We start from the raw sequence: 57,941 nt of genomic DNA on the forward strand, positions 1-57,941 counted from the left end.
AAACTTTGAGTATTGGAGAATAACTACAGAAGATAATTACACTCTCCATGAAATAAAATAATAATTACCAGAAGAGGATATAGTTAGGAATACTGGAATCCAATACTAAAAAACCATCCTAAGTAGACTAACCCAACTCGGAATCGGAATCTCTAGTCTCCAACACCCCTCTCCGGCCCCTTTATGGAGCACACATGTCATCACATATGTCAATCTCAGTTACATCCTGTGACTATAATGCTACAGAAATAAAGAAGTAAGAATAACACCGTATACGTCACTGCTGTCAGTCCAACTGGATCCTATTCACAGGATATATGAGAGGGAATTTTGAGCTAGGACTGAGAAGTGAAACAGAGTAAACCTGTCAACTACTGAGAGAGTTACTAGGCTTCAAAGATGTAATATCTTTAGCTTGTACAGTAAGTAATGGGGCATTTTTCTATGAAGAGATGGTATCAAATGGTAAGAGATCTCAATGAGAAACCAATACATTCACACCTACTCTATAATAACCAAAAGAGTCTAAAACTCTAAGAAACACTACTACTGAAGTCAATGGACTTCACGGAGTGTTATAACTGGGTCCAGGAATGTGTTAAGATTGTGGGAATAATTCTCAACACTAGAATGGCGATTGAATCCCTGTTACCAGAGCAACAAAGGATTGCCAACCGAGGGATTATCTATCAATGCAGTGGAATAGCTTCCTGCGAATTAGTAGGAAGTCCTCCAGAAAATATTTGTTGGTTGGATATGGAGTTATGAAGGTTTGAAGTCAGATGATCTAGAAAGATTGCAATTATGACTATCTCTACAGATACAGCCCGCAGATAAAACTGATCATTTCATCAATGACAGAGACAATTGGGGCCAACTCAGTTCAATATGAGAACTAGGCTATAAGTCTAAAGACTCTGATGATCGGATAATATCTATTAGGAATAGTAAGGTTCCTAGTTAGCTATATTATAATTACTGAAAAGAGTGTGGTGATTTTCAGGATCTCCAGGTGTTTGCATCTCTGAAGAATACTTAACACTGCAAGAGAGATACATAGTTGTACAATAGATAGATGTAGTTCACAAACACTCAGATGCGGAATATAAATATTAAAGTACCTCCTAGGCTTTTAGATATTATCAATCAACAGAGAAGAGACCTTAACAATATAATCTTATCTTCATGATTCTACTCTAGTTTACCTACTTTATTTTACTCTTAGTAGTCATAAACGAAATGAGTGCAATCTGAGTCTTTCTAGATAATTGCCATCTACAGAAATGAATATTAATTGGTCTAGACAACTCTGAAGTCTATCAGGTTGTCTCTGCCTAACAGAGATAATAGTTTTTAGAGTCTTCTAGTATTTGTCCTTTTTGAGAATACCCGACATTGTGACTTAACTTTGGAGAGGTATATAATTTGTACAAGAGATAGATGTAGTCCATGAATACTTTAACGTAGGATATAAATATCAAAGTATCTTTTAAGCTTTTAGACATCATCAAGCAACAGTGAAGAGATTTTAGCAATATAAAATTGTTTACACCATTCTATTCTACTGTATCTTACTCTTAGTAGTCATAAATGAAACGAGTAACTCTTGAGCCTTCCTAGACAAATCTCTATTTACAGAAGCGAATCACAATTGGCCTAGTCAACTCTGAGTCTAAACAGGTTATCTTTACCTAACAAGGAGGACAGCTTCAGTATTAGACTCTATTATATTACGTATGTACATAACTCTATCAGATTTGGTAGTTAAATTTAAAATTATACATTGACAAAATTAACCGTGATTCAATAATCGGTGGCAACCCGCCTCTCTTCATGACCCTGTACTCTCAACAGTACCTAAAAAAATTGCTCTAAGTTAACCAAGAAGAAACCATTCTGCTCAATTCTTTTTTTCAATAAACTATATCTTCTATTCTTTGCAGTCATGCCAAGAAACCTATTCCCTCTATACATCTCTCTGAGTTTCCTAGAAGGAGAATTCTCGGGTTATAAGAGCTTCAGATGCGATATCAGTAAGTTTCCCACAACCTTAATATCCCCTACACTACTGTTAGAAACACAATTGCAAAGAGACATTAAGAGAGCAAGGAGAATAAGGGTAGAGGAAAACATCCTAAAATTACCAAGTTACAAGATGATGCTATGGTGGAAGAAGCTCTTAAAAATCGCCATACTACCTATTTTGACATTGCTGAGCAAGTTGCTTCCAATGTTTCTAGTAGGAAAGTAAGAAGAAGACTTGAAAAAAAGTATCTTAGAAAGTAGATAGTACAAGAGAGAGTTCATTTAGATAAGAATCTAGCTCAAGAGAGGTTAGAATAGCCATTAGCTCATAGACATTGGACAAAGGAGATGTGGAGAAGGAAGGCAATGTGGGGGGATGAGGTAGCTGTAGAAAAGGGAGAAGGAAAGAGGAGAAAATGTGTTTTCAGATACTCATATGAGAAATGGAATAAGAATTGTATTAAACCTAAGGCTAGAAGAGAGGAGAGAGAGATTAGCCAGATGATGACTGGTTGTTTTTATAGTCAAACTCATGGTCTTTTTTTGCCTGTTTTTCCTGATCCTTCTTCTGTTAGTAGTGGAGTTACTTGGAAGTCAATTATTGATATTTATGATCATTATAACTTTCTAGGGATATGGGAGAATATCAGAGAAAAGGCTGAGGAAGAAGAGGTATTTTTTATCATTGACAATACTAAGACTCACTTGTCTTTTAGGAGATGGCTCAGAGGATAGGAAATTATACTAATGGAAATTCCTGCCTATACACCAGATTACAATCCAATTGAAAATATTTGATCTCTGGTGAAATGTAAGCTTCACAAGCACTACCCTGAGCTATATCTTATGAAGGATAATGTCAATGTGGTCAAGAAGGTAATAGTAGAGGCTATCACTTATTGTTGAGAACTTCTTGACCTAAAGGTTTTTGATACTTTAGCTGAATCAATGGTGAATAGAATAGAGGCAATTATTAAGGCTGATGGATGGTATACCAAATATTAATTTCTACTGTATGTGTATTTACATCTTTTAATTATAATTTTTAGTTTTCATGATAGTGGATTGGTAGGTGAGTGTAATTATCATCACCGAAGATTTTCCTCTATTGAATCGCAGTTAATTTTGTCCATATATAATACATGTACTAATAGCTTACAAGAAAATCATATCAGACTCGGAGTACCTGCAAGTATACTACTATTCTTATAGTGACACTTAGCAAGCAGGCTTTCTCATTACTTTACTTTATTTTAGTACCAAATGTAGAAATACATTCATTACAATCATGATGGTAATACAGTCTCAAAATATTCATAACTTTACATAAAATATCCTATTACTTTCTAGACACTTTCAATAATCTTAAACAAAATACCTTATAACTCCATATCCTCTTAACTGAGTTCCTCCAAACCACATCTCAGATGTCATCAAAGGTCCTCTCATAGGTTCTGCAAACAACTTCTAGTTAGTCAGAGGATAACAATGTATACAATGTTATAAAGTAGGTGCAAATTCCTTGCATTTTAGTATTAGGACATATATGACCAAAGTGCAACTGTAATATAACATTTAGACCTTGTAACAGATCTGGAGTAAGGTGTTGGAAGTGGATTTTCTCTGCTCACAATAAATTGACATCTGTGCATACACTTGAGAAGGTCTGTATGCCTCTAGGTTCAGGTGTACTACCTAACAGTTATCATACCAGGTTCCATTCTCAGTACGGCATGTACTATCAACAGCAATAAATACTTAAAGTTGCATTACCAACTCACCACGTTTAACTTAGTATTTTGTTACAGGCGTGCCCCCAATCCGCAAGAAGAAGCTCGAACTTGAAGAGGCATCTCGACTCCAACGGTACAGGATTGGCGGCCCCCGAATTGCGAGCTGTCTCGGACAACCCTCCCGAAGGTACTCTTATGCCGTTTATCATGTCAATTCAACGATCAACATTGCACAGAGGTTGCAACGCCACGATTGCCTATCTCCGCAGCGCCTAGTAAGAATGGAGAGGTGGATGGCGGGTGGTTCAAGTTCAAGGTAGTAAATGTGCCGTGATGTGGACACCTGATAGGAAGATGGACTCCAAGTTTTGCAAATATACTAAAACAACGGTATACGGTATACAAACTAAGATGGACGAAGGATCAGAGGATAGATTTAAATATCGTTAAGACAGTGGCTTCACTTGGTAAGTTCTTGAGGATAGCTGATTACCGGAGTACTCATGAGAGAGAGCACTTATAGATAACTAGATAAATACAAGAACTTAGCACATATCAAATACTGCCGGTTGTTCTCTAGACAATGCTTGAACACTGCACAATCATGGTGTAGAATGCCTAGATACATACACCTCACTCGAAGACACTTGATACTAATTGACCCAATTACATTGATCTCATAGGATTACTGTAGGCGCCGCTGGGGGGGGAGTGCCAGGTGCCCTAGTTCACATTGTGAAAGTTGGTCGCCGGAGAGATATGTCTATCTTCCTGGGATTAAGCTTAGAGTTGTGTACGAAATTAAAACCACAGAACATCTCAGCATAATTAGACTATAGTACGAGTGCACTCCTCCTACTCGTACAATCCGATTCATAAAGCACTCGTACCGGTACCTGTATCCGGACACCTTGGCGCCAAGACCTTTTTTTCTGCTTCAGGCGAATCGTCAAGCTGGACTCTTGTACAAAACTACTCACGAAACTTATTTCCACCATGCTTCTCTATACATTTCAACATCGCCTGAAGTAGCTCTGCTGTGAGCTTCTGGTAGAGGCATTCCTTTTGATTTCCGTTTGCTGTGTATAGACTCTGAAGTGTTTGCCAGAAGAACAGTGACTTTAGGGTATCTCCAGATTCCTTGGCACTGGTCTAAACATTGGCGCCAAGGTGTCCGGATATCATACCGGAACTTTATGAATCTTCAAGTACGAGTATCATAGTCTACCATATATACTGTACATGAGACTATACCGGTAACTTAGGTGTGTACAGCACAATAATACCCTAATGCCTTTTCGCAACTGACCAGTGCAGAATCTGAGCAGCAACAACCCCATCCATCAGTCGGTTTTTGGCGAATTCATAGGGGCGAACGATGGATACAAGGGAATGACAAATTTACTATCTAAATATAAATCACGCCCGAATATAATCACCCACCGGAAATGGCGGTTGCACCCGATTCATAGCAATTGCTCTTGTAGCATCAGAAATAATCGACAGTCGGGAAAATCACGGGAACTGTCCCTGCCATACCGTCTAATTCAAAGCTTCTTTGGTTACATCTCTCTATGATTAGTGCCTACCCATCAGGTGCTCGCGGTGCTTTAACGGGTGGAAGGAAAAAAGAGGAGTCATATGCAACATCCATAAAGTAAGAAGGAAATCCCCTATTTCGAACCCTCAACTATCTGCCGTTTTGCCCCAAATGCCAACCGGTATCTCTTCGCTACCTTAGCCATACCCTCCTAAAGACAGTACCCCATTCCTGGCAATCTATCAAACAAACCGAATTAGAGAAGCTCAATAAAATCCGGATCCCTCTCCTCTTTTACGAAGTCTGCATCAAGTCGCCAATATTAGCCATGGCTTGGGCCGCGAAGAATCTAACATCAACATCGCTATCCGCCTGGAGCTTCTCCAGATTCGGTACAATCTGCTTCTGGATCAATTCCAACCCCAGATCACTTGGGCCAGCGGCGCTATCGGGCTTTACATTAGCCAAAGTTCCCTCAGCAGGAAGCTTTCGGAGAACATCGATAAGAACGCCGTAGGATTTGGCGACATTGAAGCGGATGTTGGGGATGGGATCGCGGATTAGTTTGTGGATCATTGGGAGGATGAATTCTTCAATAGCAGCAACGTTCACCGCAGGAGCCAATGTCTGTGAGAATATATGGTTAACGATTTCCCAAGGGGCTAATTGATACAAGAGAACATACTGTAATTGCTGCGCATGTGGTCATGCGATACAGATAGTTGCGCTGGTCGCCCATTGCCATAACCTTGGGAATAATGGTCTGTCGGGCCCACTCAACGCCGAATACGTCTGTCAATTGTTTGAGATTTAGAGTTGCGGCTTGGCGGATTGAGAAAACTGTATCTCCCAGCCAGCTCATGCACAGATTTCCAAGCTTCTCGTCGAAAAACTCAACGCCAAGTTGCTTAGCCAGGAGTGGAATGTACTCGATAATTGCAAGCCGGACACGCCATTGCTTATCCTCTGCCAGCTGAACAATCGCGGGAAGTAGAGACTGGGAGAGTAATTCGATTCCGATAACTAACAAGAGTCAGTGGAAGCCCCGTTATTTGGTTGACATGAATTTACCATCATTCACTTGCTCGAGCTTTGAGATGATGTGTAGACGGACATCCGGGAACTCGTCCTTGAGCATCTGTAAGAACATGGGTAGAAGATGCGAGATAGTTCTGGTAGGGACGTTAGTGAGCGATCAAACCCGAGATTTCTCAACTCACTCATCCTTCCCAAGTATTGGTGCCAATCCGCTGATCTGGGTCCCAAGGGCGGCTCTCACGTGCTGGGATGTATCGGTGACCAAATCTTCAACCGGGCTCATAATTTCATCAAGAAGGATTTGACGGTCGAGAAGTTTGCAGAAACCTTTTAAAAATTGTTACCCACCAGTTGGAAGGACGCAATTTGAAAATGTAAAACCTACCGGGAATCTGGCCGGCAATCGCCGTCCGTACTTCTGCCTCACTATCCTTCAAAAGCTTCACGAAAGCTGGGACTAGATCCCGTCGAACGACATCGCTCTCAACAGCTTTTGCAATCTTCGCATGCCGCTCAGCACCCGCCCCATTACCTCGCATCTAGAGTCAGAAGATTCCGCTCACCTTCTCAAATTTATCTGCAACCATGTATCTGACCCTCCAGCTCTTATCCCCAAACAGGCTTCTTAGTATTGTCAAAATAACAACGTGACTGGCCTGTTGGTCTTTTGGGACAACCTCAGCGATGCTGATAAGGACCTCTACAGTTAATAACCTGACGCTATCCTGATCATCCTGCGCTAGATGTTGAAACAGGGGGATCATTTCCGAAACAACCAAATCAGCAGGCATCGTTTTGGCGAACTTTGCCAGGTTTGTCGCAGCCTGCCTCCGCACCATCGGTGTGTCGTCGTGGACAAGTTGCGCAAAATGTTGCCTCAAACCATCCTGAGAACGGGGCGTTGCTTTGGAGTATGGGACAGTATATAGGCCAGTTGCGGAAATTTTCGAAGTGAACCAATCCGCTTTGGACAGGCGAATAACAAGGGGAATAAAGTACTCCTCAACCTGATTTTGAGACAGTTCCTGGCATATTTTGTTAAGGGAATCGACTGCCTATAGTATACCACTGTTAGAATCAAAATCCCTGGGCATGCACCATTGCCAAGAAATCAATCGAGGCTGAAATAAAGATTGCTAGACCAACCTTTTCACGTACAAGGGGTTCTTCGATCGCAGCAAGATTCTCCAAAGGCGAAAGGAGCACGTGACCATGTTCCTGACCACCGACATATTCCACAAAACTCCCAAGTACTTCGCTAAGAGCGGTCAAGACCTCATCTTCGTCCTCCACGGATTCTATACCGGTCCGAAGCAAATCAGTCAGCAATATTCCTCGCCCTTCAAATGTAGTTGACTTCTAAAAACCGCGCGAAGAACCCGTATCAATGTTTATCACAAATGCGTACCGTCCAGAAATGGTATGAGCTCATCACGAGTCCTCTCAGGCCCCAGAGCAAGAGCAATAGTTGATAGGCGCTTAATTGCATTTAGTCGAAGAAGGACATCGTCATGCTATACTTCACATCAGCTACACAGACTCTATTCAACAATTCTGCATGGTAGGATGTAGGGCTGACTTTAAGCTCATCAATCAAGACAGCTATTGGGTAGAGTTCATCATTCGAAGGTTGGATATCCATTTCGAGAAGATGAGCGGGAAATTTATAATCTAGGGATAATTAATTATGATCTCGATAGAAGCTTGACAACTATGTGTTTATCAAACCTAAGGTTCGGGGGATGAATCAGGGCGAATAGTATAACTCGGGATTACTGTTGGTCAGGTCGTACTATATTCAAGCGCCCAAATATTTAGCTAGGGAGCCTCAAAAGAAGGCTATCGCGAACAAAAAGTGGGGTGGAGAGGTTCGAGGATAGAGTGAACCGGGGGGGGGGGCAGTAGTGAAAGTAGGCCCAGAAAGGGGAGGACAAACGCAGGTTTCAAGATAAGAACGAACAAACAAGGAAGGAAGGAGTGTAGTGCGAGGATGGCCGAGATGGTTTTATGCGACCGACAGCCAACAGGTGATTGAGAGTTAGTAGAAGAGGGGCAAGATTGGGGGGCTGGTAGGGCTGGCTGATTGATGGATTGAAGTTGTGAGAGGGGCGGCGGTTGAGTAGCAGAAAATGTGAAGGGAGAAAATGAGGATGGGTGGATAGAATGTGGTTGCTCTTGTATGATAGTGCTAGTGGGGGGAAGCGATGAGGGGCTCGAGTTAAAGTGTGCAAGTACTGTATTATACACAGCACGTATGATACAGGTAGGGGAAGGGTTGAATGGATGGATGTAAGGCTGGTACGTCTATTCCGAGTACGGATGTGACAGGGCGAAGAGATCGGTGGGATTTCAGGATGTGTTGGCCGCCCTCGCTCAGGCTTCTCTCTTGCTTGCCTACAGTACTCGTACAACCTAACCACAACAAAGCTTTTAGTATGATACAGTCGACCTCGTTGGGGAGGGAAAATGATTCTGGGTGTTGGGTGGCTATCCGATTGCATCAGCCCCCCGTGCATATTGCATACCTGTAAGTTACGCTTACCAAAGCCACACATGGTCAAGTGTGGCTATCAACTCCCCTCATTCAGTTGCTCGTCTACCCCTCCACCCCGCAATCGATTCATTCCAATTCTGATTGCAACGCTCGAGAGAGAAAGAAAAAATAAAAAATCCTATCGTACAGCAACACAGTAGAATCTCGGCTCGGATTGACTGACCTACCAAATCGATAATGCCGACTGTTTCTGTCAACAAATATGACCTTTACGAGGCGCTCGGCCAACAGTATACAACCGAGGAGTTCGACGATCTTTGCTTTGAATTCGGTATCCAATCCACTTATACTAACCTAGATATCTGATAACTAATAAAGAATTTTGTCCATAGGAATCGAACTAGACGAAGATGTACAATTTACATATTTTCCTAATCTATCCTGCTCGTTGATCTCCCTCGAAGTCTGCTAATTATCAATTAGACAGAGAACGATCCCGACAGACCTAAAGATCAGCCCCCTCAGCTGAAGATAGAGATTCCCGCGAATAGGTAGGATGGATGTTTGCGCCTTTGTTTGTCGTTTGTTCTTGAATACTGATAGCGTGGGTGAATGGTAGATATGACATGCTCTGCCATGAGGGAATTTCCTTGATGCTTAACATCTTTCGCGAGAAAGCATCTATTCCAAATTATCGTGTTGTTTCCCCCCCCAATGGTGAAGTTCACCAGATTATTGTTCATGAAGAGGTACTATATATGGTTCAATCGCTAAGCTTGTATTCCCACTAGCTGACCTCTCCATCAGACCACCAAAATCCGCCCATATGTGTCTGCTGCTGTGCTACGAGGCATCAAGTTTACCCAGGGCCGTTATGACTCCTTCATTGCCCTCCAGGACAAGCTCCACCAAAACCTATGCCGACAACGCACCTTAGTGTCTATGGGAACCCACGATCTAGATACCGTCAAGGGCCCATTTACATATGAGGCTCTTCCCCCAGAAGAGATCGTGTTTGCTCCCTTAAACAAGGAGGAGGTAATGAACGGTAAGCAGTTGATGGAATTCTATGAGGTATGTTGCCGTGGGTGATTTCCAAAGTGCGATGAATCATGTCTGACTGGCTTAGAACGATAAACACCTCGGAAGATACCTCTATATTATCAGAGATTCCCCTGCGTACCCAGTGATCCTTGATGCCAATAGAAGAGTGTGCTCGTTACCGCCAATCATCAACAGCAATCTCTCTAAGATTACATTGGACACAAGAAATATTTTCATTGAAGTTACTGCTACAGACCGGACCAAGGCTGAGATTGTCACCAATATTCTTGTGGCCATGTTCTCGCAATATTGTGACGTTTCTTTCACGTATTTCTCCCACTCTTCTGATACATCAATTGCTCACGAACTAATATCAAATTCTAGGGTTGAACCCGTCAAGATAATATCTCCTCACAATAATGAATCACGCCAAGTTCCAAACGTGGCTCCCCGTTCCACAACAGCAGAGGTATCCTACATCAACTCATGTTGCGGTCTTCAACTCTCACCTTCCGAGATCTGTACAATGCTCGACAAGATGGCGTACACCGCCAAACCCTCTAGCTCAGATCCCAATCTTCTGGATATCGATGTCCCGGTTACCCGGGCTGATGTCCTGCACCAATGCGATATCATGGAGGACGTAGCCATTGGTTACGGGTTTAATAACTTACCGAAAACCTTTCCAGGGAAGAGCGGAACAATCGCCGCCCCTTTGCCCATAAACAAGCTGAGTGATATTGTCCGTCTAGAGGCAGCCATGTGCGGATGGTCGGAGGTCCTACCTCTCATCCTGTGCTCGCACGACGAGAACTTCGCCTGGTTGAATAGGAAAGATGATGGCCACACTGCAGTTAGGCTCGCCAATCCCAAGACTGCAGAGTACCAGATTGTGCGTACCAGTTTGTTACCCGGTGTTTTGAAGACGATTCGTGAGAACAGGAAACACAGTTTGCCTATCAAAGTCTTTGAAGTGAGCGACGTGGCGTTCAAAGACGAGAAACTGGAGCGTAAGAGTCGCAATGAGAGGCACTTTTGTGCTGCTGTTTGTGGGAAAACTAGTGGCTTTGAGGCTGTTCATGGGCTGCTCGATAGGGTTATGGCTATGCTCGGCACTAAGGTATTAGACACAGGTGAAATGGAACAGGAAGGCTATTGGATCGAAGCGGCTGATGGTAAGCTGATGCCCCCCGGAAAGGTTGGTCGCAAAAGACAGTATAAGGACTAATACTACAATAGAGCCCACACATTTTCCCGGTAGAGCTGCATCCATCTTGGTTAGGCATAAGAACGGCAAAAGGCAGTCTATTGGGACCTTTGGGATGTGAGTGATAATACATGATTCCCACGTTAGAAGATAACCTTACTTACTTTTCTAGCTTGCACCCTTCCGTCCTGGAAAAGTTTGAGATACCCTATCCAGTATCCACCTTGGAGTTAAACCTTGAGGTTTTCTTGTAGGGGGGCCCCGACACTGGGAGTTCTGAAGGCGCTGGACATCAAACGCCGCAGTCTTCCTTACTTTCATTAGTTGCCTAGAAAGGCTACTTATCTCTAGTGATCAAATAAAAACCTATGGTAGTTGAACTAAATTCTCACCATGCCCATGAAAATGCTTCTATCTACATTCATCTACCCAACACAGAAAAACGCAAGATCTAAATACAACCGCGACCGAAATCGGCGTTGTAATGTTGTAGAATTCATTGAGGAGCGCAGAGAAACAGGTCTTAACATTGTGGTATCATATGATATATGATAGGCGGGTTACCAGTAATACCGGTAATTTACTCGAGTAGATAGATGAAATCCCTCTCATTCTTTTTTGGTATGACCATTTTGCTTAGTCATCTTCTTAGTCGCCTCGCTCTGCCTCTTCATCTCTGCTTCCGCGCCGATTCCACCAAACACGAGCCCAACTCCCAACCATTGCATGCTGGAGAGACTATGACCAAAGGCAACAACCGAAAAGATCATAGAAAGCATCTTTCTAGTCACAGTCACAGTGACAAGGACCAATGAGCCGAAGCTGGAGAGAGTGTGGACTATTTCACAATAAGCTTACCGACCAACCGAGAGTGTAGACAGTGTTGAAAACTTACAGATAAAGACCTGTCCCAACCCACCACAGACCGCAAAACCCATGATATCCATTCCAACCTTCGGATGCTCCTTCACGAACGCCAGCGCATCATTCAGCTCGGTGCTCCAGGGATTAAGCAACAAAAAACCAATCGTCAACACCGATGAAATCGTGTTCAACGCCGTCATCATCTGCGGTCCCGAGACAGCCCCCTTTGGCGTCCTGGAGAAGATGTCGTCCTGGATAGTGTTCGTCAAGCCGTCGAACAAAAGATTCACGCCTAGCAACAACATCCCGTAGAATTTCTTCTCTCCGTTCGAAGAAGCGCTCTTCTTGATCTTTTTCGGGTGCGCCGGGTACAATGTAAATACTGCCACACCCGCCGTGACGAGGAAGACCACGGCGTATTTATATAGCGGGTATCGGCGTCTGAAGATAGTTATGTGTAAGAACATCACCGGGAGGAGTTTGCATGATTTTGCCAAGATGTAGGTTATGTAGTCAATGTGTTGGAGAGAGGCGTAGCCGAAGGGGGAAGCGAGGGATTGGGTGAGTGCTACGAGCAAGAGACGGAGGGAGATAGAGAAATTGGGGAAGACGTGGGAGGGCTGGCCGGGGGAGGAAGAGTAAGAGAAGTAGGCATAACCAGTTAGAGCTGCGAAGAGAGATTGCACAGTGTTCAAAACAAGTGGGGAACGGAAGATCTTCTTGTCGGCGCCATAGGGGGTTGTGGTTATGCGTTCTTGGAGGAGGGCCCATGTTAAGCTACAGGAGTGTGCTATGAGCTGGAGTTCAAGGTGGGAGGGAGGGGGTTCATACAATGAAGCATAAATTCCACCAACGCAGATAATTAATTGGAAAATAGAGCTTCCATGATCCTTTGAGCTCTCAGCCTTGTGGGCAACAGATCCCGCGATGGCCACAATCGGGTCATTCGCATCCTCTGGTGGGGGATTCTTTCGGCGCGCCATGGCCAAAATTATCGTGTCGAGGCAGTAATGACAGAAAAAGGAGCTTTTCCTTAGAAAAAAAAGAAAAGGGAAGGACAAAAATAATGTGAAAGAGAGTCAAGGTTTAGACACCTCCAATATCGAAGCTATAACCTATGTGTTAGCTGATAGAAACAAAAATATAAGAAACGAAGGTAAAAGTAGAAAGGCGGGGGAGGAGCCATGAGGGTTAGAAAAATATTATTACCACTGAAGAAACCACCGTGTCTTTCAGGAACCGCGGACTCTCTCAGCTCAATTTACGGGATAATATCAAACGACATGTGACATGAACCTCAGGGTGATCCGGCTGAGTAATGCTCACAGCAGTATTTTAAGCCTCCACTGACTCAGCCCTCTACAAGTACAGTCGTGTAACAAAAGTCTTGGCACCCCCCCCCGACCAAGTGACTAGGCAAGAATTCTCTTAATTTACCACTTTGTATGTCCTCCTTCAGCCTGAATTACAGCCTCAATGCACTGAGGCATTGTTCTAACTAACTCATCAATCTTATCTTGCTCAATAGTATCCCATTCCTCGACACATGCAGCCCAAAGTTCATCTTCTGTATATGTCCTACTATCCAAAGTCCCCACCCTGAAAAACCGCTTCCGAAGCCTCCCCTTCCACATATTCCACACATTCTCAATGACATTTAAATTGGGGGATTATGGGGGCTAAGGAATAATCTGATATCCTGCTTCCTTCTCAAGTGCCTGATTCTCATCTCCCTTATGCCAGCCAGCATTATCACCAACCACTTGCACACTATGTAGAGATATCCCCGTAAGCTGGGCTACTGTTCTGCAAAATGGGATAAGATAGGAGCCGTGTATCTCTTCTGCAAATTGATGTGCATCTAGACCAAGGCAGTCTTTGGGGCGGCGTTGCTTCTCCTCAGTTCTTCGCCAGACTCGGACCAGTTGAGATTTGAAGCTGTATGCAACCGCAGCCCATACTGGAACAAGGGTACGACCATATTGAAAGGTTGGGCAAAGTAGTTTGGTGGAAAGAATTTGCTTGAGTAACTCACTCTGCCGGATCCGAACATAATCTCTAGCAGGGTACGGGTGTAAGACATAAGTTGTCTCATCATAAAAAACAACCCTCTTCCACCATTCTGGCTTTTGCTGATGTGCTCATGCAAAGTGAAGCCTCTTTTCAGGAGAGGTAGACTGGAGCCAGGGGTTTTTTCCTTGTTTGAAGAAGGATGAATGGGTCATCAGCCATATCTGCAACTCTTTTAACTGTCATATAGCTGACTTTGATAGGGAACTGAACAGCAAGCTCCTGTAGTGGCATTTGGGGATTTTCTTCAATGAGCTTCTCTATCTGTAACCAGGCATGCTGTGACATAGGTGGGCATCCAGAGCAATGAGCATCACCAATGTTCAGGTATCTCCGCTTGCTTGCCCTTTTAACAACATTGCGAACTTGTGATTTGGAGTGACTAGTCACATCAGCTAGTTGCTGATACCCCCAGTCTGGATGATGATGATGAAGAATAGAAATCTCCAGGTTCTTCTTCTCACGATCGCATTTCTGCTTTGAGCATGGCCTATGTGGTGGGGCCATTGTGGGTAGTTGGGGTAAAGTGATGGCACAAGAGCATGATAAAATTTTACCGGGGTGCCAAGACTTTTGTTACACGACTGTACCGGTAGGGGGAAGGGATGGTCCGCCTTCGAGAACGATCCTGAAGAATTTCTGTGTGGTGGTCTAAACCTGACTGTGATTTCATTGTTTTGATCTTGCCCTGTGCTTGCCATGAGTTCAAGGCTTGCTTCTCCACATGTTGCTTTGCTAAACCAAGGTTAGAGCGTCACTTACTCTGCAGTACTTGTACCGTGCAGTTTACAGTCCACGGCTTACAGCTTACCACACCACTTACATACAGCTGAGTGGGAAAAATATAGACATAAATAAAAACCGGGAGTTATGTCGCAGGATCTACTCGACGATTTCCTCTCCACACCCGTCAGACCGAGTCATGGTTCTACGCAGTTTGGGGCATCACCACCAGCAGCGGCAGGTGGGTTCGGCCAGGAACATCACCGCTCTAATACCAATACTACCTTTGATGACTTATTGGGATTGTTCGATGGTCAGACTGTTACTGCACAGAAACCGAAGCCGGCTCAGGTCTTAAGGTTGGCTCATCCCGGGCGGCCAGTTAGCTTTCATGGGAATACTACGACCAATCGGGCGGACCCGTTTGCAGCTTTTGGGAACATCACAGGTCGGTCGATAACGCCGTCATCGAGGCCGGCGAGTATAGCTGCGTTCGATGACTTCTTTGCTACGGTGCCGGTGTCTCAAGGAAATGGGGGTAGGATTGGGGCTACTCTTGTCGTTCAGCAGCAGGAGGAAGAAGAGGATGATGACTTTGGAGATTTCACGTCCGCTCCCACGGGTGGCGGGTCAGTACCTACTCCGTTGGCAACGAAGAGGACATTCCTTTCACCGCCGCCTTCCAGAGGCCCGAGCTCCTCACCGCCACCTCCGCCTACTCCGCCGAAGCCAAAGTATATCCGACCTAGGAAGGTCTCCGATGCAGATCCCTTTGGTGACTTTGTCGCCTCCCCTAGCACTACTTCGCCCCCCAGACTCTCGTTCGGATCACCGCCTGGGGTGCCTAGCATTCCACTCAAGTCGCTCACTTCCATCCCAGCTCCCTCGCCATATCGACGGCATACGAAACCTGTGGAAATACCTCCAGTAGCAGTCCTACTGAGAGCATTCCCACCATTATTTTTACTACCACAGGATCAGCTACTGGACAAAATGAAAGGCCTATCATTCTCTCTCCGACAGCGAGTACTCTCACATCACAGGACAAAGAAATTTCTAGAAGGTATCTGCGAGGTCGGTAGAGTTGCGGGCAGGATCATTGCCGGTCGAAAACGACAGACAAAGAGCGCGCTTCCGGGAAAAGCTGGCGGCAGGATGAAGCTAGCCAATGGGGCGGATGCAGCTTGGCAACAGAAGAAGGAAGACAGGGAAGCGAAGGAGATATGCCGACTCTGGAAAGAAGAGTCTGGACGACTAAAGGCTGCGATGGGAACTAGTATTCCAGAGTTTGAGGATGAGCCTTTGAAGGGACCTGGAAGACGGGGGTGTAGACTTTGTGGGCTGGGGAAGGATGAGCTTCTGCCGGGATTGAAGGAGAAGACTGAGAGGCTTGGATGGTGGGATAGTGGGTGGGGCGGGCATGCGGGATGCAAAGGGTTCTGGGAAAAACATGGCAAAGTATTGGCCTCAGCGGGTGAGGACTTTATGGGACCGTCATAGTCGGATAGGCTTCTTTTTTGATCTGCAATATAAGATTGAGACGGGGCTGTTCTTTGCAGTACTTTTATTGTCAAGAGAACGTTGTGGCTTCTTTTTTCTTCCTTGTTAAAATTAGATTGTTCGAGTACAAAACGAGTAAGGTAGTTAATAATGTAGAATTCAAATCAACGCTTTGATCTCCGTAATACGGTATCGGTAGGAGCTATTGTACCTAGATCATTTCACCCAATCACCCAGAACACCCCCACAGAGCTATTATGTATTTTGACTACGCTGGGAGTGAAGGCTCAATGATATCCCTCCCAGTTCTGAAACATACGCACCACCCGCGTTCCCCTCAATCTTCTCGCCTGCGTTCCCAGACGAACCTCTCAACTCCACACAAAGGCAAGGTGGGGTGTTCAGACGGACGGCCCCTCCAAAATAAATAATAAAATATAAAATAATTCGAGATGCGGCCGCTACAAGAAACAAGGTACCACCTCCTCTCCTCTCCTCCCCCCACCCAACATTGCCTGCAATTGCTAAAACCCAAGCGGCGGCTGGGAACAATCAGGAAACTCTGGGAATCTCTCTTCAAAGGCCATTCCTCGATTAGCTCTTTACGTACCGCTACTACAGACTCTATATATAAAAATAATGGAAATAGCGGTAGCACCGAAGGTCCATGTGGGGTCGGGTTGAGGTCTGTTTGTTGGAAGGTAAATGATTTTTTCTCGACTGGGACATACACACTTGTCAGGAGGATGAGGGAAGGAAAACTAATTGTGGCACATAGTTGTTCTTGCTATTTCCGGGATTCAAGCCAGAAGCCTGGAGTAGGACTATACGCTACGAGCGTGCGGCATTCGAGGAGTTGAAAAAGGTACATGTATCACCGTTTGAGAAGGCGGCAGATTTCGGCGAGGGGATTGATCCGCTGGCGGAAGTTGCGGAGGTATTTCTCCCTCATCATTCCACAATTGGTAATCGCAATGAATGAGTAGGGCTAATGGATTCTGTAGAACCCCTGGGAGCAATTTCGAAAAGACGAATCGCTGCGGAAAGAGATACTCCAGGATATCGAACGATGCATGCCGGAGAATACGTACTTCCGCGACCCGACGATACAGAATTCCCTTCTAAATATTCTGTTCATATATTGTAAACTGAATGCGGACGTTAGCTATCGACAGGGCATGCATGAGATTGTGGCGATAATACTTTGGGTTGTTTCTTGCGATGCCATTTCCACAGCTGCCGGTACTGAGGGACAGGAGGAGGAAGGGAAGCCCGTCGCTGATGAGAACATCATGGTTGAATGTCTAGATCATCAATTTATCGAGCATGACACTTTCTCACTATTTCAAGTCGTCATGCGCTCGGCGAAAGCTTGGTACGAAATTGGTGAGGAAGCCCTAGATTCTGTTAAGGGGAGAGGAAGAAATGAGAATAGGAATAGCTCGCCGATCGTGGAGAAGAGTAAATACATTCATGAGCATTTGCTCATGGCGGTGGATCCAGAGTTGGCTGAGCACTTGAAGGCGTTGGATGTTCTGCCCCAGGTGTTTTTGATGTATGGATTTAGGGCTCCCCTCTATTACTCTGGTGGGCTATGTAAGTGGCTAATTGGCGTGCAGACGATGGATTCGATTACTGTTCGGTCGGGAGTTCCCCTTTGAAGAGCTTTTGGAAGTTTGGGATGCGCTGTTTGCTGAGGATCCGAATCTTCAGCTTGTAGATCATATCTGTGTTGCTATGCTTTTGCGGGTCCGGTGGCAATGTGAGTGCTTTCGAATGCGTTCGAATGCGTTCGATGGAGATGACTGATAGGGGTCTTTTTTTTTTAGTGATGGAGGCAGACTATTCTACTGCTCTTACGCTGGTACTACGGTACCCTTCGCCAACAGCACCTGATCTTCCGGCAACGTTTGTTGCTGATGCTATATACCTCCGAGATAATCCTACGTTTGCCGGGGGGAAGCACATTGTCGTCAAATACTCTAATCGTACACCTACCCCTCCTGCACAAAAGCAACGAGCCCCGAAGCTCTCACGGAAAAATAGCCCGTTAACACCACCTGCGAGGTTTCTTCAAACTGGCCAGTTGGAGAGTATTGTACAGGATGTTGCTAAGAATATGCTTAGTCAAGGCGAAAGATGGGGTGTTAATCGTGCAGTCAGAGACGCTGTAGGGGATATAAAAAAGAACGTTCAGGGCCTTCAGCAAAGCCAACATCAGCAATGGGCAGCCCAAGAATCGGCTAGAGAAGCTGAATTGGTAAGGAGGAGTCGGGAGCTAAGTAAGAAGCTCAAAGCAGACGACGATAGAAGAAAGAAACTAGAGAGGCTCCTCCAATTGAGCATCGAAGAGTTGGAAAAGAATGGTTTGACTACGGAACAGAAGAAAGTATCACTGGTAAGACTAAACCACGTTCGCGAGTGTCTATTAGATGGCACAAAAACAGTGGACTACACCGCCTCAGCAGCGCCTTTGCCAAAGATACTTCCTATCACAACCTCAGTTCCTACAACACCCCCTTCACCTGCCGCCAACCCCCCCCTCTCAGGACGCGCCCCCCCCTCATCCATATGTACCATACATACCCCCACCTCCACCGTCTCCCAACCGACCCAAAAACCAAAATCAGCCCCACCATCACCACCCGGTTCCACCCCTCCCCCAAAGCCGCAAAAAGTGCCTACATCCCCGCAGGGAAGCTTTGTCAAGACGTCTTTCAAAAGCAACTCCGACCCAGACTTCCTCACGCACCGACCTCGGGCGTCGCTGGCTCAGAGCAGCTTCGCTTGGATGCTCGGAGACGACCCTGCAGCGAAAACGAAAACGGCGTTCGTGTCTGCCTCTGCCCGAAAGTCTGGGAATGCCAATTCTAATCACGGAGGTGGCGGAGGTGGGGGAAGTGGCGGTGCAGCAGGGGCAGATGGTGTGGGAAATGGTGTTAGAGTTGACGCTACGTGGACTCCCGATGTGGATGAAGGATTTGATTTGGGGAGGCTGAGGAGGAAGAGGTAGTTTTTTCTCTTTATTTTCTTTTTGGTCTGTCTTGTGCAGGTAAACTTTGTAATATGGTGTGTTTTTTTTCTTCTCGTTTCTTTTCTTTTTCATTGATTGGACGTGCGTTTTTTATCCTTCTTTCTTATCTCCTCATTAACTTTTGCGAGTGAGTTTCGCAGCTGAACTACGTGCAGACTTATGGGTAGGAAAAGAATTGCTGAAAGACATACGGATGGGGAGGAAGGGGATGGACTATTGGTACTATAGGCATGATAAAACGATACACCATTGTATAGACGATACCAGCTACGTTATTTTCTTCATCTCTCGAGGCTTTCTGCCTATCAAGTTGATTTAGATACTGCCCTTTTCAATAAATAACACCACCCACACCCCTATCATACCTGGCGGTTTAACTAAGCCTCTGATGCCTGGTTAGCACTACAAACTGGGGTATCATAACATTTGGCAGCAAGTTGATTGGGCATGCATGAGCTATCACTCGCTTCGCGATGTCCCCATAGGCATGGAATTTGCTTGATATCGTCATCCAGTCTATAGTAAGTCGTGCAGAAGAGATGTTTACATATTACCGTAGTGCAATACCTCTAAGAGCTTTTATGTGTTTTATCCCACCCAGAGAGTCAAGCAAGACGCTCCTACAACTCGTTCCCATGTACTTTTCCATCTCCCATTTTACCTCGATTTACAACAGGGTTGAAAACACACTCCCGCCAGTCAGGCATTGCCCCGCACATGAACGTTTAATCCTTGGAACACTGATACCTCTCTGAGACCCCAAGGCCAACTCCCCACCCCAGCTTCAACTATCATACTTCCCGCTCCCTCCACTCCATCCACTCCATCCACTCCATCCACTCCGTCCACTCCCTCCACTATGGTACGATAGTCTAAGCTCTCTCCCTCCCTCTCTCTCTCTCTCGCACATGTGAAACCTCGGAATCACCACCACACGCAATGCACACAACGCATGCTGTTCATCTCTGGTCCACCTAGATTTTTTCACTCGCGCCATATATGGTGGGCAATGGGTATGGTATAGTATGGCTGGAAAGAGATCATCCCGAGATTTTCACAAACTAGCCATGGCACGGTGTAGGCCACCTCCCTGCAAGTTCGCAAGTGTCATAACCGCCAAGCATCCACACTATGCAACACGACTCATCCCCCGGAAATTTTTTGTTTCCGGAGATGGGGGGGTTAGACGGGAGTGGATGGGGTGGATGGAGTGGAGGGAGTGGATGGAGTGGAGGGAGTGGAGGGAGTGGAGGGAGTCTATCTATTTCTCTGTTTACTTGCTATTAGTGCTAGACTGGGGGCTAAGGTGATATTTTTATTGAATTGTTTATGTAGATAAAGTCAGTACTGGTACTTTCTCTTCTCAAAATTTAATTTAGTTTCTGCTTTTATCATTATTACTATTATTATCGTATTTTAGAAGAGGAGGTGCTTGCGGCTCTTTATTTAATTTAAGGTTGTTTGGTTAGATCCCTTGGCACGCGGCAGGTTGAACCAACCTCTTGAGTTTGGTTTGTAAACGTCCACCAGAGAGAGGAACGAGAACGACAAATATAGGTGACGATAAGTTACAGTATATTCGCGATTCGCTTGTTCGTCAAGTTGGCTGTGGTACTCTGTCAGCAGAATTCTAAGGTAACTTCCAAAACAAACATTTCTTCCTACTTTGACTTCTTCGATCTCTAACTTAACTCGCTCACCTCATCAGCGCCATCGACTGCAGCCTTACGATAAAATAAATAAATAAAGCTCAAGGACGAAGTACCCAATGGACTCCTTCCTCGGCTCGCCATTTGGGCAGATCTCCCCGCCCGATCCTCCCGCCCCCCCACCGCCCGGCCAGATGCAGCGCCCCGCAACACGTCCCCCTCCACCCGCAGACTCATGGTCCGCCCAGCAGTCGTCACTGGCACTGCGCTTCTACAGACTCGGTCTTCCCGGCGTGGCGGAACTGGTGCTGGGCGCGAGTAAACTGGATACCTCGGCGCTGATGAAGGACGCGGCGACGTTGGAGGGCGGGTATTCAGCTTCTGGCGAGGGAATAATTACTGGGGGAGAGAGGGATGGACAAGGAGTTATTGTTGCTGCGCACGGAAGCTCTGGTGCTGGGAGTGCTGCCGGCGCTGGAGGTAGTGGTGGTGTTGGCGGGGGGGTATCGACGCCGCCGGAGACTCCTAGTGTAAGTCCACCCCCCCCCCTCCTCTGTCTCACTGCCCATCAATGATGGGATTTGTGAAACTAAGGAAGAGTAGACAGCAGCCCGCACCCGACCCGAAAAGTCCGACCGCCTGATAGCCCACAAGGCCAAATCGATAATGGATCTCAAGCAAGCCGACTTCGACATCCAAGTCATCCTTGCACGCATCTCGGCGGTGGAGTACAACCCGCTGGACCCCGTGCTCGCCGAGGTGCCTGAGAGTGCGAAGCCGTACGCCGGCTTCCTCCTCGGGCTCGTGCGATGCTACAGTGAGACTGACAATGAGCACGAGAAGAAGACGCTCCAGTGTGTTGCCCTTTACCATTTGCACATCGTCTTTGATGGTCTCGTGAAGAATTTTAGGGGGAAGGATGCTAGGACTAAGGCTTCCGAAGTTTTGGTATGTCCCTTCTTCTGACAGGGTCGGGGCGTGGGTTGGGGAAGGAAGCTAATTGGGAGGGTGAGGGAGCACAGTGCCACGTAATGACAGACATGCCCATGGCCAAGTCTGCGAATTCTTTCGTTACCCTTGCTACCGCTAGTCGCTGGCTGAGGGAGTTGTGTGACTACATGGGCGGTGCGAGGTTCGCACAGCATTTACTATATGTTAGGGGGGATTTCACAATCACTAAGTATTCCCCCCCTCCCACTCTATCTTGGATATGGCGTTTCTGACTTCGGAAGCTTCAAACAAATGATGACGTCCGCCGAGCGTTTGCGAATAATCAAGGAGGCGCTCGCGGACGCGAGGGATTACTATAGGGCGCAGTTGGATGAGTTGTATGGTACGTTCATACCACAGTATGTTCCAACGTTTTATAGTGATGCTTTGGCTGGGCGGTGAGGGTAGTTCTAGATGGCTTGATATATATCCTGCTAGCGATTTCTTTTCCTTGCTTCCTTTTTTTTTATCCTTCCTTTTTTGTGTATAAAGTTGATCGGTTCGGATGGGGGATTGAAGGGTTGACTCGCTGCGGGGATTGGGTAGTAGATGTATACTAACTTACGTCTAATGGAGTTATTCATTTTTCTCCCCCTTCTGCCTTTCCTGCTCTTTTATGCTTTCCTCCACCTGACTTGGGAGGCTGGGTGGGACGAAGAGACTGGAAAATCTAGGATTGTTTGCGCGCGTTAGCCACGGGTAGGAGCTGAGGGGATGATGGTGCGTATGAGGGCATACGTGCACTATATACAAAGCTTCTTGCGGTTGACTTGCCTATCCACAGTATGAGCACGAGTGAGCGAGGCGAGTTGAAGTCTGAGGCTTTATATATGCATCAGCACCAGAACAGCGGTGTCACGTTCTGGTATCTACAACAGAGAGTGTAGCATAGCGTATTTTCTAACAGCAATTGAGCACCGATACCAAAACCTACTTCCAAACAACCACTCCCGACTCAATGCCTCAAAGGCGTCATGACTAAAACTTGCTATCGCAAGATACTCTAACTGGGGCTATCAGTGCCGGTTTTTCTTTCCTGACGTTTGATTTACTCTTTAGTACCTATAGTTGGGTTGGAGAGTAGGGGAGGGAAGATGTCTGGTCCTATATGATGTGTGAAGTTAGTTTGGTAGTTGGGGAGCACCGGTGTGGTGAGCTCTTTACCAGCGTAGAGTCTGCACCGATGGGACACACGCAAATGGCGTGCGTGCGTGTGCGGATGCGGTGCGGGGTGGTGGATTGAAGTGCGGTGGTGCCCGGGCCCGAATGGGGGTGGATCGAGATGCGAGTTGATCGACGCACTCAACAGCGAGCCACAGTACTGTTCATTTTCTGCCTTGGAGACGCTTGCAGTGCATGTGGCAGCTGCCTAGCCCTCCACCGCACTATCTGGCAAGGTTCGCCTGCCGCTGGCACGTTGAGATAAAGTGGGAGTCGAATCAAAGGGTCCAATGCAGTCAAAAAGGGTTTAGATTAGGCATATTTTTCGCAATGAGGGGCTTAGTGAAGGCGTTTTGTTGCGGACTTGGAGAGGACATCATTGACGGACTAGCTAGCGGGCAAGCAAACCCCGCCAGGTAATTTAATGCGGTGTCCACCCATCCGAGAGGTTGAATTTGCATCTTTGTAGTACCTAGTCCAGGCTGGAAGGGATACCGGTATGCAGCACTTTACTCGAAATGCCCATGGCTGTACGGAGTAGGCTGTGAGACAGGTAGGCGGTCAGCCAGCATGCTTAGTGGAGTACAGCCTGGGCGGGAGTTATCAATACCACCAGTGTTGCTAGAGGTTGTCACTCACATCAAGAGCCCCATCAACCCCCTGATGAATGCCGGGATTCTTAGACTCGGTCCTTTCAGGAGGTCATATAGTGACCGGTTCTCACGTATCTTGAAATCGCTCTTGCTGGAATTGCGCTTAAGGAGGATGGCTGCGAAATCATATCCAAAATGAAGGGATAGGGGTATGTGATGTAAGTGGAAATTTAGGACCCTCAATTCTGGGTCCGATTTCATGGTTTTTACCCCCCAATTGGGTGGGAACCAAGGACCGGGTACGGTAGGATACCGGTAGTCAAGCTTCGCCATTAACTTGCGTTAACACCACCTAGGTCACTCTGAGTAGACCCGTCGATGTGTTTCCGCCGTGGCACTTGTACCATACTCAATCCGTTTATAGACAGAAGAAAGGTGGTCAACTGGGCCTTTTCAATTTTTTTTTTCCCGGTGGTGTCGGTGGTGTGCCGCACTGTACTGCAGCCTTTTAACTTACTCGAGTATCGGTATTGAAAACTTCAAGCACCTTAACAGCTGGAATCCCGCCAGGACGTTGGAGTTACCTCTTCTGGTAAGGTCTGCTGTATTTCTTCCCTTTCACCTGTCTCAACTGAGGGCTGAAAGATGTCGAGCAAATTTAAAAAGAATCTTCACGCGTTGGTTTTTTTTTTGCCTTGATCCCAAGGGGGAAATTCTGGACGTCCAGGCTTAGTTCTCAATTATTTCAATTTTTACGGTATGCCAGCACGGGAAGATGGGAGGGAAGTGCCCATATCCGAGCAGGGAGGTTAAGGTTTGGGATGTGACTGGTCGTGGTTTTCGGAGTCATACTGAACACCGGCGGTGGCCAGTGCTCTTCTTGTCTCTCTCACTCTGCTCTGGCATCGTAGACTATTCTCGGTGGGTATTGTGGGAACGGATATTGGTGTGATACGGGGAGAGGGAGATACGCGGCGGAGCGCGTGCGGTATGGTATCGAAGGATAGAGTATCCTACTTTGATCCACCCGTCCCGAGGGGGAAGGAGGGATATTTACGGTTTCGTCTCATGGTTTGCTCACTGCGGGGCCATACAGTTTGTAGGGGAAAGTCTAAAAAAATTTTATGCCAACCTGGATTGCAACTTTGAAAGTTTGTAGTGAGTTTTCTCTTTTCTATTTACTGCATTTTGATGTTTGTGGACACGTTGATAATGTGTCGTGGTCTGTATCGACATATCATACCGGTGTGTTCTATTGTATCATTGATAGCGCATAGGAAGTTGAAGAAATGAATTTTTTTTTTTCCCTTTCTCCCTCTCGACATCAGTGCATCAAAGTGGCGCTACCCCTCTTTGCTCCTCCCAGAATTACCCCTCCAAACACAGGACGTTGGAAAAAAAAATAAAAAAAATCCCCAGTAACTTCCAAAAACGGGTTAGATAGCCCTGTAAGTGCGGCTAGAAATTACAGCCCAGTCAAATCTGCGCGACGCAAATTCCAGAGTGGGTTGTGTTATTATTATTGTCATTATTATTAGTATGATATTACCGGTATGGGAGGGTTGAGAAAAATTGGTATGATACGATGAAAAGGAAAGAAGAGAGGAAAAATAAGTTAGCCCTGCTCCAAAACAATCCGTTTAAGGGCCTCCATCTACACACAGTGCCTCCCAGTCACAAAATGCCAAGACCCACCACCACCACGAGGTGGGGATGGCAAGAAAATTTACCCCTCTCCTTTAAAGACCATCCTCCCACTTACCACCACCCGTTCCTTTCTCCTTCCCTTTCCTCCTTTCCTCCTCTCCTTGTCACTGTGAGTCCCCCCCTTCCCCACCACAACTTTCCCTCCTCCTTCTGCTCCCCACGCTCACGTTCTTCTTGCTAATTATTGTGAAAAGCATACCGAACAAAGTCTACGTTCTTCTGAGTAATTCAAACCTTTACATCTTTTTTTTTCCTTCGACACATCCACATTTCCATACACAATGGGGTAAGCTTGAATCCATTTCTTTGTTCTATTTTTCACCGTCTCCCTCATCTTCCTTAGCTCCTACTCGATACGGGGAGGGTTTCGCGGGAGTGACTGCCGCTGACATCCCTTCTCTCATACAGTAAAGAAAAGACCCACGTTAACGTTGTCGTTATCGGCCACGTCGATTCTGGAAAGTCCACCACTACTGGCCACTTGATCTATAAGGTATGTGAAAATTTTATTTCGTCTCAATTGGTTCAAGCAAATACCTGACCATTGTAATCTATATATCTAGTGCGGTGGTATCGACAAGCGTACCATCGAGAAGTTCGAGAAGGAAGCCGCCGAACTCGGAAAGGGTTCCTTCAAGTATGCCTGGGTTTTGGACAAATTGAAGGCTGAGCGTGAGCGTGGTATCACCATCGACATTGCCCTTTGGAAGTTCGAGACTCCCAAGTACTACGTTACCGTCATTGGTGAATATACCCCGCATCTTATTCCTTACCCACTTGCTTTAGTTTAAATTGAAATTTTCTTCGGACGAGATGCTAATATTTTTCATCCCCGGTTAGATGCCCCCGGACATCGTGACTTTATCAAGAACATGATTACTGGTACCTCCCAGGCCGATTGCGCCATCCTTATCATCGCTGCCGGCACTGGTGAGTTCGAGGCTGGTATTTCCAAGGATGGCCAGACCCGTGAACACGCCCTTCTCGCATACACCCTTGGTGTCAAGCAACTTATCGTTGCTATCAACAAGATGGACACTACCAAGTGGTCGGAGGACCGCTTTAAGGAAATCGTCAAGGAAACCTCCAACTTTATCAAGAAGGTCGGATTCAACCCCAAGTCGGTTGCCTTCGTCCCTATCTCTGGTTTCAACGGTTTGCCCCCCAGTTTACATATTGGCTTGTATAATTGCTAATGGAATCTAGGCGACAACATGATCGATGCTTCTTCCAACTGCCCCTGGTACAAGGGATGGGACAAGGAGACCAAGGCCGGGAAGTCCTCTGGAAAGACCCTTCTTGACGCCATTGATGCCATCGAGCCCCCAAGTCGTCCTTCCGATAAACCTCTTCGTCTCCCTCTCCAGGACGTCTACAAGATTGGTGGTATTGGAACCGTCCCTGTCGGGCGTGTCGAGACTGGTATTATTAAGCCCGGTATGGTCGTTACCTTTGCCCCGGCTGGTGTGACCACCGAAGTCAAATCTGTGGAAATGCACCACGAGCAGCTTACTCAGGGTCTCCCCGGCGATAATGTTGGCTTCAACGTCAAGAACGTTTCTGTAAAGGAAATTAGACGTGAGAGATCTTGTCTTACATTTGCTTGATATTAGCTAATATTGATTAGGTGGAAACGTTGCCGGTGACTCCAAGAACGACCCTCCCAAGGGTGCCGAGTCTTTCAACGCCCAGGTCATTCTCATGAACCACCCCGGCCAGGTCGGAAACGGATACGCCCCAGTTCTTGACTGCCACACCGCTCATATTGCCTGCAAGTTCGCTGAGCTCATTGAGAAGATCGACCGTCGTACTGGTAAATCTGTTGAAAACTCGCCAAAGTTCATCAAATCTGGTGATGCTGCCATCGTAAAGATGATTCCTTCCAAGCCTATGTGTGTTGAGGCTTTCACCGAGTACCCTCCTCTTGGGCGTTTCGCCGTCCGTGACATGAGACAGACCGTGGCCGTCGGTGTCATCAAGTCTGTCGTCAAGATCGACAAGGCCGGAAAAGTCACTAAGGCCGCACAGAAGGCTGGTGCCAAGTGAGTACCTCTTTGGTTCTTTTCATGATTGATAGGTTTTACTGACATTATCGTTTTAGGAAATAAATGGTTAAGGGGAGTGTGCTGGTATGGTTTGTAGTTCTTGCGAGTTCTAGATACTGTCCTGTTCACTTGGGCGTTTAAAAAATAAAAAATGTTCTCATGTGGGTCTTTTTGTATGAAATGAGATACGAAATTAAGTTCCTTTTTTCCTTTCTTTATGGTTTTCCCAGCAGGTACTTTTGTAGACGGTTTCGTGAAATTTCTTTTGTTGACTCGCACTGTCAGTACGTGTGGAGAAGAAAACTACTGCCTCATTTCTATGATGCTTTCCTGAGGGGTACCTCGTGGTATGATGTGTATGATGTGTGCGCATACTATCCCAGAGCTGAGTGCGGAATTTGTAGCCAAGAGTATCACATTGACAGTTGACTATCATGATGCCAGTCAGAGATTGACTTATGATGGAGTAAACCGTTGGAGGGCTCAGCGAGGCGGCACCCTCAGCGAGGCATGGCAAGTCTTGGCAGCAACGGGACTCTATATTTTATTTCACATATTCGTAAGTCAACATATTTTTCCTTTCTCCTTTCCTTCTCTCACAAACACAAAACATTTATAAAACAAATGAGAGCAACTGCCTCTAAAGCGTCTGCCAACCCTGGAGGCACCAACACAAAACCGAGCGACAGGATCAGCATTTTCCCTGGGAGCAGGGGCTATACCAACTCCTGCCCCCCATAGTTGAGAAATTATTTGACCTCCTGCCCAATCCCGGGTCCATCCTCCTCCCCATAGTTGAGAGATTGTTCAATCTCCTGTCCAATCCCGGGCTTGTTATCCTCTCCCCAGATATCCTCGAAATCTCCTTCATCAAATTGATCACTACCTCTTTCCTCTGGAGTTGCAATCAACATACCAGTCTCAGATCCGTTCTGTACTATGTCCTCCAAATGCTTTTTCAATCTCTGTACTGTTCGTTTAGCTTTCAAGATCTATTCAGTAAGCTTCTCTTCCTCTTGCAGTAGTACAGCTCCTGTCTTACAATGCTTAAGTAATCTTTCTTCTTGTTGTAGTCTTTCCACATCCTTTCTTTTTCTTATACATTCTGCTAACTTTTACCTCCTCATCTTAACTAGATTAGTCGCATTCTGGTATATCTGCTGTGTACATTCATGAACTTTAACTGCTTATGATTCAAAATATTTTGCAATGTTTTCCTTACCAATCCAAATCTTTCCTGAAGTTGGTATTCGGGTTCACTTTGCAGTTTTCTGCTTCTGAATATCTGCTAACTGCTTTTAAAAGTTCTCAATACAACAATCCCTTTTATCAACTTCGGTAAGTGACAAATTTTCAGTAATTGTTAAATTTCTAACTATCTTCTTTAGTTCCCATTCATGTAGGTCATTTCTTAGTAGTGTTACAAGTATAATAAGTTCTTGCTGTTCAATTTCTGTTTTATTTCGGGGTATTTGTATCCCATTGATCTCCTGGTTTGAAAAGTTACTTAGTGGTTCAAGACTGACTACTGGAGAATACAATTCATGGTGTTGGGAATTAGTAGAATTTAGAGTTTAAGGATATGATTAAAGTCCTCCAGCTGGAACTTTTACCAGAATAATATCTCAGTTAATTGGTACCAGTCCTGTATTACGGAGTCCACTCTGTATATTGTTGTAATTAAAGGATGCTCAACATGCAATCATGAAATTTTCATAGAAATTCTCCTTTAAGACACCATACTCATGTCACTCAAATTAAGATATTAGTTCCATTTAGTAATGATGTTTGTAAGAACAAGATATAGATATATCGAGTGGCTGTAAATAGTGTATTATATATGGAGGCAAGCAGTACAGAATAATCTTCTGTGAAACACGGAATTCTAAAAACTGAAGATTCACATGACCTCTGTGACAATTGAATAGGAGAAGTGGAAACTCATCAACTACCTTTAATGTAGACAAACTACTCGAATCAAAGTTTCTCTGTAAGTACTCTTGTACTATCTTTTCATCGGTCGATCCATTTTGTGACCGACTGAAGAGAATATTTTCAAACACACCTTTAACTCCTCTAAACCATTCAGATACAAACTCCTCAGCCTTCAATGTGATTGTTGGATTTAGTGCTGTTCTATTAGTAAAGATACCTTCAATTACACTTAAAAATTCTTATATGCTATCTATTTTATTATAAGTATTCAGTTGTAAAATTATAATATTTGAAATAAAATAAAAAATATACTTTAGACATGATACTTCACTTGCCCACTTTCTCTAAGTTCTTGAATTACTTCTAAAACTCATTCTGATTAACCAAGTCTAAGTAAAAATCCAACCTCATCTATATTATATATATTCTGAGATTTTAATTCATACTCATAGAAAATCATTTTTAACTATATAAAAACATCATAAATATTTACTTATATTAGGAATACCAAGATCCAATACCTACGAATCACCTTAAGTAGGATAATCCCACTCAGAATCAGAAACCCTAGATTCTAATACCCCTGTTCGGTGCCCTTACGGGGCCGGCACATCATCATACATATCAATTTCAATTGTGTCTTGTGACTATAATGACACAGGATTGAAGGTGACAGAATAATACCATATACATCACCACCGTCAATCCAACAGGATCCTGTTCACAGTATATATGGGAGAGGACCTTCTGCAAGGTCAGGGAAGTAGAACGGAGCAAATCCATCCGCTACTCAGAGAGTTACCAGGCTTGAAACATGTAACATCTTTAGCAGGAGCTGTAAGCAAAAGGATGATGTCACATGAAGAGATGTTATCGAATGATAAAGAATCTCAACGAGAGACTAATACGTTCACATCCACCCTACAATAACCAGAAGAGTCTAGAATTCTAAGAGACACTACTACAGAAGCTAATAGACTTCACAGAGAGTTACAACTCGGTTTTGGAATATGTTATAACTACAGGTATGACTTCTAATACTATAACAGCAATTGAAATCATGTTACCCAGAGCAACCAAGGGTTGCCGACCAAGGGATTATTTGTCAATCCGGTGGAATAGCTTCCTGTGAATTAGTAGGAAATCCTCCAGAAGATATTTATTGATTGAGTAAAGAGTTATGAGAATTTGAAATCTAGTGACCTAGAAAGATTGCAATTATGACTACCCTCGCAGATACAACCCACAGATAAAACTGATCATTTTATCAATAAAGCTAATCATTTCATCCATGAGGGCGACAATTGGGGCCAACTCAGTTCAACTTGAGAACTAGGCCATCAGTCTAAAGACTCTAATGATTGGATAATTACTATAGAAAACAGTACGGCTCTTAGTTAGTCATATCATAATTGCCGAAGAGGGTGTAGTGATTTTCAGGATTTCCAGGTGTTTATACCTTTTAAGAATATCTGATGTTAAAGGTTATAATCAGAGAGGTACATAGTTGTATAATAAATAGATGTAGTCCACAAATACTCAGATGTGTAATATAAATATCGAAGTGCCTGCCAAGCTTTAGACATCATCAAGCAATGGAGAAGAGACCTTAACAATATAATATTGTCTTTAGGATTCAATTCTACTTTACCTACTTTACTTTACTCTCAGTAGTCATAAACGAAACTAGCGATGCCCGAGCCTTCCTAGAAAATTTCTGTTTACAGAAACGAATTTTAGTTGACCTAGACAACTCTGAAGTTTATCAGGTTGTCTCCACCTAACAGTTTAAAATAATTGTAAAAAAAATAAGAATATAAGACAAGAATAATAAAAAAATAAAAATAAAAAACTAATAAAATAAAAATACCTCATGAATTAGTTATTATTTCCTCAAATATTGCAACATACAAATTTAACTGTTTTCTGAATTATGAACTTGATATCTCGATATATTTTTTTAAAACTGATTTCTCATTTTTTACCAACAACTTTACTAGAACTTGGCTTTTATAAAACTGAGTTGGCAATTCCATGTAACTGCTATATCGTTGAGGAAAATCCAAGATGGTACTGAAAGTAACACCATTACCGCATGTTTCTGTCACAAAAGTGGCTTGGCATGGAAAAGGTTTTCACATGACGTATAATTATGAGTTATGGGAGGTGCTCCTGGCAAGTATGCCTTGTGGGTATGTCTTGCACATATGATTTATGTTTAGCACATGACCTCATTATGAGGTCATGGGTTTCATGCATGTGACTCATTCGAGTCATTTGACTTGTTTATTATGTTATAATTAGGGTATGAGTTTTTGCACATGACCTCACTACGTGTAACCGGTACGGGTACTCGGTTATTAGTTTTGTTTTATGTTTTATTTTAAGTATTTCTTTGATACTTGGTTTGTTTGAAGTATAGTTTGATTCTTAGTTTTGTTTTGTATTATGTTTTAAGTATCGCTTTGATACTTGGTTTGTTTTAAGTATTGTTTGATACTTAGTTTTGTTTTAAGTATTGTTTTAAGTATTATTTTGATACTTAGTTTTGTTTTATGTATTGTTTTAAGTATCATTTTGATACTTAGTTTGTTTTACCAAAGAGTATCGCTTGATACCTTTGATTAGCTTCGTTTATACTAGACATGAACAAGATTTATGTATTTAAAGACCGCCTGATCCTGCCATGGAAAAAGCAGACTTCGACAGACAGTATTTCAATATACTTGCTTGAATAGTTACTTCTTTGTTTCTCAGTACACCCTTGAAGCCTCCTTTTGTTCTCAGCTCTCGACTCCTCTTTGGAAGAGCAGGCTACCTGCCAACTATCGTATCTATTACTGATAACATGATTAGCACCTAGCGAACACGTTACATTTTTTTAACCTCAGCAAGTAGTCAAGAACCTGTCCCCGGATTTAGGCCTGATCAACCTATCGATACCCACCTTAGAACGCTAGCAGAGAGAAGTGGCAGAATCGCGGCACATTCGGCTTCGTCTTAAAACCAACATAGAGTCATTGATGACTAGGAGTGGGAAGCAAATCCCACGACAAGATCTTACAAGAAAGAAACAACTTCGGCGCTCTGCTAAGGAGCCAGGAGAACCTGCAAACATGGAAGACACACAACCTCAAGGAGAATTTTCTTCTAATTCAGTAAAGAAGCCTTTCTTCGAACCTCCAATTAACCCTGAATTAGTAGCGAATCAGACATGGCTAGTACAGGAGGAAGGCCCTCTGGAGGAGGAAAATCTCGGGCTCGTCCTGAAGAAAAGGAACTACCTGCAGCATTTGAATCTCCTAAGTTTAAACTCCACCTCCCAGCAAAGTTTACAGGAGAAGGAAAAGACCTCAAACCCGAAGCCTTTGACCAATGGACGACGGAACTCACACACTATCTTCACCTGCAAGGGAAAGATGTGGAAGACCATTCAACCGGACTATACATTGGATCATTCTGTGAAGGAAAAACAACCGACGCATACCACTAATGATATAAGAATTACGGCGGAAATGTAAGATTAAGAGGATCTACTGTTCTCGATTACCTGAAAGGCCGATTCCAATCCTCTATCACCGACGACCTCCTATACAACAAATTCAACCAGCTCTAGTAAGTTAATGGAATGCATGTTAAGAGAATCACAGATGTAACTACGGATCTAAAGATGTATAAGGACTAAATGAAGAAAGGAAGCATTTCCAACTACATCCTTAAGCGACAATTCTATGATACTATGCATCCTACCCTCCAGCGAGAGGTAGAACCACTTGAGGAAGACGATGACGATATTGCAATAATAATTGCAAGAGCAGAACGAAAGGACCCCATCCTCCATGAAACCAAGGCATATAAGATACAGGCATCCACTAGCAGGAATAGCCAACCACGATGCAAGCCCTCCAGCAACTCTGAAGATGATACCCCATGGGTTTTCAAGAAGAAAACCAAATCCTCCAAAGAATCGAGACGGCAGAAAAGAGAATGTTTTGAATGTGGAAAAACAGGACATATGGCAAAGAACTGCCCTACAAAGAAAGAGAAAGGAAAGGCAATTAAGTAAGAAGCATCGGCCAACAATATTGAGAATGATAGTGATGATGTCCAATCCAGTGAATACGAGGAGATCCATATCAGATATATCGATATGGAGTGCAACAGTGTCCGACCCTTTTTTTATTTTTTATTTTTTATTTTTTTTTATAATCATGTATTCATTATTAAGGTACAAGAACTCACATGCAGCGGTAGCTATGGCGTAAACAAAACCTTAATCCCAAACAAACAAAACAAAAGAAACCAAACTGATGTCTCCAAAAAATGCGAACAACCCATATCGCAAAGCGCATAATAGCTAACTATAAAGGGAAAAATTCAAACTAAGCTTGAAGTGAAATCCTACAAACAAGGAAACCAAACAAGTGTGCCACCTACTCCTGCCTAGGCCGAAGAGGAGGAGCTGAGGGAGGTAGTTGTACTCCTGACAGGGCGGGCCCCAGAGGGGGGATCTCTGAATGCAGGCATGTCTGGGGGGAATCCGGTTGAGGTGGTGGAGATGTACACAGAAAGGCCATGAAGCATTGCTGGAGAAGACCAGATGGGCTCTCCCTCGTTCAGGCACTCAACCCCCAGGAGGTGGGCGTTTCTGGCTCTGGCACGGGAGGGGCAGCTGAGAATGGCGTGGTGGAAGGACTCGGGTTCCTCTTCGCAGTAGGGGCAGGTGTCTTGTAACTGGTACGGGTACTCAGTTATTGGTTTTGTTTTATGTTTTGTTTTAAGTATTGCTTTGATACTTGGTTTTGTTTTATGTTTTGTTTTAAGTATCGCTTTGATACTTGGTTTGTTTTAAGTATCGTTTGATACTTGGTTTTGTTTTATGTTTTGTTTTAAGTATCGCTTTGATACTTAAAGAGTTTTACCAAAGAGTATCAATTGATACCTTTGATTAGTTTCGTTCATGCTAGACATGAACAGTTTTGTGTATTTAAAGACCACCTGTTTCTACGATAGAAGAGGCAGACTTCGACAGACAGTATTTCAATATACTTGGTTGAACGGTTACTTCTTTGTTCCCCAGTACACCCCTTGAAGCCTCATTTAGTTCTCAGCTCTCGCCTCCTCTCTGGAAGAGCAGGCCACCTGCCAACTATCGTATCTAATACTGATAATGTGATTAGCACCTTGCAAACACGTTACATGTCTGGGGCATCTGGGTCCCTCCAGGAGCGGTGGCCGGCCAGGTATCATTTTCCTGACCTCATCTGGTGGATGCGCCCTGCCACGAATTTCCCCAACCCCATGAAGGGGTGGGGCGACAGTGTGGGCGAGTAAACGTAACGGGGTGGTGGTGGGTACTGTTTGGACCAGACATTTAGGAGGAACTGCCGGCAACCCCTCTTAAGGGCTGGAAAGAGGGGGTTTTTGGGTGCCTGTGGGGGCAAGGCGGAAGGAAGGAGGGCAGGTGACGCTGGTGGGACTCGGGAGAGATGTCCAACAAGTTTAACCACTCTGTGGGCTATTGCATCAAGTGGGAGATGCCTCCTTAATGGAGGAGATGGTTCGGGGGTTTTCCAGCTCAGAGGTCTGTAACCCGGAGTAAGTCCTACCATTAAGGCTCGGTGGTCCTCCGATGAGCGGTAAGAGGATGTCATAGGGAAGGAAGAGTGTAGCCATGCGGTAACTGGGTTCCTTTCTGGGGGGAGGCATATTATCCTCAGCGCTGCCAATCGTTGGCAGTGTTCGATGAGGCATTGGACCGGTAGAAGGGCCAATTCGCATGGGAGGATCCCAGTGGGGGTCTCGGAGAAACAGTTGGTGACCCATCGCTGGACTTGTCTCCAAAAGACAGCAAGACGGTCTGTCATAGTAGGTGAGGGTGAGAACAGGTCTGCACCAAAGCGGAGTATGGGTGCGAGGAGGGATGACACTAGCCTGTGGTAGAGGAAGGGGGCGAGCCCCTTACCGGGACCCGACAGCCTCTTGAGCATGGAGAACGCACCTTATGCAAGTGCGAGGCGCTTCGAAAAGTGGATGTTGGTAGCCCATCAGAGAGAGCAAGAGGCCGGTTCAAACCAATGGCCAAGCCATCTAACCACCCCAGAGGGGCGGAAAAGGAGTCCATCAATTACGATAGGGAGGGCGGATGTGAGGTCCCTTTGCCTGGGTGTCCTCCAGTGCACAAGTTCAGTTTTTGGTACAGAGAAGGAAACGCCCAGCCACCTGCCCCTTTGAGTCAACATCTTGACTAGGTGTTGGAGGCGTTGGACATTCCTTCTGTAAGAGTTGGAGGCAACAGTAACCGTGAAATCGTCCACATAGGACAGGATAAGACCTCGCAGTACTGGAAAGTGGAGGGACGAAACATAGATAACAAATAAGAGAGGAGAGATTGGTGAGCCCTGCGGGGTGCCCACCTGAACTGGTTTGAAAACTCTGGGCGAACCCTGGAAGACGAGACGGCATTGCCTGTCTGTCAGGAAGGACCTAATCCAAGAGCACAGATACGGTGGTACTCCTTTCGAGCGCAGCATATAGAAGAGGTCATTAGGGGAGACATTGTCAAATCCTCATTTAATATCAAGGAACAAGGTGGACGCCACCAACTGGGGGCGTTGTAGTGTCTGGACTTCATGGGCCAGAGTTGCGCAGGTGTCGAAGGTGCTGAGCCCCAGAAGAGAGTCACATTGATGTGGGTTGAGCAGGCCAAGAGATCTAGCCAGTGGTGAGAGGTGATTCGCTATTATCCGTTCCAGGATCTTTGAAACTGTCTCCAGGAGGACGATTATATGGAAGGAGGCAGGAGTATCGTAGGAGGGTTTGCCAGGCTTGTCTAGGACCACGCCATTTACCATTTTGAGTGACGCCGGGTGGAAACCAAACAAGACCAGCGGAGAGAGGAGCTCAGCCAACAGAGAGGGATGGGATACATTGATCTTTTTCCAAACAGAGTATGGGAAGAGGTCGGGACTAGGAGCCAAGGAGGGTGAGGACTTGCTGAGTGCCACGGCAATCTCTTCCGCCAGCAAGGGGGGTATGTCTTTGAACGCCCTTAGGATAGGCGGGCAGAAAGCGGGGGGCTTGGGAGGAAAAAAATGGGAGAGGAGGGCTTTGTTTAGCTCCATTGGTGAGGTTGCCTCTGGGAGGGATGGGAAACGTTCTGGGGGTTTGCCAAAGGCGAACCTCTTGGCCGTCCACACATTTTGGGGGGTTGCACTCTCAAGGAACCTTGTCCAGTGTTCCCTCTTAGCCTTCTTGATAGCCTTGAAATAGGCATTCTTGGCCAAGCGAGCAGATTCTCGGGTGTCATTTGATGGGGATTTATGTGCCACACGGGCACGAGAGTGGTGAACTTTCCTCAAGTCAGACAAAGTGTCTGACCACCAAGGTTTCGATCTTGTGGAGAGTCTTTTCATAGGCGTACGCCTGGCCAGGACTAGACGTATTCTGCCAAGGTTGATATCAAGCCACATGTTAAGTGCTTGCTGTGTCGGGAGGGGTGGAGGTGGCTGAATCGTTAGGGAGCCGAGGTCCTCCAGGACCTTGGTCCAGTCTGTAGCTTTCCAGTTTGGCGTAAGTTTGGGGGGGGGGAGAAGTGGAGACGACAAGGTTACTGATATTGGGATGTGATCTGACCCAGTAGACTGGAGGGAGGCATCCCACGTTTCCATATAGAGTGCGAGGTGTTGGTTGGCGAAGGCTAAGTCGATCACAGTGGATGCATGGTCTTGGCCCAGTGAGAAGCGGGTGAATACTCCAGGGGTATTCAGGAGGGAGAAGCAGTGTTCCTGGGACAAATCCGTATAGGGAGTGGAGGTGCGGATTTCCCGTTTCCTTAAGGGACCGGTCGGGGTCCCACTGGGGATGGTGGATGTTGAAATCGCCCACCACAAGGGTGGAGAAGTCGAGAACAGGGAAAGCTTCCTCTGGGGAAACAGAACAGTAGAGCGACGATGTCGTCCAAAGGGAGTAAAGGTTGACCAGGCGAAACCTCACATGGGAAGAATCAAACAAACCAGACGGGGTGTAGACATCTACTGCCATCAGGGCAGGGTTTCCGAAAAATACGGGAACAAAAGAAACAACATCAAGGAAGGAGTGTAGTGCAAATACTGCCACCCTTGGCTTCTCCCCGAACGCCATCGGGGGGGAAAAGGACTTAAAGCCAGCAAACTGTGGTAGCTTTCCACGAAAAAAGGGGGGGTCTTGAAGAGCAACAAGCACCGGAGGGGAGGAACAGTGTCCGACCCCTGGCTATATTTAAAGCACACACCGCCCTGGAAGGTACTATTCTGATCAATGGCAAGAAGGCTTGAGTCCTATTCGACACTGGCGCGATCAGAAGAGACATGATCAGTAATGCCTTTATTTCTATCCATGGACTCCCAACTCGAGACCTTAACCAACCCATACTAGTCAATATGGCAGTAAAGGGATCACGATCCACAAGCCATAAAACCTGCAGTGCAACTATTTGACTTGGTTCTGCCATCCTATACCCTCAGGAAATGCTAGTCGGAAACTTAGCCAAATACGATGCCTTGATAGGAATGCCATTCCTGAACTGCCATAAAGCTATAATCAGATATGGGGAATCAACTATCAATTTCCCAGATCAGAAGGTCAGAGTCTTATGCAAACCAAGCTCGGAGAATACTGAGCCGCAATCTGTGAAGCAACTGCCCAACACCTATTGGATGAATACTCTGATGTATTCCCTGACCAGATTCCCAAAGAACTACTGCCTATGAGAGAAGTGAACCACCACATCCACCTTTGAGACTCCTCTAATCTTAAGAACCAACCCACCTACTCTATCCCTGACGCATACAAAAGTCCACTATGTGATTGGATCAACTAACAATAAAGAAGAGGAGTCATCTACCGAGCAGAAGCCACAGGTACCGCTCCTATATTTGTTTAACCCAAAGCAGATGGCAAAAGAATCCGCTCCTTGGTTGACCTCAAACTACGAAATGAAAACATAGTTATGGACAGCTTCGCTATCCTAAACCAAACCCAAATCCTGAATGCCGTTCAACAGGATAGATTCCGAAGCAAGATTGACCTAAGCGATACCTATTTTCAGACAAGGTTAGATCCAGAAAGCGAACGCTACAACAGTTTCAAAACACTCTTCAGAAGTTTCATTAGCTGAGTTATGTTACAACGTGATATGAATGTGCCTGCCACCTTTATGTGAATTATGGAAAACCTCCTAAGCGAATACCTCAACCATTTTGTATGGGTTTACATTGATGATATTCTCATTTTCTTGAACACCAAAATAGAATATGCCTACCATATAGGTTTGGTTTGTACCAAACTAAGGGAAGCTAAGTTCTACGCTAGCAAGAGCAAATTAATCCTATTTGCCGATAAACTCGATATCCTTAGACATGTGATAGATAATGAAGGAATACACACTACCCTTAGAAAGATATCCTGTTTAACAGAATGGACAACATCTCGAAATTAGAAGCAACTCATGCGATTCTTAGGACTAGTCAACTAGATCTCCCAGTTCCTACCACACCACGCCACTGTGACAGCACCACTCACAGATCTTACCGGTAATGCAGAATTTGTCTGGACCCACACTCATGACCAAGCCTTTACCAATATCAAGGAATTGATTAAAAACGCCAATGTTATACAACCTATCGACTACAGTAAATCAGATTCAATATGGCTAAATCCTGATGCAGCAGACGTTGGAGTTGGAGTATGGGTTGGATAAGGAGCCTCTCATGAAACAGCGAGACTGGCGGCATTACATAGTAGGAAGTTCACTAATTCACAAATGAACTATGGAATGACGGACCAGGAAGCCCTTACAGTGATTGATACTCTTGCCGCTTTCAACCACATTCTGATGGGTAATACCTTCACCATTTTTACCAACCACCAACCTCTCACTAATCTTAAGACAGAAAAGGTACCTGGAAGGAGAAGCACATGGTGGATAGGTGAGATCAGCAAATATGATGCAAAAATCATCTATACCTCTGGAAGAACGAACTATTTAGCTGATGCTCTCTCCTGCCTATATGAGAATCATGAACTCACAGACCCTCCTCTTGTTCATGACCACACAAGGCCAAGCGAAGACAGCCCTGACGAGATCTCCTATGAACAAGAACCATCGATGGCTACAGCCAGTGATGCCGCTCCCTCCAATACTTTCTCTTACACTATGTACAGAGCTGCCGGAACAGAACGAGGAAAGAATATTGATGACAAGTAGAAAGACAATTGCACCCTCCACAGCACACCTCCTCACGAGCTTGAACAAAGCAGACTCCACTGGTTCCACTGTTATCTCGATACCTGCCCCTTTCACTAGACTGAAATTAAATTTGGCAACAGATACCAGCGACCGTACTATATATCTGCTGATGATTCTAAAAATACCAGTTTCGACACTACAGAAAGAGCAGAAGAAATAATGGATGAAGATGGATCGACCCAACCTCCCCTTACTCTTAATCCTGTTCCAAGACGATACCAAGGTCTTGAAGAACTCGAACAAGCAGCAGCCTACATGGATGCAATATCTTACCTACACCCTCCACAGTCAGCTCTGCTATCCTCTTCCCCTATACCCGACTCACGACCACTGTATGGTGGACCCTTATGACTATACAACAATGAAACTATTATTTCTGTCATACCTCCTACAATTCCTGAGCATCGCTGACAGCTCTATGAAACCTTTGAAGAAGAAGAAGCTCCTTTTGAACCAATAAGAGGATCCCTCATTGAGGATTAACGGGATGTTAGCTCAACTACAGAAGAATTAACCTCCGCTTTCCGAAGCCAAATGATAGCAGGATATCGCCATGACCCAATCTACTTCAAAGCTATAGATAGCTCCAGACATGGAGACCTTGCCCCCTACAACATATCCAATGGAATAGTCTATACCAGCACTCGTTATGGTGAACATTACCTATACATCTCGAAAGGCCATATGTTCAATAGAAGGACTATTAGGAAATATGTCATCACCGAAATCCACAACAAAGAACACCATAGTACGGACCGCAACCTCCAATATGCTTCAGAATATGTTTACTGGCCTGAAATGCGAAAGGACTTCAGCGATTTCATCAAACAATGTGAACTCTGCCAGGTAAATAAGGAACGAACACAACTACCAGAAGGGAAAGTGCGGACCCTCCAATTACTATCTAAAATATTCGAATCCTATGCCATCAATTTTGCAGGACCATTCAACAAGTCTGCCAGATATAACACTATCTTAGTACCGGTGGATCAGTTTTCTGGATACACATGGTTGATACCAATAAAGGTTACCGATTCATCCGAAGACACCTGGAATAACCTCCAACAATGCCTATTCATCCCCCATGGATGCCCATTATCTCCTGTCAGTGATGCTGATCGCTGTTTCACCGCCAGATTCTGGAAGCAAACTTTGACCTCCCTCAGAATCAACTATATCATGGCTGCCTCTGAACATTATGAGACTAATGGCCAGGCGGAACAAAAAATCTGGGAAGTCAAGACCGGAATTAGGAACATGATCAAGGAATGATAAACCAACTGGGAACCAGCCCTCATTGAGCTCACCGCATATATCAATGCCGGATATTCAGACACCTTGGAAATGTCTCCATATAAGGCAATCTTCGGCCGCTAATACTCTCTCCTACCTACAACTCTGTTTAAGAACTCCTCAGTCCCTGCCTCTGATAACCACCTAAACCGCCATCAAGCAATTTGGAATGATGACTTCCAAGCTGTTAAAGCTGCCCGATTCTGGAGTACCACTACTGCTCAGAAGCGACGACGCAAACATGTCCCTATTCTACCAGGTGATATGCTCATAGTATATGGAAACATGTTCATTACTAGTGTTGGACGCAGCAACAAACTAGAACCCCGATGGCGAGGACCTTTCAAGGTCTTATCCTTTGACGAGCATAAAGAAAACTACACTGTCCAGATGGATAGATGCATGTACCGCCGGAATACTGCAGTTTTCCACACCTCTGCTGTCAAGCAATTCCACCCAAATGATGACTCCAAGTTCCCTGGAAGAACCCACTCTCGACCTGCACCTATCATCGTTGATAAGAAAGATGAATGAGAAGTTGAAGAAATTCGAGACCACCATCTTTGGCATGGAAATGATCAGTTCCTAGTCAAATTGAAAGGATACCCAACGAGTGAGAACAGCTGGGAACCATTAGAAGGACTAGAACATGCTATGGATATGTTGAACGAATAGTGGAAAGACAACATGCCAAATGAATCCCTCCATCCAACAATCAATTACATCTCAATGTGCTGGACACTAACAATGCCTGTGACTGAGCGATGGCAGATGGAACTCGAAGCTAGGGATGGGTTTTAGGCACTGTACTTTGAGTTGGAATTTGAAAGCAGTGATGAGGAAAATCAAGCTATGGAGTAGGCTCTCGACAACCTTATCTGATCACCATCCACCATCCGAATACCATAATGATGTCAAACTATGTACAACTTAATGTGAGGCTGCGACAACAGATTGTTGGACTGTTGTTGAACTGCGATATTATCCAACTGGAAGACTACTTCGAAATCCTCTGGATAGACTACTGTCCTGATTGCGACAATACTTGGGTTGATGTACAGCCTGAATCTGGTATTCGTGACTACTGTGATTTGCATTTTTTTGAGTCTAAATGTTTTCTTAGGATTTCTTCTTGTCTCGGGTATGACACTTATGATGAAGAGCTTATAGCGGAAACTGAAGCCTTTAGTTTCTCAGACTCTGCTTTTGATGATTATTAGGTTTTGTTTGTTTAAACAGTTGTTTTGTTTTGGGGAATGTAACTGGTACGAGTACTCGGTTATTAGTTTTGTTTTATGTTTTGTTTTAAGTATCACTTTGATACTTAGTTTTGTTTTGTGTTATGTTTTAAGTATCACTTTGATACTTGGTTTGTTTTAAGTATTGTTTGATACTTAGTTTTGTTTTATATATTGTTTTAAGTATCGTTTTAATACTTGGTTTGTTTGAAGTATCATTTGATACTTAGTTTTGTTTTATGTATTGTTTTAAGTATTGTTTTGATACTTGGTTTGTTTTACCAAAGAGTATCACTTGATACCTTTGATTAGCTTCATTCATGCTAGACATGAACAAGATTTATGTATTTAAAGACCGCCTGATCCTACGATGGAAAAGGCAGACTTCGACAGACAGTATTTCAATATACTTGGTTGAATAGTTACTTCTTTATTTCTCAGTACACCCTCGAAGCCTCCTTTAGTTCTCAGCTCTCGCCTCCTCTCTGGAAGAGCAGGCCACCTACCAACTATCATATCTATTACCGATAACGTAATTAGTACCTAGTGAACATGTTACACTACGAGGTCATGAGTTTTGAACATGTGACCACTTTAGTCATACAACTAGTTTGTTATGATTTGATTTTGCACATGTGACTACTTTGGATCACATGACTATGGGTGGGAAGAATACTATATAAGGAGGCCAGTATAGCTGAGGAGGATAGGTTCTTCCTACTTTATTCTAAGTACTTTTCCTACTTATTACTATAACAAATATAAAACATCTTTATATTCTTTATCATTATCATGACCTTTATTATTGTTTCGCCAAAGAGAACTCTTCATGAAGGAGAGTTAGAGAAAGCTTACGATTGGCATTTCCGATAGACCACACAGGTCTTGTACAATCCCTTACGTAGGTATAGTCCTAGAGCTATTGTAAGATTAAGAAGGAGAAGAAGAGAAGTATTGTTCTCTGTCACCAAGAACTAAAACCTCTGAAGGAGGATTGTTACAGTTTCTCTCCTCCTCTTGAATAAGCTTCTGTCTCTATCGACCTTTTTCTTCCCATATTTTTCTTCCCTAATGTTGATGCATTACTGTAGTTGGAGATATTCTAACCATCTCCACAGTGAGTGATTGTTCAAAATACTATGAAAAACAGGGGTCTACATTTAAAATACCATGACATGCTATGACTAGGAGGTAAACCTACAGTCTCAGAGGTCAGCGTAAGAGAGATCGTTGGAGTACTTTCATCTGTCATTTACATAGTAAGACAATTGGGAGTCAGTAGAGTAGTAAATAAAAAAATAAAAAAAGGGTAGATTCAAAGTAAATAGGAGAAAGGAAAACTAAACAGTTCAAACACGATACAATAATTGAAGCAAAAATGACTGAAGTTGGCCAGCAATTTATCAATACTCAGGCTGATGAGCAAGTATGATAGTTTGAGCTTCTACCAGCATACTTGCACACACTTTAAGAGTAAAGCCCTTATATTACAACTGCCCTTCTTGTAACGGAACATCGGTTGGAGAAAAATGCAGCCTTTTTTCAAGGTGTTTTTATTTGTCCTGCCAAGCCTCAACTTTTTTTTTTTCTAGCACAGAAATTTATCACTCTGGATGATACATTTTTAGAGGTACACTTCCAATAAACCCTCCTCCTTGCAGCATATGTTGATGCCAATAACCACTATTTACTTCTTACTTATGTAGTTATAGAAAGTAAGAATACAGAGTCCTGGAGATAGTTTCTTGGTCATCTTAAGGATGCTATGCCACACACCTTGAATGCCAGTAATATTAGTGATAGGAATAAAGATTTTCTAGTTACTGAAGATACACTTGGTAATAATGTTATTAGACTTTTTTATTTAGAGCATTTGTATTGAAATTTCATCAAATTATATTCAAGGAAATATGGGGATTTATTCTGGCATATTGTAATTTCGAAAATAGTAGATGAATACCAGACAACCGTTACACTACTACTATTAGAAAAGCCCTCAGCAGTAGTCTATTTAGAAGAAATAGACCCTGCGATGTGGATCTCAGCCTTTATTCCTGGAGGACCTTCTTGGTGATTTGGACAAAAAACATCGAATATGGTCAAGGTTATGAACCATGTATTGAGAAATGCATGAGAGCTTTCTATCCTTGATCTCTTAATGGAAGTATAGTATACTACTATGGAAATACATTTTCAATATGCCAACAAAGCCAATGCAGTGATTATTGGACAAACATTTACTTATTTTTACCACAGCATCCTTCTCCTTGAATGTGAAAATGCACTTCGAAATATTGTTTGAATAGCAGACAACTATCATGGCCTAGTTCAATCACTAGCTCAAATTTCCTGTGTAGTAGATCTTGAATATTGTACCTGCACCTGTCACCACTTCCAAGATACCAATATTCCTTACCAGTACAAAATTGCATGCATATTGACTCTTCGATACAGAATTGATAACTATATACAGTCACTCGGCAGAAGTGTTCGTGAAACCAATCTCAGATAACTAAGCTGCCTCGCCAAAATGCCACCTTTCAATGAAGTGTAAAGTTGATCATGACTGTTTACCCCATCGCGACCATGACCATTCACAAATCTATACCCACCGAAGCCTCCTTTACTAAATTAATTAATTTATTAATTTCCTCTACCTTTGTTACCAATGGTTAAGCATTCTGGAAATATGAAGTATGCTGCAAAAAAAAGACTCCTACCTAAAACCACTCGGAGAGAAATGCGCCTTGCAGAGAAGGGCATGATAATCGCCTTTTTCTACTGCCTCTGGAACATTGCCTTGGTGGCTCAAATTACTAGACGCCCATGGACAACAGTTAAGAACTTTCTTGTCTGAACATGTGAACACTAATCTCTTGAAAATCTCCCTTGCCCTGGTTGTACCCCTATTTTAAGTAGTCAACAGCATCGCACAATTATACAGGCAGCCAAGTCCAACTGGAAAATGACCAGATACGCCTTCAGGGATCGCTATGCACCTGATATTTCTCTTGATACTGGTAACTCTTTGTACTACCCAAAGTGACTGAATATGATTGCCTACTAAATTTACCTGCATAGTGGACCGGGTGTTAGGCGGAGACAACTTGGTAGACTTCAAGATTGTCTAGGCCAATCGAGATTCGTTTTTGTAGACGGAGATTGTCTAGGAAGGCTCAAACTTGGCTCGTTTTGTTTATGACTACTAAGAGTGAAGTAAAGTAGGTAAAGTAGGGTAGAATCGTAAAAACAATATTATATTGTTAAGGTCTCTTCTCCGTTGCTTGGTGATGTCTAAAGCTTGGGAGGCACTTCGATATTTATATTCCGCGTCTGAGTGTTGGCGGACTACGTCTATTTATCATACAACTATGTACTTCTTTAATTGTAATTTCACAACGTCGAGTTTTCTTCCAAGGTGCGAACACCTGTGGACTCTGAAAACCATCACACCCTCTTCAGTAATTACGATATTTCTTCTTAGGAAACGTACTGTCTCCAATAGTAATATCCCAATTAGCAGAGTCTTTGGACTTATGGCCTAGTTCTTAAGTTGAACTGAGTTGGCTCCAATTGTCTTCGCCATTGATAAAATGATCAGTTTTATCCACGGCTATATCTGCAAAGGTGCTTGTCATTACAACCAATTTTAGGTCGTCTGACTCCGATCCTTTGTAACTCCATACCCAACAGATAGATTTTCTCAGAATGACTTCCTATCAACTAGCAGGAAGCTATTCCACCAGATTGGTAATTAATCCCTCTGTCAGTAACCCTTGGTTCCTCTCTGGGTAGTAGGTTTCAGTAACCATTGTAGTATTGAGGATCACCCCATGGTTATGACGTGTTCCGAAACCCAGTTGCAACCCTCTGTGAAGTTCGTTGGCTTCTTTGGTAGTATCTTTTGGAGTTCTAGACTCTTCTGGTGGATGTAAATGTATTGGTCTCTAGTAGAGATCCTTTACCATTTGATACCATCTCTTTATGCGAAATCGTCCCATTACTTATAGCCCGTGCCAAAGGTATCTTGTCTTTGGAGCAAAGTAACTCTCTGAGTAGTTGACGGTATCACTCCGTTCCACTTTCCAGACCTAACCGAAGGTCCCTTCTCATATAACCTGCGAACAGGATCCGGTCGGACAGACAGCGGTGATGTATATAGTATTATTCTAATACCTTCAATTCTGTAGTAATATAGTCACAGGACGCAACTGAGATTGATATATATGATGATGCGCGGGCCCTGTAAGGGAGCTGGAGGGGGGTGTTGGAGACCAGAGATTCCGATTCCAAGTGGGGTTACCCTACTTAGGGTGGTTATTAGGTATCAGGATCTGGTATTCCTAATACCAGGTACTCTGAGAAGCAAATATTAAAAAATGGATAGCCAAGACAAGACCTAGGCTAAAGCCTGATCATGTGGCTAAGAGATTGAGATGGGTTACAGCTCATAGAGACTGGACAGCTGAGGATTTTAAAAGGGTGATTTGGAGTGATGAGTGCAGTATGGAGAAATCTAAGGATCCAAAGCAACAATGGGTATTCAGAGAACCTGCAGAGAAGTGGTTGGCTGATTGTGTACACCCAAAGGAGAAGGAGAAGTGAATCTTGCTTACAGTTTGGGGGTACTTTTGGTGTAAAAGAAAAGGTCCATTAGTTCCTATTACTCAAACTATCAATGAGACCAGGTATGTTAGACTTTTGAGAAGATATCTTTTTCCTGTTATTCATCAAATGATTTCCTTTGGTATACAACTTGAAGATATTCTTTTTCAGCAAGATAATGCTCCTGTTCACAAGGTATATAGTGTTATGAATTAGTTGGAGAGAAACAGTATTGAGGTTGTAGACCACTCCTCTTATTTCCCTGATTTAAATCCTATTGAGCATGTATGAGTTGAGCTTAAAAAGTAATTGCACCAGCAGTATCCAAGGATTGCAGATACTCCAGGAGGAAAAGAGGCTGTTAGGAGAAGACTTGCACATGTATTACCATTGATTTGGGAGACAATTCCTGAGGAGTTTTTGGAGAAGTTGTGGAAATCAATGCCTGATAGGGTGGCTGCAGTTTTAGAAGGAAGAGGAGGTTATACAAAATATTAGCTAGTTTAATTTATGGCAGGTCAATTGACCGTTGAATGTTAAGAGGTGCCAGTAGTTATTGATTGTGAACTTGAACTCGCATGCGCGTACGCCCGTTGACAACCCCGCTGGCACTGCCCCACTATATGGCACAACTGCAATTAACCATTGTCTCAGATCACGAACACTTCTGCTGAGTGACTGTAGCTTACAAATTCTTTGTAGATACAAGGAAGCAAACCTATTGATACAACTTTCCTCCAATTATTCTCCCAGAACACTTTCATCATCTATCTCTACCACCTCCAATTCTACTTCAGCGCACTCCCGAACCTCAACCACTTCCTCACCCCCCTATTCTTCCTCCTGCACCAAATCTTTTACCTGCCGATGACAAAACAGAAATACTTTTCTCCCTGAACTGCTACAAGTTCAACAGGAAGTACGGGTAGTGGTCTCTTCTGGAAGATGAGTTATTGGAAGGCAACGAACGAAAGTCGTGAGTTGTTTTTGTTGGATAGAATCAACCATCTGGGTCTACATAACAGATCTGTTGTAGTTGTAGGAAGCTTGGACACAATAGTAGGAGCTGTAGGACATGTACTCATATGTAGTTCTTGTTATTTGACCTTTTTTTTTTTTTTTTTTTGCTGACATAAAATTATCATGCACCTTATTCCAAAAAAGTCCAAAAAACAAAATAGCAAAGTGCCAAGGAGAAAATGTCTAGCAAAAGTGGTGTTAAGACCTCCCTTGCGCTGACCTCTGAGACCATGGGTCCAAGTTTACCCCCCCAGTCATGGTATGTCATGGTATTTTAAACTTAGACCCCTGTTTTTCATGGTATTTTAAACGATCGCTCATCCATTACAGACATCTAGCGGCACATAACGGGACGGCGGCTAGTCCCTGGGGAATCGCGGGGTAAAATAAGTGTGGAGGTAGTTTTGTATTTACGGGCGTGAATCGAGGCATTTGGTGCCTGGAGGGTTCCTAGCGCAAAACTGGTTCATAATGGAATACGTATTATATTGTGTACCCTCAGTAAAGGACTACGCCGGGCTCTTTTTTTCTTTTTTCTCATTGTTTGCAACGATTAGTCAAACTCAAGATCACTATCTAGGGATTTGCTCGTGTGTGAGGAAGTGAGTAGGTGTACGTAACTTAGTTGGGCTGGATAACTGGACAGTAGTATGTGGGTCTTTGGCACGAGCTTATATGTAGCCGGGTTTAGGAGCTTCGCATTGGTTTTCTAGGTAGTCAGCTATAATGGCCCGGCCATGACCTGGCGGAAGGCTCGTATAGTCTTCTAGACTATCACGGCTAGCTAACTTGGACCCTAGCTTCCTCCGGCGGAAGTGGTACCCTCGGAGCCAGGTTTACTCCCTCCTATCCACTCGTTTGTCAGTCACCCATACTCTCGTGCTATCCTTGCTTTCCTTCCTCCTCCCTGGGGGTGTCGGGGGAATACCGACAATACCGAAAGCGCTCCACATCCCTGTCCTCCCACCTCCCGTCCGATCACTGAGCACCTCCATGACTACATCTTCATTTTTCCCACCATCACCCTCACCTTTCCTCCGCCTCCCTCGCACTTTTACCCTGGCGAGTAAGACGTTGACGTCCACGCAATGCGCATATACATTCCCAAGAGCGGGCTTACTCATTGCGGCGGAGAAAGCGCTCGAGAGGTTGTCCTCTTGAGTGTGCGTATATGTCTGCTGTCCACCGTCTGGATTGCTCGTCGGTTTCGAAACCGCGGCATTGAGTAACAGCGTGCAAATGTTGTACCTCCTCGCAAGGTCGGAGAGGGAACATGTTACTCCTACCATTCTTGCCTGCGCTTGTAAGGGGCCTGCGGTCATTAGTGCGGTTACGGGTTGGGATATTGTATCTATTACTATTACTCGGGTACCGTCAAAGGGCTCCGACGGGGGTTCCTCTTCTTCGGAAGCTTCATCCTCGCTGTCGTTTACTATACGCCGGCGCTTCTCGCGGTCAAGGTGGCTGGTGCGGAGCTCGTCTATAGCTTCGGTCAGGCCGTGAATGTTGAAGACGCGCATTATCTGTACGCGGTCGAGGACGTTGGATATGGTTTTACCGTCGTTGTTTGTCCGTGATGAGACAACTTGCTGGAGGAGGCTTGGGGAGAAAGTTCCCAGGGTGTCAACCCATGCAGCGGAAGAGTTGTAGTGGAGTAAGAGGTGAGTGACCAGGGCATGCATTGCTATCTATTTCTGCCCTCATGCTGCGTCAGTCCGCAGGCCAAACGGGAGGGGGATAAGGGGGAGTGTGACAAGTGATTTTCCGGTCGCCGAAGCACCGGATATGGAAGTTAAATGTCCGTAAGGAAACCCGCCAGAGAGAGCATGTTGGTCTAGGGCCGAGCAGGAGGTCGACAGAGTCTTTGGGAAGTGTGAAGTTTTGTTAGATTGTCGGATGTTCTGGGTTAGGAGGGTTGAGGCAAGGATTTCTGCGGCGGGTAGGTGGGTAGTCGTGTCAGTGACGGGGATGGTGGTGGTGGGGGTCGTTGAGGACATTGCATGGGTGGGATGTGCAATTGGGGATCACTGTTCTTCGTTTGGTTTGTCAATGTGTCAGCTCCGCTTCTCTGGGTCCGGATGGTTTGTGATACCTGTGTCGGGGTACGGTATTCACATCTCCTGTACTTGTATCAGGTATCTCTCAGATCAGAATCAACTCGAGGCATAAACAAGGCATTGAATCTAGCATATGCCGGTAGGAGCTGTAAACCACTTGTAAGATCTCGAGTGCAGCATCTAGCTTGTCCAAGTAAATTATGGTTATTTATGGATGCTGGAACTGGATTTGGGTGTTTTTTGGGAAAATTGCGATTACGTCAGACTGTTAACTTTTTACCATCTTGAGGAAACAAACGAGATTGAAGGTGTGAAACACCTTTTTGAGCCCCTTTGAATCTTTTCCTCTCATTTATTCGCGTCCCAAACCTTTGATCAATCCCGGGCCTCATTTCCTGAAATTGACCCTCATGTCATGTCCCTTTATTCCTCCTCCTAATATATGATATTACTATATCAGCTTGAGCGGACGGACGCCCAGCAGACCACCGGTATTTGTCTTTGTTCCACCCCTTCCTCCTATTCTCCTTCTCTACCTCCCCATTCACAGGGAAGTTATTGTAGTCTAGTCTAATGTTGTGAATACAGCTTGTAGGGTTTGCTATGATTGAGCCCCTTTCCCCCTATAGGTTCCATTTTCCTTGACACTTGACTTTGGCACCATATCCTGAACACACAGCTACTCGAGTACTCTCGCCACCGCCCTCCCGCTTTCCCTGTTCGTCGCAAGATGGAATCCCAGCCGAAGATATCTGCGTTTTCAGCCTCATCCTCCGCTGGCATTAACCACGACCCACTAGAGAACATTCTCCGCGCTAGATCCAGCAATGGGGCCGCGCAGAATCTGCAAGAGCTATCAAATGGGGAAGCTCATTTGAAGCCTGTTCCAGCTCGTTTGGAGAGTGAAACTTCGTCAGTACTCTCCAGGTCAGCTATTTGCCTCCCCCGTGTCGCCGGCCCCGCCGCCGGTGGGAAGGAAAGGAAGTAGTGGCGGTAATTCTAATCTTTACTCTGTTAGTGGACGAAGTACTCCAATTCCTGAAGATGCACCTCCGAGTGCTCACTCAATACAGCATGCCCGCCGGGAGCGCCGGCGGCGAATGTTCCCAACCGTGGACTACGAGAGCCGTGTCTCGCATTTCGACCCCCAGTCTCAGCATCGTGATTTCCGGGGTTTCTTTACGCTGTTTTGGATCGGGCTGTTCATTATGGTACTTACTACAGCGTTGAGGAATCTTAAGGATACCCGGAGGGTGCTGAGAACCTCGATCTTTAGCATGTTTACCAAGGCCCCGCTCGAGCTTGCTATTGCCGATCTGTTCATGTTTCTGAGCACAATTGTTTGTTTACCGTTGCAGCAGGCATTCTCGACTGACAAGTGGTCCTGGGGTAGGAGTGGATATATGCTTCAGCACGTGCTGCAGGCGGTCTGGTTAGCGGGCTGGGTACACCTCCCGTTTCATCTGGAGTGGCAATGGTATGATAGTGTTAATTGATACTGAAGGAGATGATTTGGGGGTTAACACGGGATGCAGGACTCATCAGGTGTTTTTTACGCTTCATTCTCTCACTATGCTCATGAAGGTTTTGGGCCCCTTCCCCCGCCTCTTATAACGGGGTGCTGATTGCGGTTTAGATGCACTCGTATTCATTCTACTGTGGGCATCTCTCAGAATGCTATAAGAGGCTCCGAACGCTTGACGAAAATAATACAAAGGTGGAACCGACTGAAGATGCAGACCTCCGCGAAGCATTAGCCTTTGAGGTCACTAGTCCTTCTGGAAGAGTGACTTATCCCAAGAACCTGACCTTGTACAATTTCGTCGACTACCTCTTCTGTCCAACTTTATGCTATGAATTGAGCTACCCACGGACTGACCGGTTCGTGGCCAACCCTGTGGATTTTGTGTAACATGCTAATTTCCAGGATAGCATTCGTTGGGGCAAGGTTGCCGAAAAGGCCGCCGCTGTGTTTGGTTGCATTTTTCTGCTTACTGTGACGAGCGAGGAGTTTATTTTGCCGATTGTGGGGTTCCCGCCCATGTCCTTGTCGCGTCCTTTTGCTAATTTGGGATTGTAGCTGGCTGAAGCAGCTACCCGGTTGGAGAGTGTTAATGCCTATTCGGATATTGCCCTGATTCTACTAGAGAGCATCAGTCTGCTATTGTTCCCCTTTATGGTCACCTTCCTCCTGGTATTCTTGGTGATATTTGAGTACGTGCTTGGGGCATTTGCGGAGATCACCTGCTTTGCTGATAGGCATTTTTATTCTGACTGGTGGTAAATCTGCTCTTGGGTTTGTTTTCCAAAGGATCGTTTGATGACTTTCGATCAGGAACTCCACCGATTGGCTCGAATTCTCTCGGGAATGGAACATCCCTGTTCACCGCTTCCTTCAACGTCATGTCTATGGCGCTTCCCGCCGTCACATGTCTCGACCTATAGCCACACTTACTACCTTCCTGATATCAGCACTCGCCCACGAGCTTGTTATGTTCTGCATTACTAAGAAACTCCGTGGCTATGGCTTTGTGTGCCAGATGCTGCAATTGCCCATCATCGTCGTACAGAGGACAGAGTTTATGAAGAGCCAGAAGATGTTTAATAACATCATGTTCTGGTCGTCGATGATTTGGGGGCTCTCAATGGTATGTATTCCTCCTTACATTTTACCTTGGGGATTGTGCTAATGATGGTGGCGGGGTATAGATCAGTGCGCTGTATGTGCTAATTTAGGTGCTCATGGGTTTTCCTTCAGCTGGCGCGTGCGTTGAGGGTTGGCAGTGCAGACGTCTTTCGATTACCGTAATATCCGGAATAATTGGACCAGGATATGTCGTCGGAGTTCCCTCCTTTGGTAAGGTCTGGTGTTTTTATTTTCCCGTCCCTCACAAGGGCTGGGTAGCTCTTTTTCTGCCGTGTTTTTCGCCCCCTTTTCGACTACATAGCACATGGCTCGGTTATTACACTTTTTACGGTATCGTTTGTTTACTAGTACTTATTCATAAAAAGCGGTGGGCTATAATTGCACGGCGTTCTGTAGACTATTTCTTGTCTTGTTCTGGATATTTGCTGTTGGGGCGATTTGTACTATATACCGTCTAGGGGCTTTAAATGTAATACACGGTAGTTAACACTAAGCTTTAAGAATGATGCGTTTAGTAGTTCCATTCGCTTTTTTTTTGACGAAGCACCAGGAGACCAAGTGGAAGAGGGTAGTCATGGGGAGATTGATGCCGAGCGGCGAGCAACGAGTGGGTCCAAGAGTGATGGCGAACCGGTCTCCCATGTTTTAATCTTGAGAACGCAAGTGCCCACTTACTGCATGGCTCAACACCCCATATCTCCCAGCATACCATCTCTCCGGTAACTATTCGAGTATGTATCATACAACAAATCCACTCCACCACACCCCCAACCCTGCTGGGAGCTCCAACAATACCCTTCAAACCAGGTCCTTACCCATTCGTCTAACCTATCACGAGTTATGTAGACAAACCGTTCAGCCGGAGCACTTCACCCCGATCAATCCAATGCAATTCCCACAAGCATATAAAACCCTTTTCTTTCCTTCTCTGCGCTACAGCCTACGGTGTGTTTGTTCCTTACTTTGCCCTATGTTGGTGTGCCATGAGACGTTGGTTACATTGGCCGCGAAGCACCTGTAGGTGCGAGTGGTAAGTGGTGATAAGGATGATGTCTGTGAGGTGGTGAGCGGTGGATGGCCCCAATAGATGTGCGGAGTGGAGAGGAAGTGCGAGCGGGTGCTAGGGATAGGCTAGGGGAGTATGCATCTATCGTGAGGGTATCACGCGCTTGGTGTTCAGGAACGAGTGATACCCTATGATATCTCCATTTGTCTAAAATAGCATAAGTAGAAACACACCTATGATACCAGTATGATACTACCTAACCCCGCTCAACGTACGAGTAGTATCATAGTACGAGTACTCCATGCTCCCGGTAACTAGTGTCTTGGCAACCCGTTACCCTCCATACGGTTCCCCTTATGGATCAGCAGCCCACTAGACCTACGGTAGTCTACAGTATGATACTCGATACTCGAGTACGAGTACCGGTACCTCAACTGTTGTCCAGTCAATGACTGGCCGCGAAATTAGGTCTCACTTTGTCAGGTCGATCTCAGAATTCAGAGGTTGGAATGCACCTCCGGCCCCTAACGCTTCACGACGGATCACGATTAACCCGGATGAGGCATGGCAATGGGAGCCATTGGCTCTGCACTTGTGGTGACTTTAAAGTTTCTACGCAGATTCTGAATAGAGAGTATTGTGTTTGCACCAGTGCATGCCAAATATCCCCGTGAGGCTGGGTTGTACGAGGAGTCTTCAATTTATTGATGCAGCTTCAATTGAGAAAGTTTTCCGTTAACCTATCGATACTGAATGCAACATTTGATACTGCAACGAGCGACGAAACTGTAGATTCTTTGATACTCAATCCCAATCCCAACCTCGTTTGCAACACCCCTAACATAATACCCCCAAAGTGCTCGGTGAGTCCAAAAAATCTCTTTCCGCAGCACGTAGTCCACTATAGAAGCCACCCGAGTAGCACCCCCCCCACGAAAACCTTATTTTCTTATTATAATGCTTACCAAGGAGTCCGGGACCACCCGTAAACCCTAACAACTTAGCTACGGAGACATCTACATTATCCGCCTTCGCCTCCACGCCCCATGCACTTATCTACGACTGTATCTACTCGAGTATGGGCTCAGCGCGTAGGGTGGGTCCAGAGGCGGGTGGGGCGAAGAGGAGTGATAAGGGTATGCGGGGCAAGGGTATCAGCTTGGGGGGGGTAACTGTTGGAGCTGGATGGGGTGCAGCGGGAATTGAAGACACTGGAAAAATAGCAGCCTGGCCCGGCTATGACTAATGACGCGAGGTAACGGGTGTGAGCAACATTGTTGAGGAGATGAAAGAGAAAGCGCTGGCTCCAGAATGGGAACCCATTGGATGGCACCTTGAGTGTGGCACGGTACTGTGTGGGTGGTGTGTCGATTGGTCAGGAGATAGCGCTGTAGACAGTTCCTTCCCGATTAGAGTTCTTTCGCTCAAATATTGGCATCCCACAGTAGGTATTGTGGTTGTCGTCGAGCAATTTACAATCAGCTTTTTCCAATCTTCCTACAAGTAAAGTCTACTTAGTAGAAATACAATGAAGTTGAATTTCTGGAAAAAATTAAATATTAGAGAGCTAATAAACTTTAAGCTAATACAGCCAGTTCCACTTATGATTATACTTTTACTAGCAGACTTGTTTATTCCTACTTGGAATTATAGAAAGAAAAAAAGTATAGTTAGGGTATTGAGGAAATGGAAGCTCTTTTAGTATATTTGCATGTTAATGAGAACTATAAAACGTTTAAGCTAAATGCAACCATAGTTATGGAGTGACTGGACAAGCATGCTCTGTTGCTCCTATTTTCCAGCTACATAGTTTGACAACACTACTGTAACAGGGGCTTCTTATGAGAAGATGGATTCTAAGAGTGTAACAGTACCAAAATGAATTCTTTAGAAAATAAAGATAAATAAAAGTCTAAATGTGTCAGCAATAGAGTTGAAGAAACAATGGTAAAACTTAATATTGTTAAGTCCATGGCTTCACTCAATTAGTTCCTTAGTTTTGAGAGGTAGTTGATTTTCAGAGTACAGGAAAACTTGCATATACTTAAGTAGTTATCAGATACTGCCAGTTGTTTCCTATTACTACTCTGCCTTTGCTAATACTCGACTCCTATAGGCTTGTCTGGCCTCCTCTACAATCAGTTTAAAGACTAGCTGTAGCCGACCAGAGTACTCTATAGTGTTCTGGCTTCCCTGAGGCTGAAGTACATTAACTACTGCATCTCAAATATACCCACAGCCTGAGGAGTAAAAGCTCTTCACATCATAGATATAACAGTTATGAGCAATCATACTAATTGGAAATCTAATCAACTAGTGAACTTCTTACTGATATGTATTTTGTCACTGTACACTTAACACAGCCCATTTAACATCTATCAGAATCTACTCTATACTATCATATACTGATAGTGTACCACATAGCTTCTGCAGTGGATACTTCTTACAAGCTTGTCTCAATAGGTACTATCCACGGACCACCTTGACAAGCATCTATCAGCTGTACTTAAATGTATATATACTTTAGTTATTAACAACTCTCCAATGACAACTACAGAAAGGTGACATGAGTTATCAGTTATCTTAATAGTAGTTGGATGGTGAGTTGAGGAGAATACCTTTGCATAGATGCAGGTCCAGGTCATACACCTATCTGTATCTCAAGAGGGTATTCCTCAGTTTATCCAACCACCTTCAGCAGACTTCAGACCACTTCTAGTTTACTTTTCTTACTACTCTGGTAGTTTAAGTCTGATATACATAATGCAACCTGAGTACCAGATTTTCAGGCTACCTCAGTGTCCATTATATATCCTGCAGACAGCTTCTAGTCAACTAGACGGCCAGAGTGTATCCTATATTACAACAGTATCTCCACTTGTAGACCTTAACTAGACTTACAGCAACTCTTTAGACTGTAACCCATGACGCTAAGAACTTTTAAGAGGGCTGAAGGAGTGTGTTAGCTACCACATAACCTGAGATTTGAATAGTCTATATAGTTTCAGGTAACAAACAATCTAGTAATGTTTTTGAAAGTCTTGTGTAATAAGTTACTTTCAATGTAGGGTAACTGGACTTCTTAGTAGGATAACTGGTAACTTCTAGTTGGGTAACTTTAGTTCGAAGGTAGGTGAACGGAATCTTGAGTTACCTTATAAAGTAGAGTAACTCTGCGCTTACATACTGTCAAGTGATTCAGGATGACTTCTAAATCAACTCCTGGGGTTGCTGTACATAGTAGGGTAACTACCACTGGCTTATAGGTACTCAAGTACCTCTGGTTAGGTAGAACCTTGTCCGTTTGAGATACCAGACAGTTGGTACCTCCATTTGGTAGATTCTAGTCTACTACTATTCCTATCTCGGTAGTCTCTTGGCTCCATAATAGTGTAGGTCTGGTCTTCTGTAATAGTTGCCATTGTTGAAAATTGTTACAACTACAACTGCTATTATGAGCTCTTCCCTTACTACTCTACTCCCTCAATAGTTGCTGCCAAGAAGTATGGTTAACTCTTTCATCCTCTCTCACCTCTGCCTAGCTTGCCTCTTATCCAGTTGATGGGGAAGTTATCTGGACATGCTCAGTAATCCTGTCTTGCCATAAGTACTCGCTTAACTTTAGTACAGTTAGCTTCCTTCATCTTTCCCCTTGGATGTGAGTCAAGCCTTAAGTCTGCGTCAACAATCAGGAATAGACCTTGTAATGTATTCTGAGATACCACCACTGTTCTTGGTTGAAAATACCAGCCCTTTAGATGTTTGCATAAGTTGTCTTCGTCTTCTGCCTCTTCTTTCCACCAACTACTAGTAGGATCCTTTCCACTTAGTAAAGTCATTTCTCGTAGAACAAGGGACTAAATGCAAGATGTAGTAATACAACTGTGAGGCTCAGGGCTTTATTGTTGGGTTACCCATGTGGTGTAAGGTTCTACCTCCTTTTTCTACTTCGCTTGTATCAGCTGGTACCCACTCATTATATCCTCTTTCATTGCCTCAGACAGTCACATTGGCCCTTCCCGACAGACAACTTGGTACTCTCATCTGGCCTAGACCTCCTACTTCTGGTAGGTACACTTTGTTTATAATTTTACCTGCCCATGCTCAGGGGTTAGTATTGAGCTCATAGTATACAGTTATACTGCTTAGTGGCTGTTATCTATTCGTTATTGCAACTTTATGGATGATGCTGGTTCTATGAGACTGGTTGATATATTTAGTTGTTAAAGGGGAGGGGTTGGCTTTGGTTTTTGATTTGGGACTTTCTGAGCTTGAGATTTCTTCTCTTCAGTTCTGGGTATACTGTAGGGGTAGGGAATTTCCTTGTTATAAAGAATATGTTTTTTTGGGTTTCTGTCTATACCATTGCCAAATGTCATGGTATACAGATTGGGCTATTGTTCCCTGATCAACGTGATCCCGTGCCTGATACGCT

The 57,941-nt window shown here is 44.6% G+C and overlaps 9 protein-coding genes; 7 read left to right on the plus strand and 2 right to left on the minus strand.

The window, feature by feature from the left end:
• Positions 1-5,294: 5,294 nt before the first annotated feature.
• Positions 5,295-8,440, minus strand: GSTUM_00000014001 (uncharacterized protein). XM_002835266.2 has 11 exons: positions 8,273-8,440; positions 8,065-8,128; positions 7,916-8,007; positions 7,745-7,850; positions 7,483-7,634; positions 6,900-7,391; positions 6,722-6,836; positions 6,519-6,663; positions 6,370-6,470; positions 5,984-6,321; positions 5,295-5,925 (listed from the first exon to the last, which is right to left on the minus strand). Exons 3-11 carry the CDS (start codon positions 7,976-7,978, stop codon positions 5,593-5,595), a joined length of 1,845 nt encoding a protein of 614 aa, XP_002835312.1. The 5' UTR covers positions 7,979-8,007; positions 8,065-8,128; positions 8,273-8,440; the 3' UTR covers positions 5,295-5,592.
• A 514-nt stretch (positions 8,441-8,954) lies between these two features.
• GSTUM_00000015001 (uncharacterized protein) lies at positions 8,955-11,335 on the plus strand (the record flags this gene model as incomplete). XM_002835267.2 has 9 exons in its annotated part: positions 8,955-9,161; positions 9,223-9,242; positions 9,314-9,381; positions 9,450-9,579; positions 9,638-9,904; positions 9,960-10,201; positions 10,259-11,049; positions 11,114-11,198; positions 11,254-11,335. Exons 1-9 carry the CDS (start codon positions 9,068-9,070, stop codon positions 11,333-11,335), a joined length of 1,779 nt encoding a protein of 592 aa, XP_002835313.1. The 5' UTR covers positions 8,955-9,067.
• A 111-nt stretch (positions 11,336-11,446) lies between these two features.
• GSTUM_00000016001 (uncharacterized protein) lies at positions 11,447-13,157 on the minus strand. XM_002835268.2 has 3 exons: positions 12,777-13,157; positions 11,977-12,722; positions 11,447-11,919 (listed from the first exon to the last, which is right to left on the minus strand). Exons 1-3 carry the CDS (start codon positions 12,926-12,928, stop codon positions 11,690-11,692), a joined length of 1,128 nt encoding a protein of 375 aa, XP_002835314.1. The 5' UTR covers positions 12,929-13,157; the 3' UTR covers positions 11,447-11,689.
• A 1,507-nt stretch (positions 13,158-14,664) lies between these two features.
• On the plus strand, positions 14,665-16,405 carry GSTUM_00000017001 (uncharacterized protein). XM_002835269.2 has 1 exon: positions 14,665-16,405. Exon 1 carries the CDS (start codon positions 14,886-14,888, stop codon positions 16,236-16,238), a length of 1,353 nt encoding a protein of 450 aa, XP_002835315.1. The 5' UTR covers positions 14,665-14,885; the 3' UTR covers positions 16,239-16,405.
• A 285-nt stretch (positions 16,406-16,690) lies between these two features.
• Positions 16,691-19,251, plus strand: GSTUM_00000018001 (uncharacterized protein; the record flags this gene model as incomplete). The annotated part of the gene is made up of 5 exons (XM_002835270.1): positions 16,691-16,939; positions 17,017-17,175; positions 17,243-17,793; positions 17,858-18,000; positions 18,068-19,251. 5 exons carry the CDS (start codon positions 16,691-16,693, stop codon positions 19,249-19,251), a joined length of 2,286 nt encoding a protein of 761 aa, XP_002835316.1.
• A 1,517-nt stretch (positions 19,252-20,768) lies between these two features.
• On the plus strand, positions 20,769-22,505 carry GSTUM_00000019001 (uncharacterized protein). XM_002835271.2 has 6 exons: positions 20,769-20,907; positions 20,981-21,451; positions 21,525-21,869; positions 21,944-22,101; positions 22,154-22,249; positions 22,292-22,505. Exons 2-6 carry the CDS (start codon positions 21,041-21,043, stop codon positions 22,311-22,313), a joined length of 1,032 nt encoding a protein of 343 aa, XP_002835317.1. The 5' UTR covers positions 20,769-20,907; positions 20,981-21,040; the 3' UTR covers positions 22,314-22,505.
• A 2,745-nt stretch (positions 22,506-25,250) lies between these two features.
• On the plus strand, positions 25,251-26,012 carry GSTUM_00000020001 (uncharacterized protein; the record flags this gene model as incomplete). XM_002835272.2 has 5 exons in its annotated part: positions 25,251-25,328; positions 25,387-25,481; positions 25,567-25,658; positions 25,781-25,865; positions 25,936-26,012. 4 exons carry the CDS (start codon positions 25,251-25,253, stop codon positions 25,855-25,857), a joined length of 342 nt encoding a protein of 113 aa, XP_002835318.1. The 3' UTR covers positions 25,858-25,865; positions 25,936-26,012.
• Positions 26,012-27,635, plus strand: GSTUM_00000021001 (uncharacterized protein; the record flags this gene model as incomplete). XM_002835273.2 has 10 exons in its annotated part: positions 26,012-26,019; positions 26,050-26,116; positions 26,213-26,227; positions 26,266-26,445; positions 26,494-26,527; positions 26,579-26,907; positions 26,941-26,950; positions 27,000-27,358; positions 27,392-27,414; positions 27,474-27,635. 10 exons carry the CDS (start codon positions 26,012-26,014, stop codon positions 27,478-27,480), a joined length of 1,032 nt encoding a protein of 343 aa, XP_002835319.1. The 3' UTR covers positions 27,481-27,635.
• A 21,140-nt stretch (positions 27,636-48,775) lies between these two features.
• Positions 48,776-52,791, plus strand: GSTUM_00000025001 (uncharacterized protein). XM_002835274.2 has 10 exons: positions 48,776-50,344; positions 50,442-50,780; positions 50,872-51,193; positions 51,233-51,330; positions 51,389-51,437; positions 51,490-51,734; positions 51,786-51,879; positions 51,934-52,133; positions 52,189-52,501; positions 52,563-52,791. The coding sequence occupies exons 2-10, from the start codon at positions 50,584-50,586 to the stop codon at positions 52,587-52,589; spliced, it is 1,545 nt and encodes a 514-aa protein (XP_002835320.1). The 5' UTR covers positions 48,776-50,344; positions 50,442-50,583; the 3' UTR covers positions 52,590-52,791.
• The last annotated feature ends 5,150 nt before the right edge of the window (positions 52,792-57,941 follow it).

This window comes from Tuber melanosporum (genome assembly GCF_000151645.1).
Source record: "Tuber melanosporum whole genome shotgun sequence assembly, scaffold_101, strain Mel28".
NCBI lineage: Eukaryota > Fungi > Ascomycota > Pezizomycetes > Pezizales > Tuberaceae > Tuber > Tuber melanosporum.

What these genes read in the sequence shown, in the direction of transcription:
- GSTUM_00000017001 (XM_002835269.2), top strand. Translation starts at nt 14,886, where the DNA reads ATGTCGCAGGATCTACTCGACGATTTCCTCTCCACACCCGTCAGACCG.
- GSTUM_00000025001 (XM_002835274.2), top strand. Translation starts at nt 50,584, where the DNA reads ATGGAATCCCAGCCGAAGATATCTGCGTTTTCAGCCTCATCCTCCGCT. An exon ending in TCATGTTTCTGAGCACAATT is followed by an intron (nt 51,194 to 51,232) that starts GTTTGTTTACCG and finishes TCGACTGACAAG; the next exon opens with TGGTCCTGGGGTAGGAGTGG. An exon ending in TTTCATCTGGAGTGGCAATG is followed by an intron (nt 51,331 to 51,388) that starts GTATGATAGTGT and finishes CACGGGATGCAG; the next exon opens with GACTCATCAGGTGTTTTTTA.
- GSTUM_00000014001 (XM_002835266.2), bottom strand. Translation starts at nt 7,978, where the DNA reads ATGGATATCCAACCTTCGAATGATGAACTCTACCCAATAGCTGTCTTG. An exon ending in TTGCAGATAAATTTGAGAAG is followed by an intron (nt 6,837 to 6,899) that starts GTGAGCGGAATC and finishes CGGCATGCGAAG; the next exon opens with ATTGCAAAAGCTGTTGAGAG. An exon ending in GCTCGAGCAAGTGAATGATG is followed by an intron (nt 6,322 to 6,369) that starts GTAAATTCATGT and finishes GACTCTTGTTAG; the next exon opens with TTATCGGAATCGAATTACTC.
- GSTUM_00000016001 (XM_002835268.2), bottom strand. Translation starts at nt 12,928, where the DNA reads ATGGCGCGCCGAAAGAATCCCCCACCAGAGGATGCGAATGACCCGATT. An exon ending in GGTGGAATTTATGCTTCATT is followed by an intron (nt 12,723 to 12,776) that starts GTATGAACCCCC and finishes ACACTCCTGTAG; the next exon opens with CTTAACATGGGCCCTCCTCC. An exon ending in GTTGGGACAGGTCTTTATCT is followed by an intron (nt 11,920 to 11,976) that starts GTAAGTTTTCAA and finishes ATTGTGAAATAG; the next exon opens with TCCACACTCTCTCCAGCTTC.
- GSTUM_00000019001 (XM_002835271.2), top strand. Translation starts at nt 21,041, where the DNA reads ATGGACTCCTTCCTCGGCTCGCCATTTGGGCAGATCTCCCCGCCCGAT. An exon ending in CTAAGGCTTCCGAAGTTTTG is followed by an intron (nt 21,870 to 21,943) that starts GTATGTCCCTTC and finishes GAGGGAGCACAG; the next exon opens with TGCCACGTAATGACAGACAT. An exon ending in GGGGATTTCACAATCACTAA is followed by an intron (nt 22,102 to 22,153) that starts GTATTCCCCCCC and finishes TGACTTCGGAAG; the next exon opens with CTTCAAACAAATGATGACGT.